At 34.8% G+C, this 72,089-nt stretch overlaps 4 protein-coding genes across 8 annotated transcripts; 1 reads left to right on the top strand and 3 right to left on the bottom strand.

The window, feature by feature from the left end:
- Positions 1-37,209: 37,209 nt before the first annotated feature.
- On the bottom strand, positions 37,210-42,961 carry LOC109816531 (uncharacterized). The gene is made up of 4 exons (XM_083067980.1): positions 38,496-42,961; positions 37,888-38,416; positions 37,747-37,793; positions 37,210-37,476 (listed from the first exon to the last, which is right to left on the bottom strand). The coding sequence occupies exons 1-2, from the start codon at positions 38,865-38,867 to the stop codon at positions 38,093-38,095; spliced, it is 696 nt and encodes a 231-aa protein (XP_082924106.1). The 5' UTR covers positions 38,868-42,961; the 3' UTR covers positions 37,210-37,476; positions 37,747-37,793; positions 37,888-38,092.
- LOC145954776 (uncharacterized) lies at positions 39,111-40,518 on the bottom strand. Its single transcript, XM_083069463.1, has 3 exons — positions 39,997-40,518; positions 39,827-39,908; positions 39,111-39,604 (listed from the first exon to the last, which is right to left on the bottom strand). Exons 1-3 carry the CDS (start codon positions 40,516-40,518, stop codon positions 39,111-39,113), a joined length of 1,098 nt encoding a protein of 365 aa, XP_082925589.1.
- A 1,038-nt stretch (positions 42,962-43,999) lies between the features above and the next one.
- Positions 44,000-47,057, bottom strand: LOC109816538 (elongation factor 1-alpha). The gene is made up of 3 exons (XM_020381585.3): positions 46,929-47,057; positions 45,300-45,772; positions 44,000-45,188 (listed from the first exon to the last, which is right to left on the bottom strand). The coding sequence occupies exons 2-3, from the start codon at positions 45,759-45,761 to the stop codon at positions 44,307-44,309; spliced, it is 1,344 nt and encodes a 447-aa protein (XP_020237174.1). The 5' UTR covers positions 45,762-45,772; positions 46,929-47,057; the 3' UTR covers positions 44,000-44,306.
- Positions 47,058-62,244: 15,187 nt separating this feature from the next.
- On the top strand, positions 62,245-64,725 carry LOC145954193 (serine/threonine-protein kinase 1). 5 transcript variants are annotated; one of them, XR_014431355.1, is made up of 3 exons: positions 62,245-62,405; positions 62,547-62,635; positions 64,363-64,725. XR_014431355.1 is itself a non-coding variant. In XM_083067979.1 (3 exons), the coding sequence occupies exons 1-3, from the start codon at positions 62,396-62,398 to the stop codon at positions 62,905-62,907; spliced, it is 255 nt and encodes an 84-aa protein (XP_082924105.1). In that variant the 5' UTR covers positions 62,245-62,395; the 3' UTR covers positions 62,908-62,946. The 5 variants fall into 5 exon arrangements, 1 of the variants encoding a protein (XP_082924105.1); XR_014431356.1 differs by having other exon boundaries at positions 62,245-62,408; XR_014431353.1 differs by having other exon boundaries at positions 62,245-62,425.
- The last annotated feature ends 7,364 nt before the right edge of the window (positions 64,726-72,089 follow it).

Raw genomic sequence — 72,089 nt, 5'->3', positions numbered from 1 at the left:
TTCTTCTACCTCAACAATCAGATTAGGAAAATCTTGTATGAGGTATGAGATAACCTCTTCTTTAATCATATTGGACATTTATTGAGCTTCCTCGGAGTCCTCTATGATCACTCCTCTATAGCTTAGGAGCTTCCAGGTCTTTATTTTTTGTGCCCCGGACAAAAACTAGTGTCTACAATGTTGTGTGTTGGATTGTTTAAAGAGTTGAATGAATTAAGATTTTGACTAGAATGAATAAATTGAAGTGATTTGATGTTATATGTTTTTTTTTCTTTGAATGATAAAAAAATTATTTCATTGATTTAGTTGAGTAAAGGAACGATTAAATGGACTTGAAAAAGTTTTAAAGACCCTTAATCACGAGGTTCACAATTCTATGAAATTCAAGATTTGAGACAGCTTCAAACACATTAGCTGTTGTTGAGCAAGACTTTCATGAGGATAAACATGTTAATCTGGTGCACGCTTGTCCGCCGAACATGGAGCTTAATAATTGGGAGATTGTCGAGCTTCCTTTAGTTTTTAATTCAGATTTAAAGTAATTTTCTTGTAATGTGTTCTTACCGGAGATCGGTCGTAGGGGACGATCTGCTGGGCAAGGTCGGTGAGCCTCCTTCACTGGTACGCTTGATGCTCCAAGATGGGGGTGGTACCTGCAAAAGAGACTCTGATGCTAAAGTTAGGGTTTGTATGAGTATGAGTCTCGTATAAGTAATGCACGTACCTTAGTGTGAATTAGGGTTTCTTTGGGCCTTGGGCCCGAGATCAGTTATGATCTACTTAAATGTCGAGCTGACGTCACACAGCACGTGTCCGAGGTCAACTCGCGTTGTGGTACCGAGCTCGGAGCTCGGCTTCGCAGTACGGATAGTACACTAGCCCCCTGAGCTCCGAAGACCGTAGGTCGAGGAGTTAAGACCGAGCTCGTTGGGGAGTAGTGACCCTTCGCGTACGCTTGCCTGTCAAGATGCCATGTGTCATAACCGTCACCTCGTTCCCATAATGCGTGGGCAGCGCAGTGACAAGATTGTATTTTTATTTATTTGATGACGTGGCCTCTTTGGGCCGATGTGGTGTTCCGATGTCCATGTTTCATGGTCGAGCTGAGGAGCTCGACAATAATGAGCTTACTGCTTGGTTAGGCTGGTAAATATTTAACCGAGTCAGCAGATTGGTGAGGGACAAGTCGGCAACTCTGCTGGCCAGTACACTTGCCCCCCAAGCACCGAGTGATGTAAGAGCAAAGGGGCTTCTGAGGAGTTCCCAAATTTGTTGTTTGAAGGTTCAAATTCGACCTTGTTATGTAGATGTGATCTCAAGGTTCGGACTCGACCTTGGCATATCAAGGTTCGAACTCGACCTTGGTTAAGAAAAATGTGATCTCAAGGTTCGGACTCGACCTCGGCATATCAAAGTTCGAACTCGACCTTGGTTAAGAAAATGTGATCTCAAGGTTCGGACTCGACCTTGGCATATCAAGGTTCGAACTCGACCTTGGTTAAGAAAATGTGATCTCAAGGTTCAGACTCGACCTTGGCATATCAAGGTTCGAACTTGACCTTGGTTAAGAAAATGTGATCTCAAGGTTCGGACTCGACCTTGGCATATCAAGGTTCGAACTCGACCTTGGTTAAGGAAATGTGATCTCAAGGTTTGGACTCGACCTTGGCATCAAGGTTCGGATTCGACCTTGGCAACGTAATTTGTATTTGAAGGTTCGAACCCGACTTTAACGTCAAGCTTTGAACTCGACCTTGGCAAGTCTTCATCGTTAATGTGCCAAACCAAAAATGTATGGGAATGGAGTTGCTTTGTTGATTTATTTTTGAGGTGTGCCTCGTTAAAACCTTCCTTGGCCAAAAACCCTTTTCTTTAGTGGGAAAAAAGGCTGAGGAGGAAAAAGAGTACATCACCTGAATTTACAAGTTAAGAGAAATAAAATTTGAGGTGGGTGGAATTCCAAGTTCCAAATTTTCCTTTGGAGGGGTCTGTTCTTGCTTCTCCCCGTAATCTCCAAACAAGGTCGCCAACTTTAGATGTTCGTGGCCTGACCTTCGTCTTGCTTTCCTTGTGGTTTGTCGCGAATTGCCTTGCGAAACTCGGCATGCTCCTCCATCTGAATGTACCCAGCAGCGCGACCTCGGAGCTCGTCCATGTCGGAGGAGGTCGTCGGCAAAGGCTGTCGACGAAAGGTCCTGGCTTCAACGTCATGAGCATGGAGTGCAGTGCGGCCTCGGGGTTTAAGTTACGGATTTTGACGGAGATGTCAGGGAAGCGCTCCATGAATGTCCTTAATGGTTCGTCGTCGCCCTGTCTGAGGCTGGCCAAGGCGGCAGATGTGATGTGATGAGGTCGGCTCGTTGCATATTGCGCTGTGAATCGCCTCACCAGAGTGTTGAAGCTATCGACTGATCTCGTTGGCAATTGGGTATATCAGGCGAGTGTCGATCCCTTGAGCGAGGTTGGAAAAACCCTACACAGAATAGCATCTTCATTAGTGTATAGGTTTACCTGTGTGACGTATAAGTCAACGTGTTCATCTGGATCCGTCGTGCCGTCATAGCGGTTGATGTGGAGGGGCTTCCAGCCAAAAGGCAGAGGTGTCTCCATGATGCCGTCCACAAAAGGATGGCGGTGAATGCTCGTCCGATTTCTAGGAGTTTGAGCCGGAGCGTTGCTGACTTCATGGGCCGACCTGTTCGTTGGCGCGTGAGACCGATGTGTGGCAGGTCGGGGAGTCGGTGCCCTAGGCGCAGTTGGGGGTTGAGAGACCGAGTGCCCCTCCTCTTCATATTGACTACTCAGTTGAGGGGGCTGATCAAAAAGGCGCCGAGGAAGCTGGGCGCGGATACGCTCGTTCTCGGCGCGTAGCGCCGCTAAGTTAGCCTTATTCGCGGTATGCAGCGTCTCTAGGTCAGTTTCGTGCTTGGCACGAATGTTTTGCAGATCGGCAGTGTGTTGTTGCCTCGTCTACTCGACTTGTTCGATCAGCCTTCTCAATGCTGTTTCGTTGTCCATGCTTGTCGTGCAATCTGCGTCGTCTGTTGCGCATCTACTATGGCTTCGGGTGAATACCATAAGCGTGGCCGATAAGAGCTGTCTTGATCGGCCCCACGGTGGGCGCCAAATGTTCTTACCGGAGATCGGTCGTAGGGGACGATCTGCTGGGCAAGGTCGGTGAGCCTCCTTCACTGGTACGCTTGATGCTCCAAGATGGGGGTGGTACCTGCAAAAGAGACTCCGATGCTAAAGTTAGGGTTTGTATGAGTATGAGTCTCGTATAAGTAATGCACATACCTTAGTGTGAATTAGGGTTTCGTTGGGCCTTGGGCCCGAGATCAGTTATGATCTACTTAAATGTCGAGATGACATCACACAGCACGTGTCCGAGGTCAACTCGCGCTGTGGTACCGAGCTCGGAGCTTGGTTTCGCAGTACGGATAGTACATAATGTTAATCTTATTTCTCTGCCCAAGGCTTTAAGATTTATTTCTTTGAATAAGGGCTCATGTGTTTCCATTTAATATTAAATAAAATGCATTCATTCTTCTTCCATCTCTTGCCTCTTCCTTTCTCCTTAATCTCAAAAATGCATTCAATCTTCTTTCACCTCTTGCCTCTTCCTTTCTCCTTAATCTCTTTATGAATCTTATCCTAACTTTAAATAATGCGGAAAAATGCGCTTGAAAGTGACAAAGCTAGTGTTGCATCAAATAATTTTGATTGTCCAGTTAATCATACTTGTGAGGAAATGGAAAATGATTGCTTTAAATACGTGAAGAAATGTCATGAATGCCAGATATATGCTGATAACATCAATGCTCCGCCAACTTCCCTTAATGTTTTGTCCTCACCTTGGCCATTTTCGATGTGGGGAATGGATATTATTGGTCCTATTAAGTCGAAAGCGTCAAATGGACATCGCTTCATTTTGGTTGCTATGGTTGTAAAGTTCATCAAAAAGGAATTAATTTGTCAATATGGTGTACCAAGCAGAATCATTACTGACGATGGAACCAACTTGAACAACAATATAATGACAGTGTTATGTGTTGACTTCAAAATTCAGCACCATAACTCTTCCCCATATCGCCCAAAGATGAATAGGGTAGTTGAAGCAGCAAGCAAGAACATCAAGAAGATCATTCAGAAAATGGAGGTGACATACAAAGATTGGCATGAGATGCTTCCCTTTTCTTTACATGGATATCGTACCTCAGTTCGAACCTCAACTAGGGCAACCCCATTTTCCTTAGTTTATGGAATGGAAGCAGTCCTTCCAATTGAGGTTGAAATTCCATCTTTAAGAGTATTGACGGAAGTCAAATTAGAAGAAGCAGAATGGGCCCAAGCCCATTTGGACCAATTAAGTCTCATTGAGGAGAAAAGGTTGAATGCAATTTGTCATGGCCAATTACACAAAAAAAAAATTGAAGAAGGCATTTAAAAAGAAAGTACACCCTAAAGAATTCTGAGAATGAGACTTAGTGCTTAAGAAAATTCTACAAGTTTAGAAAGATCATCTTGGTAAATAGGCACCAAATTATGAAGGACCTTATGTAGTTCAAAAGGTTTTCTCTAGGGGAGCCTTGATCCTCACAAATATGGTTGACAAAGATCTCCTACATCTTGTAAATTCTGATGCAGTAAAAAAATATTATGCCTAAAAAAAAGGTATAAACAAATAAAATAAAATAAAAATAAAAAAAGTTCGCTAGATTGAAAATCCGAAAGGGCAATCTAGGAAAAAGTTAGAGCGACTCACTAGATTGAAAACCCGAAAGGCCGATCTAGGCAAAAGTTATAGCGATCCGCTAGGTTGAAAACTCGAAAGAGCAATCTAGGCAAAAATTAGGGTAAAAAAAAATCCATCAAAATAAGAGAGAAGTATCGTGCCAATTTACGAGGTATCAATTGGGGCAAGCCATGGTAGAGCCGAAAAATTGGGGCAAAATACATTGAATTATCCTCTCAAGTTTATTGACGAGCAATCAAGGTTATTGAAGTGTAGTACTAGCATTGTTCATCTGAAAAGTGTCACTCACATAATAGCTACCTCCTATTGCTACCATTGTATATATTTGTCATTCTTGTCATACAATGACTTCCTCTGTAAACACATTTTTACTCTCCTTAATAAGATTATCCTATTCCGTTGTTGCCAATTTTCTTTGCATTTTATGATAATATATTGAAAGGAAATGCATGTTACATCAAAAAAAGAAAATTCAAGGCATTATAAATTATTTTTATGAATTTTAAAAGCCACAGTATGCTTGATAATTTCTTGATAAATGTTACAAAGCGCAACCAACAAGATAACTTTATTTCAACTCATAAATGCTTACAACAGCTTAAGGGTAACCCATGGGAATAACCAATTGTCATTCAAGTCAAAGAGTGTTCAAAGGCCTCACTCATCCATGATCCTTAGTCGTGTGTCACAATAAGGAATTTCTAACCTTAAAGAAAAGCAAAAGCAAAAAGGAAACGAAATGAAACAAAAGTTTAAGTCTTGAAAGTTGTGTCTCATAACATTTTACATCATATCACCATTGCATCACATTTCATTTGCATGTCTTGCTTCCTAAAACTTATGATGTAGAGTTTTTAGGCTAAGCACATGCTTCACATATGACTTGCTATTTAAGTCCAGTACTTACCTGGCACAAGTTACATTTTTCTTTTGTATAAGCCCGGTATCTACTTGGCGTGACCCATCGACCAATTCAGCACAAGTATTTGGTCGATCCAATATCATCATTAGATCGATCCAACATAAGCATTCAGCCGATCTAGCATAAACATTCAATCAATCTAGCACCAGCATTTGATTGAATTGGCACCAGCATTCGGTCGATCCAGCACAAGCATTCGACCACTCTAGCAAAAGCATTCAGTCCATCAAGCACAAGCATCCAGTTGATCCAGCATAAGCATTCGACCACTCCAGCATAAGCATTCAGTCCATCAAGCATAAGCATTTGGTTGATCCAGCACAAGCATTCGACAACTCCAGTACAAGCATTCAGCATTAGCATTCGGTCGATCTAGCACAAGCATTCGATCACTCCAGCACAAGTATTCGGTCGATTCAGCACTAGCATTCAATCGATCAAGCACAACATTCGGTCGATCCAGTATAAGCATTATGTCGATCTAGTATAAGCATTATGTCGATCCAGCACAAGCATTCAACCACTCCAGTACAAGCATTTAGCATTAGCATTCGATCGATCCAGCACAAGCATTCGACCACTCCAGCATAAGCATCCAGCCGATCAAGCACAAACATTTGGTTGATCCAACACAAGCATTCGACCACTCCAGTACAAGCATTCAACATTAGCATTTGGTTGATCCAGCACAAGCATTCGACCACTCCAGTACAGGCATTCAGCATTAGCATTCGGTCAATCTAGCACAAGCATCCAGCATTAACATTCGATCGATCTAGCATAAGCATTCGACCACTCAAGTACAAGCATTCAACATTAGCATTCAGTTGATCCAACACTAGCTTGACGATCCCAACACAAAGGTTATGTCTCGGGTAGCTGGATAAAATTAATTTACATCTTTATTCATTTCTTATCACAAATGATCTAAATTATCTTATTTATATTATTTAATAAGAAATAAATAAAGAGGGGAAACTGTGAATAACCAAGCTGACCAGGAAGGATCATCCTTTTATATGGACGGAGGAGTGTGAAAGGAGTTTTCAAGAGTTAAAGGAAAAGCTGACGTCATCTCCAGTATTGATTATGCCAGATCCTAATAAATCTTTTGAGGTTTATTGTGATGCATCTCATCAAGGTTTAGGATGTGTTCTTATGAAAGATAGACAGGTTGTGGCCTATGCATCTAGGCAGTTAAAGACTCATGAACAGAATTATCCTACGCATGATCTAGAGTTGGCTGCGGTGGTTTTTGCTTTGAAGATTTGGAGGAATTATTTATATGGAGCAAAGTTTGATGTGTTCAGTGATCATAAGAGTCTAAAATATTTGTTTGATCAGAAAAAGTTAAATATGAGGCAAAGGAGGTGGATTGAGTTTTTGAAAGATTATGACTTTCAGTTAATGTACCATCCAAGTAAAGCGAATGTGGTGGCAGATGCTTTGAGTAGAAAATATCTTCAATGTCTTACATGATGGTTAGAGAGATGGAGCTAGTAGAGAAATTCAGGGATATGAATCTTAATGTTGTGATTGCCCTAGATTTTATTAGTTGTGCTATGACTACCATTACTAGTGATTTCTTGGAGATGGTGAAACAAAAACAAGTTCAGGATATGGGATTGAATAAGGTTAGAGAGTTGTTGGGTTCTGAGAAAGCTGAAGGATTTGAACAAGATGTGGATGAAATTTTGAGGTACAAGGATAGAATTTGTATTCCACAAGATAAAGAGTTGAAGAAGTTGATACTTGAGGAAGGTCATAAAAGCAAATTGAGTGTACATCCAGGTATGACAAAAATGTATCAAGATTTGAAGAAAATGTTTTGGTGAAATGGTATGAAGAGGGAGACAGTCGAATATGTTGCATCTTGCATTGTGTGTTAGAAAGCTAAGGTAGAACATCAAAAATCGGGAGGTTTGTTACAAATGATGGAAGTGCCATAATGGAAATGGGATAGTATAACCATGGATTTTGTTGTTGGATTACCAAGGTCTGCTAAGAATTGTGATTCTATTTGGGTGATCGTGGATAGATTAACTAAGTGTGCTCATTTTCTTCCAGTGAATATAAAGTGGTCATTGGAAAAGTTAACTCAGTTGTATATTAAAAAGATTGTTAGATTACATGGTGTGCCCTCCAGTATCATCTCTGATAGGGATCCTCGTTTTACATCCCGATTTTGGCAGAGTTTGCATCAAGCGTTAGGGACTAAGTTGAGACTCAGTTCTGCTTATCAACCATAGACTGATGGGCAGTCTGAGAGGACTATCCAATCTTTGGAAGACTTGTTGAGGGCTTGTATTTTGGATCATCTAGGGAGTTGGGAAGAAATGTTACCTTTGGTCGAGTTCACTTATAATAACAATTTTCACGCAAGTATAGGAATGGCACCATTTGAGGCTCTGTATGGGAGGAAATGTCGAACACCTTTGTGTTGGTTTAAAGAGGGAGAATCAATGATGGTGGGGCCAGAGATCATCTTACAGACTACTGAAAAGGTGAAACAAATTCAGGAAAGAATGAGAGCTGCTCAGAGTCGGCAAAAGTATTATGCAGACAAGAGGAGGAAACCTTTGGAGTTTTCAGAGGGAGAACATGTGTTTTTGAAAGTAACTCCTACCACAGGTGTGGGAAGAGCTATCAAAGCTAAGAAATTGAATCCTAAGTTTATTGGGCCGTATCAAATTCTCAAGAGGATTGGACCAGTGACATATCAGATTGCATTACCTCCATTCCTGTCTAATCTGCATGATGTGTTCCATGTTTCACAACTGAGAAAGTATATTCACGATCTGAGTCATGTCTTGGAATCAGAGGCAGTGCAAATTAAAGAGAATCTAACTTTTGAGAAACAACCAGTTTCAGTGGCAGATAAGAAAGTTAAACAGTTGCGAGGTAAATCTATCAATTTGGTAAAGGTTATTTGGGATGAGGTTACTAATGAAGCCACTTGGGAGTTGGAAGATAGGATGAAGGATCAATACCCATATCTCTTTTTGAGTAAGTGAATTTTCGAGGACGAAAATTTTTGTTGTTGGAGAAAATTGTAATACCCATTTTTTTATTATTATTTATTAATAGTATTTTCGTAAATTTATTAAAGGTATAGGGGTATTTTTGTAACTTGGAACAGGCTGTTCCAAAAGTGGAACGGGTCGTTCCAAGCATTAAAAATGAACTAAGTTTAAAGATTGAGAACGGGCCCAGAACGGGCCGTTCTAATAAGAGAACGCGCCCAGAACGGGCCGTTCCAAAAGGAGAACGGGCCGTTCTAATTTTAGAACAGGTCATTCTGGAGGGAGAACGGGCTGTTCCGGAAGGAGAACGGGCCGTTCTGGATGAGTCCCGGAACGGGCCGTTCTGCTTTAGAACGGGCCGTTCCAGTTCAAAATTTGCGTAGATTTCTCTTGCCTAGAACGGGCGTTCCATTTTCGGAATGGGCCGTTCCGGGTTAGGCAGGCAGACTTCTATAAATAGGGGGCTGGGGGTTAGAAAATGGAGAACTTGAGAGGAGGTTCTAGAGAAAGAAAGAGGAGAGAGAGAGAAAGAAAGAGAGAAGAGGAGAAAGAAAAGAGGAGAGAGAGGAAGAGAAATCCAGAGAAGGAGGTTCTGCCAGGGGAAAGAAAAGAGAAGGGAGAGGGGAAGGTTCTGCCCTAGTTTCAAATACTGCTTTTCCAAGTAAGGGTAGTACTTATAAGACTTAATCTAGTATGTATGAGCATGATAGGGGTAGTATAACTTTAATATGCTATTTTGTTTATGTGAAGATTGTCATTTATTTAAGTTAATGGTTGTTTTAGGTGTTTAATTATTTATGTTATCATATTGAATGATTTGGCATGGTTATGGAAACTTTTGTATGTAATTATGGAATGTGCTATGTGTATTTGGTTTGGAAAGCTAATAGGACTTAGAGGAGTAAGGTTATGGTATGGATTAGATCTCTTGGTGATATCAAAATATAATCTTTGGAAAATATGGAATTAGGAGTCCCATGGTGAGGATTCCAATATGGAACTTTTTCAAAGGTTATATAATAAACCACTTCAGATGTTAGGTGGATTCTGAAGTACTCCTCTAAGTATTCTATTTGCTACCGGTATGGGGGCAAGGCCGAGTCATACCGATGGATGAAGTGGCCATGATCACCAAGGTTACGTGACGACGTAATCCAACTGTATATTTTCCATGAGAGGTTAGGTGTGAGACATGGGTTGATGACATGTTTCACCGTATCAACAGTTGGTTTGGATGTGTTGAGGCCAACATTTGGTTTGGATGTGTTGGTTACATCATGGATTATACAGTGGTGTGACTTTGTTTGGATATGGAATATGTATACATATGGTATGGATTGTATACATTGGTTATGGATTCTTTATTATCATAAAATATGTATGCATTGGCATGGATGTGTATACATTAGATTTTGGATTGATTTATATTTGGCATGGAAATAATTGTTTATAATATTCATTTCTTTGGTATGGATACATACTGTTAATGAATATCTAGTTTAATGATATTCTATTTTATTATACTATGGTTAGTTTTATACGTGCTAACCCTTATATTTCCATGATGTGGACTGTGATGATCTCACTATGTGGGGGAGCAGATCAGGTATGATGCTTTGAGATAGCAAGGAGTCTTTTTGGGTAGCTGCTTTGAGAAGTGGCTAGGCTTAGAGCTTGACCAGCACCTAAGGTGTCTAACTTATATTTCATGATGATATCTTTTTGGATTACTGTATAATCTTACTGAGGATGATGACTCTATTATAAAAGTATGTTATATATTTTGGAAACAATTTACACGTTATTGTATAATTAAACTCTAGTGTAGCTGGCCCTTGTTCTATTTTCTTTATTATATATTATTTTATTTTTATTTGGTTATGGATGTGACGGCCTAGGGAGGGTCGTTACACAGAGTGAATGTGATTTGTTGTCTTCAAGATCATTATTTATAAAGTATTTAATATACAACAAATAACAACGTCAATTGAATAACATTTTTATCTTTAACGTTATTTGATTTTGAGGGTTTAATGATTATCCATTTGCTAACATAAATTCTTATATATACAAGTTTCCCTTTTTTAAAAAAAAAAAGAAAAGAAAAATAAAAGAGGTTTATTTCACATATAAATTACCTTCTCGTATGCAATGATTTATGATGTTAATTGAGTAGCGTTTCTACCTTTAATATCATGTAAATCATATATTTTTAGGGTAAAATAAATATTTGTGAATTTATATAATTTTGCGCAATTAATTAAAGGTACTATTTTTACAGGCGTCGTAGGGTGCTAATACCTTCCCTACACGTAATTGACTACCAAACCCAATTTTGACTTTAAAGATTATTTTTAAAGGGTTTTCCAATGTTTTTCCCTTAAAATAAAATATTGGTGGCGGCTCCATTGAAAAAAAATGTTTGCGTCATCCCGTCCTGATCCCGGTTACGACAGTTGTTGAATTGAGAATTGTGGAAAAAAGATTCACATTAGAAGGAGGTTGAATAGTGTGTATCAAAATCTCACATTTTTCGTAGTGAAGTAGTAACATTAATCAGATGAAATACAAAGAGTAGTCAGATGGAATACTAAGTATTTTTATATTGGTTCATCTCAATCACCTAGACTACGTCCAGTTCTTAATCCAACCAGATTGAGTTTCACTATCTTTAAACAAAGTTACAAGTATTCTTTCAACAAGTCACTTCTTCCTCAATCTTAAGTATTCTTTGACTTGCCTCTTCAAGCAACTATTCAAGTATTCTTTTAACAACAAGCCTCTTTAGGCTTAACAACCAAGTATTCTTTTACAATCAAGTGTCTCCAAGCTCAAAATAAATATTCTTTTCCAAACAAGCCCCTCCAAACTCAACCGTATAACAATGGTTATGAAGGTCATACAAATGTTTTGTTTGTCTCACTTAGACAATATCAAACCAATATAGGGCAGTGAATGAATTTTATACACATGTGTATTTTTCAGAAAGCATGTTTTTGTGCAGGTGTATGTATGTATGTATGTATGTGTATATATATATATATGTTCTTACCGGAAATCTGCTGTAGAGTTGATCCGCCTGGTAAGATTGGTGAGCCTTCTTCACTGGTACGCTGGTGCTCCAAGATGGGGGTGGTACCTGCAAAAGAGACTCCGATGCTAAAGTTAGGGTTTGTATGAGTATGAATCTCATATAAATAATGCACGTACCTTAGTGTGAGTTAGGGTTGCGTTGCGCCTTGGGCCTAAGATAAGATATGATGTGATCAGATAACGGATCTTATCTGGGGCGAGATCCATGAAGATCGGTTATGATCTAATTAAGTGTCGAGCTGACGTCACGCGACGCGTGCCCGAGGTCGTCTGATGTTGTATTGCCGAGCTGGGAGCTCGGCTTCATAGTACGGATAGTACACTAGCCCCCCGAGCTCCGAAGACCGTAGGCCGAGGAGTTGAGACCGAGCTCAACAGGGAGTAGTGACCTCTCGTGTACGCTGGCCTGCCATAATGCCATGTGTTATACTGTTCATTTCTCGGAAACGTGCAAGTGACGCGTTAAAGGGAAATGACGGTTATGCAATGATGATTTGCATCTGTCATAATGGCTTTCCATTAATGTGCCGTCAGACTTGTCCCTTGGCTGACACGTGGCGTGACCGTTTTGAATTTTGGGAGGACCTTTTTCTCTCTCTTGCGCCTCTTTCCCTTTCACTTTACTCTTACTCTTTCAACTTCTTGCACGCGTTGTTCCTTTTGTCCTCCTGTTCCTCTCCCGTCTTGACTCCTTCCGTTTTCGTCGTCGTTTCCGGTAACCCCTTCGTTGTTAGGGTTATTTTCTAAAGAGGAGTACCAGGTACTTCCTTTCTACTATTTTCTTTTCTCTTTTTCCCAAATTTTCTTCGAGTCTTCCTTTCTTTAATGGCTGGTGGAAGTGGCACTGGTTCTTCTGCGCCTGCCAAGGGTGAGTCACGCGGCAAGGCGGCAGCTGCTGGGGCGGTCGCCGCCGAAAAGAAGGACTCGCCAAAGGACCTTATTCCGGGCATCCCTAGCTACGACTAGGTCAGGCGTGAGATGGCGGGGGTCCAGAGCGTTTTTCGCTCCTTTCTTGAGGTTAATGGGATCCCGCGGTCGTGCCGGATTTGCGACCCTTCTATTTCCCGGATGATCCGGCTTGAACCTTGTCAGGCTGGTGAGGGTGTGTACATGGGGAAGTCTACTGACTCTCCCCATTTCTATATGTACTATTGTTTTTTTAGGGATTTAGGTGTTTGTCTTCCCTTCACTCAGTTTGAGTGTGATTTTTTGAACCACGTCAACGCGGCTCCTTGCCAGTTGCACCCCAATAGTTAGGGTTTTTTGAGGGCTTTTCAAGTCCTGTGTACAGTTTTAGGGATAGAGGTGTCCCTTCCCGTCTTTCTTCATTTTTATCAGTTGAAGTTAGGCGTTCCGCCATATGGCATACTGTCCTTGAGTGGGAGTAGGGATGGGGGTTTGTTTACCCTCTACTCCCAGTCATATAAAAATTTCAAACAAGAGTTTTTCCGAGTTGCTCTTGTGAACGTCGACCCCTTGGAGGATGGGGCGTTTTACTTCGGCGGGCTGCCGAAATTTCCCTTCTACTGGTGCCCCCGACCGTCTAGGTTTCATGGGGTGGGCCAGGTGAAGCTGATGGCTTTGGGGGTGGCCGCCATTGAGAACCTCTCTGCACTTCCTCGCCCGCTGGATTGCAAGCTCGTTCTGTCGCTTGCGAACTCAGCGTACAGGGAGAGGGGCTTGGAGAGTGAGTATCTCGTTTATTAATGGTTTGGAGTTTGTGTGGCTTTCTTTTGCTGATGTGTTCTGTTTCCTGTCTGTAGGTATCATGGGTAAGAATTTGTGGCGTGAGCTCAAGCACCGCTACAACGTCACTGAACTCGAGGTCCCCGAGCCCCGAGAGGAAGATGCCTCCCCCCTAAAGGTTAACCGAAAAAGAAAGAGGGGAACGAAGGAGGTTGGGGGGACCTCCGCCCCTCTGGATGCCGAGGAGGTGACCTCCAAGGCTGCCGACGATGGTGCGGTGGACCTTACTGAGAGTCCGCCGCCCCAGGGGGGCTCCTCAGGTGGCCCCTGAGGAGATAGCTCAGGCTGCTGAGCAGGTTGCTCAAGTTGCCGAGGTGGTGAGTATCTTGTCTCTTTGGCTTTTTGTTGTCTTTTATTGTGCTTTTTGTCTTCTGACCTGGGGCCCTCTTTTGCAGGCAGGAAATGTTGTCGAGGTGGCGACCCAGGCTGCTGGGGAGGCTGCCCGGGCTGCTGAAGTGGTGACTTTCGCCCATGCGGCTGAGGTAAGTGGTGCACCCTGATTTTTGTGATTTCCTGTGTGTTGTCCTTTTTTCCTTTTTTGACATGGTGCTGGTTTTCACAGGCGAGGTCGGAGGTTCCTATCACCGACCCTCCAGTTGTCGAGTAGGGGACGTCGGCTTCTGCCTCTGCTGAGGCTCGTGGTAAGGGGCCAAGTCTTAAGGTCCCCGTGTCCAGTCCTGCAGCTTCGGTGCCGCCGTCTGGTTCGTCGTAGGGGGCTTACCGGAGCCAGTATATAGCTCACCGCTTCGGGAAGGGCCTCTCCAAGGTGCGACTGGACCATGTGAGCGCTTCGGCTGACATGGGGTCGTTATGGAGCGCGGGGGTGATCGCTGAGAAGTTCTTCCCTCCAGGCTGGCTAAGCTCTGAAGACCACGGGCTGATAGATGAGGTCGGGCCTGTGGATAGCTTCGACGCTGCCCAGATCCTTCTGCAGAGGGCCATGGCCATTATGGGTCATTGGAAACTTGAGTGGTCCAAGCAGCAGGAGGACCTCGCCAGACTGTGGGGCCGAGTTCAACCTCTGAGGGATGAGAACAGGGTCCTAAAGGGGGAGAATAAGGCCCTTAAGGAGGAGAACTCGGTCTTAAGCTTCGAGCTGCGAGCTGCAAGGGGGGATCTTGCAAGGGTGCAGAAGTCCCTGGAGATTGCTCTGCATTCAAACGAGAGCTATGCTTCTCAAGTGGGCGAGCTGCAGGGGCTGGCCTCCTCATCCCGAAGTCGGGTGCGTTTCCTCGAAGATGAAGTGACGTCTTCCCGTGGTCGGGTCCGCTCCTTAGAGGATGAGGTAACCTCTTTGAAGAGCGAGCTGACGACGGCGGCCGAGAAGCGCCTCTGCGACGAGGTCGTGATTGGGGGAAAAGAGGAGGAGGTCGCCACCTTGAAGGCGGAGCTGGCGAGGCAGGACGCAGAGAGGAAGGTGCTGGAGAGGAAGCTAGAGGAAACCGAAAAAGCTATTGTTGTTGAGCATAAACGCAGTTTCCTCAAGGCGGCTCGCCAGGCAAGGCTTCTCGCCCCGGGGTTCGACTTCTCTACCATGCACGTGGAGAAGGTAGTCTGCTTTGGGAAGTTGGTGAAGAAGGACGACCTCGAGGGTAGCTCCAGTGAAAATGCCTCTGCGTAGGCTAATTAATGTTTTTCTTTGTCTTTCTTGCGCTTTCGCTTTCTTTTATCCTTTCCACTCTTGGATTTGGTTCTTGTTGTTTGATGTTTGTTGTTCGTACTTGATTTCGGGGTCTTTTAGTGATTCTCGTGAAGGTTCGAATTTGGTCTTAAACGAGAGTCGGATGAATTTTGACAAGGTTCGAGTTCGACCTTGGATAACAGTATTAAGGTTCGTATTCGACCTCAAAAATAGAGTTAGGTGAATTTTAACAGGGTTTGAGTTCGACCTCGGGTAATAATATTAAGGTTCGTATTCGACCTCAAATTGGAGTTGGGTGAACTTTCACAAGGTTCGAACTCGACCTCGGATAATGGTGTTAAGGTTCGTATTCGACCTCGGATAATAATATTAAGGTTCGTATTCGACCTTAGAAATAGGTTTAGGTGAACTTTCACAAGGTTCGAACTTGACCTTGGGTAATGGTGTTAAGGTTCGTATTCGACCTCGAATAATAATATTAAGGTTCGTATTCGACCTTAGAAATAGGTTTGGGTGAACTTTCACAAGGTTCGAACTCGACCTTGGATGGGAGTGTTAAGGTTCGTGCTCGACCTCAAAATAGAGTTAGGTAAAATTTTGCGAGGTTCGAACTCGACCTCGAGATAATAATATTACGGTTCGTATTCGACCTCAAATTGGAGTTGGGTGAATTTTCACAAGGCTCGAACTCGACCTCGGATAATGGTGTTAAGGTTCGTATTCGACCTCGGATAATAATATTAAGGTTCGTATTTGACCTTAGAAATAGGTTTAGGTGAACTTTCACAAGGTTCGAACTCGACCTTGGATAATGGTGTTAAGGTTCGTATTCGACCTCGAATAATAATATTAAGGTTCGTATTCGACCTTGGGTTGGCGTAAAGCATAAAATAACGCGGAGGGAAAATGAATTTGAGTGAACGAGTCATTTTATTGATTATGTAAGTGTGCCTCGTTAAAAACCCTCTCAGCCGAAACCCAATTTTCTCTTTTTTGGGATAAAAGACTGAGGTGGGAAAATAGTGCACAGCTCATTCGTACAAGTTTAGCTAAAGTAGGGTTTAAGATGTGCGGCGTTCCGAGTTCGTAGGGGAATCCTTCTTGTTTTGCTTGCTGGATGAGGAGATCTTCAAACTCTCAGCGTAGCATTGCCGAGCTGTCTTCTGATTTGCTTTGACGGAGATTATTTTACCGTCATTTCCTGGGAACTTCATGGTGAGGTGTGGGGTGGATACCACCGCTCCGAGCTGATTCAGTGTCGGCCTCCCAATGATGATGTTATAGGAGGTGTTGGCCTCCACGAGGAGGTATCGCACCATGATTCTTCTTGTATTCGGGGGAGTTCTAAAAGTGGTCAGCAGGTCTATGTATCCCCGGGTGTGCACTCGTTCTCCTGTGAAACCGACTAGGGGCTCCGTGTGGGGTTGGATGAGCGAGTGGGGGACATCCAACTTGAGGAACGTTGGCCAATATAAGACGTCGGCCGAGCTTCCTTGGTCTATAAGCGTCTTCTGAACCTCCCAGTTAGCTATTTCTACGACGATGACCATGGGGTCATCTTGGTTAGGACAGACACCGACATAGTCTTCGTCTGAGAAAGAGATCGGCGGTGTGCTTTGGTGCGAGGCTGAGGTGGTAGAATGGACACAGTTGATGTTCCGCAGGTGCCACTTTCGGGCAGAGCTGCTGGCGCCCCCCAGCCAAACCTCCTGCGATTGTGTTGATTACTCCCCGTAAGGGAGCTAATCCTGTCTCCTGGGTTATCTCGGCTTGTACTGCTCCGCCAGCATTTGGTTGGGAGTCTGAGGGTTGATCCGTGCGAGCTCTGGAACCACGACCTCTGCCTCGTCCTCGTTCGCCATAGCCTCCTCGGTGGCCCTGCTGTCGTTGGACATATTGGCCGAGGTGACCTGCTTAGATGAGTTCTTCAATACGGTCTCGGAGCGTGCGGCATTCCTCAGTGGTGTGTCCATGATTCCTGTGGTACCGACATTGTTTGGACTTGTCGGCGCTGTTAGGAGTGTGACCTGGCGGTGGCAGGGTGAGCAAGTTGTTGTTGCTGGCTTCCTCCAGGATGTGTACTCGAGGCGTGTTTAGGGGAGTATAGAAGTCATACCTTCCCCCTCTGTTTGCTCTGGCCGATTTCTTGAACTGGTTGTCATTATTGACTTTAACTTTATCCCTATGACCTTGCTCTGTCTTTGCTGGTCCTTTTCCACGAACTTGATCGCGAAAAGCGGAGTGCTCCTCCATCTGGATGTAGCCTGCGGCGCGGGCGCGGAGCTCGTCCATGTCGCGGGGAGATTCGCGACATAGGCTGTCGACGAATGGCCCAGGCTTGAGTGCCATGAGCATGGCATGTAGGGCGACCTCAGGATTCAGATTCCTGATCTTGATAGAGGTGGCGGTGAATCGTTCCATGAATGCCCGGAGTGGTTCGTCGTCGTTTTGCCTGAGACTGGCCAGGGCGGCTGAAGTGACATAATGGGGTCGGCTCGTTGCATATTGCGCCGTGAACCTTCTGACTAGGGTGTCGAAGTTATCAATGGACTCGGCAGGCAGTTGGGTGTACCAGTTGAGCGCGGCCCCTTTGAGAGAGGTCGGAAAAACTCTACATAGAATAGCATCATTGTTAGTGTAGAGGTTTACCTGTGTTGTGTACAGGTCGATGTGCTCGTCCAAGTCCGTCGTGCCGTCGTAGCGATCGAGGTGGAGAGACTTCCACCCGTGAGGGAGTGGTGTCTCCATGATGCCGTCCATAAAGGGGTGGCTGCGAAAGGTTGCTTGATCCCCTACGATATAAGTAGGGGCCTTGCTGACTTCATGGGCCGACTTATGCGTCGACGCATGAGACCGATGTGTAGCAGGCCGCTGAGTGGGTACCCTAGTCGTGGTCCGGGGCTGAGAAACTTAGTGCTCCTCTTCCTCGTTGTGGGTGTTCGTGTGAGGGGGGGTGATCGGAGTGTCGCCGCGGGAGTTGAGCGCGAATCCTCTCATTTTCTGCGCGTAGGGCCGCTAGGTCAGCCTCATTAGCGGTCCGCATTGCGGCGAGGTCTGTTTCGTGCTTGGCACGGATGTTCTGTAGATCGGCATCGTGTTGTTGCCGCATCTGCTCGACCTGATCAATCAGCCTCCTCAATGCTGCTTCGTTATCCATGGTGGATAGATGATCTGGGTCGTCTGTTGCATGTCTGCTATGGCTCCTGGTGCAAACCATAAGCGTGGCCGATGAGAGCTGTCGCGATCGGCCCCACGGTGGGCGCCAAATGTTCTTACCGGAAATCTGCTGTAGAGCTGATCCGCCTGGTAAGATCGGTGAGCCTCCTTCACTGGTACGCTGGTGCTCCACGATCGGGGTGGTACCTGCGAAAGAGACTCCGATGCTAAAGTTAGGGTTTGTATGAGTATGAATCTCATATAAATAATGCACGTACCTTAGTGTGAGTTAGGGTTGCGTTAGGCCTTGGGCCTAAGATAAGATATGATGTGATCAGATAACGGATCTCATATGGGGCGAGATCCATGAAGATCGGTTATGATCTAATTAAGTGCCGAGCTGACGTCACGCGACGCGTGCCCGAGGTCGTCTTATGTTGTATTGCCGAGCTGGGAGCTCGGCTTCATAGTAAGGATAGTACAATATATATATATATATATATATATATATATATATATATATATATATGTGTGTGTGTGTGTGTGTGTGTGTGTGTGTGTGTGTGTTTGTGTGTGTGTTCTATCTTCTTTCTTGAACTTTGAATCTTCTTATATAGTAACCCAAAGAAGACGATCGTTGTAATACTTTGTGTCCAACTCACAAGTTGGTTTCGTTTGTCTTCATCATTTTTCCTTATGATGGCAAGTAACTGTTTGACTCGTTGAATGCGAGCATTTAATGCATTTCACCAAACAGTACCCCTTATTTAATCAAGTCGGCTACTTATCAATTTTTCATACCAAATAGAGTTTACAGAAGTAATGTCAGTATAGAATAGCTATAGTAGTGACTTTATCTATTTTTCTCTATGATATCAAGGATCTTGGTTCTGACGAAAAGTATAGTTCCTGTTTTTTAACAAATTTGTGAGTTTCAAGATGGCTTTCTTCTTCGATCAGTTAAGGAATGAAGTATTCAATACAAACTTTGTCATTAGTTTCAATAAATAATAAGCATTTAATGTATTTAAGATATACTATATTTTTTTATTTGATTTACATCATCTTTTAGACAATCTACATCTTACACTTCGTCTAATAAGTATTTTCAAAGACATTTTTGAAGATATTTTATCTTATAAAAATATTTTGTTTGTTAGCTTTAAAACTTTAAACTTAAAGGATTTAAGATCATCTTTTGACTTAATAAGAATGTTGTGTAGAGTCCATGCATCACATGCATACTTTCTTTGGGAGGTGATGTGAATATATGTAAGAGGGCATTTATGGTCTTCTAAAAAGTATGGGGACAACTACCATCGAATGTAATGCTTCAATTAGATCCTGATAGATTCCCCCTAGTCAATAGTGGATTGAGAGGGTCACCCGATGTGTAGTGATTCAATATATGTGCTCCTAGGCTACCTTGTACAAAAGCGTCTTTTGGTGAATTTGGAGATTAATATCACATGCATATAGAGTTTAAAGCATGAGTTGCATGATTAATTAAATAGTGATGCGTGTGATTTTGAATTTAATGCGTTGAATGGTATGTGATGATTCTTGAGTAATGTATAAATTGTGTTAGTATGTTGCCTATATACCTTATATATGTTAAGCATGGGTGATATATATTCTTACTCCATTGTGTTTGTTTTGGTGTTTCTTGTTTAGGTTGATCATCATGTAGAAGTAGATCAGGTCTATGAGATTGAGCATGAGGGAGATGAAACTTAATGCTTCAATTTGATATTTTTGGGATCTTGCTCTAACAATGTGACATTGAAGCTAAAAGACATCATGCATTTTCTTTAGTTTGACTTGAATTCAAAATTGTCTTGTGATGTTATTTCATTAAGATTTTGAAAAAGGTTGGTTTTCGTCCCAGTTTACGAACATATATTATGTTGATTTCTCTTTTTTATGATATAAAACTTGTATTAAAGATGTGTGAACCCTTTTACAATATATATTAATGAAATTTTTTTATATTATCTTTTTAATTAAACATATTTTGTTAATGATTTTTTTAATAATAAACACTTTGAAAGTAGAAGGGTGTCACTTAATCCATTAAGATAGTGGTGAGAATATAGGTAATTTGAATATGTGACTTTCTATAGATTTCTCAGAGAGAAAAGTAGGAAGAAAAATGAATAAATTTCTCTATATAAACTAAAATTAGTTTATGCATAAACTAATTTATAGAAGATTTTTCCTATTAGTTTCTACATAATCTTAATTTTAACTTATGTATAAATTACATTTAACTTATTATGAAAAAAATCTATTTCTATTTTTTTCTCTGTAAGTATTTTTAGATAAATTTATCTAAATATACTATATATTTAAATTCCAATATTTTCACTCTCTCTCACTCTCTCTATCTCTTATCTTAAATTATTATCTCCAAAGTAATAAGCATTGTATATCTTTATAGTTAGAAGTTACTCCATGCTCATTAGGGTTCTCTCTTAGAGTTTCCTCTGTAAGTTCTCTTATCGTGTCATAATTCTGAATTGACTTATGAAATTTAACCCTTTCTCTTCTTTATTAAACCACTACTAGATTTTGATTCTTTAGAAACATTTTCTTGTTTACATTTGTTAAAATGTTACTATATATTAAACAAGTAGGTTATTTTGCAACACTTTTTTAAAAAATGTCATTATAGATAGAGTAACATTTTTTATTTCAATATTATTCTTTCTAATTGTTTTCAAAATCAAAGTCCCATATCAAGTAAAAAAAATTCACATAGGTTATTTTGCAACATTTTTTTTGAAAAATGTTACTATAATTGTTTCTAAAATCAAAGTCTCACATCGAGTAAAAAAATTATATTTCTCTTATCTCTAATTGTTACCCATAATTAAAGTCTCACATCAAATAGATTAATGACTCATAAAGAGTATATATAACCATATAGTTATACTTAAGATAAATGAAATTTGATATTTTATATATAATTAGTGGTAATTAATTAAGAATGTCTTTCATCTTCTCTCAAAGAACTCCAAGGAGTTTAAGAGACATAAAAAATATAATAATTGATAGTAATATATCTAAATTAAAATTAATTATTATTTTATAAAATTAACAAAATATTGGCAACATCATTAAAATTTTACAAAAATACTACTTTGTTAACATTTGAAAAATGTTGCCTAATTATATAATAATGTTATTAAAAGTCTTTAGCAACATGGACTATATATACAACATTTGATAATATGTTGCTAAAGCAAATTAGTAACATTTATACATAATTAAGTAACATTTTTCAAATGTTGCAAAAAAATTATTTGTGTTGTAGTGAATTATTGGAAGTTAGAAACTAAAAGATAAATTCAATAAAATTATAGAAATTAAAAAGATATTTTAACCTAAAATTTATAATCAAACAATTAAAAACATGAATTTTTTACATTAAGTAACAATTATTGAGAATATGTTGTTAAATTAGGAAGAAAAAAGTATATATTCACATGTGGTGTTTGATTTAATAATTGTATGAATGATATATGAAATTTAATTATGCTTTATTCAAAATTAACTATGATCTTATTACATTAACTTTTCTCCAGATCAATTTCTGTTAAAAATATGGGACTCTCAATTCTCAAGCCAGGGTAGTCATTTGTTGACATTTATAGATGTAGTAGATAAGAATAAAGAACGAGTTGCGTAATTGGTGACCTCTTATTCTCGAAAGTTAAGACGAAACCCTAGTAATAAATGTCAAACTTTCCTATATTTTATTCTTTATTGCAAGAGATTTCCCACAATCCAAATCGAAGAGAAATATCAGTGCAAAATTTCCTAATAATTTTTTTAACTCGTTTATTTTAAAAAATTGTTAAAATTAAAAATTTCATGGATCTTACGTATCATATAACTAATCTCTTTCATCATTTTGCGATAAAATTTATAAAAATATTTTTTTTTCAATTAATAATTAAAAAATATCACTAATAATTCTCTAAAATACAATTATCGACGATTCATCATACGGTCATACGATAACTATCATAATTAGGTTTTGTTTTTCTAATGAAACTTGGAGATATATGTCTGAGTTTACAAGTTATTATGGACTAATCTTTTTTACGTCGGATTTAATGACACTTAAAATAGTTTTTTTTTTTTTAAACATGTGTTCTCCGGAAATCAAACACAGATTTTTTCCCGCAATTTCAGTGTACATTGTCAACTAAGTCGCATTAATTTATCGGGTGAATTATAATGTGTTTATAAGTATTTGGAAATGAAATTTTGATAAGATCATCATTTAAATTCTAAACTTTGATTTGACAAATATCGGACTACATGTGGAACAAAATCAGAATAACTCAATTTTAATATTATAGAATTGAAAATATATACAATTATATGCACAATGTGTTAATTTATAATATACTATTTTATATTGTAATATTTTTATGATATACTTATGTATTTTAAAAAATTATTATTTTCATTTATATATTTAATATTTTAAAATATTATTTTTTTAAATATATTTATATTTGTATATAATTATGCCAATCTTTCTTAAGAAATTTGAATTGAAATAAATTTAAAATGACTGATTGAATTTAATTAAAAATTGAGAATAAAGATGATAATTATGAGGATATTATAAAAAAAATGCATTTATAATTACTACATGTATAATTTCTACATATACATATATTGTAAAGGAGCACGTCTCATCTAAATTGAATTAATTAAATAATTTTCCTAGGAATTTTATATGAGTTTTTTATTCAAATAATACTACTTTAAAAAAATTTACCCAAATAGTAACTGTGCAAATTTATTTTCCTGACTAGCACCATTTACTGTTCATGTTTCGGAACGGGCCGATCCGGATTAAAAAGTAACACATGGAAAATAAATCAGAACGGGTCATTCCAAAATCAAAATTAGCACATAAAAAATGGAACTAAAACGGCTTGTTCTGCTTTCAAAACGGGTCGTTCTGACCTACAAATATTTTTTTTTTCGATTTTCACTTATCAAATACCAAAACTCAGAAACTAACATCAAATAATTAAATTTATTAAATATTAACATTATAAATATATCTAAATAAATTTATTAAAATTCAATACAACAATAAAGATCAATGATTGCAGAAACTGATTATGTTATTCTTTAATGTTTATTTATGTTTTATTCCTACTGGACTTTGGCCGACCCTTGAAAGTTAGCTTGAATTCTGGATTTGGCCACAAAGTTGGACCAGTGTAAATAGGCCAATAATCTTCATGTCGGAGCTCTCCAAATGAAATGTTTGACCTGCTGGGAGATTTACATTAAGGCTAAATGAAATGTGGTATGATTACGACAAGTTCCAGAAAGGTATACGAAGGACAGTTTGGAGAGCTCCGACATGAAGATTACATCCGAGAAAAGTTTGACCAGCTGGGAGATTTACAGTAAGGCTAAATGAAATGTGGTATGATTGTGGCAAGTTCCAGAAAGGTATACGAAGGACAGTTTGGAGAGCTCCGACATGAAAATTACATCCGAGAAAAGTTTGACCCGCTGGGAGATTTATAGTAAGGCTAAATGAAATGTGGTATGATTGTGGCAAGTTCCAAAAAGATATACGAATGACAGTTTGGAGACCTTCGACATGAAGATTACATCCGAGAAAAGTTTGACCCGTTGGGAGATTTACAGTAAGGCTAAATGAAATGTGGTATGATTGTAGGAAGTTCCAAAAAGGTATATGAAGGACAGTTTGGAGAGCTCTGACATGAAGATTATTGGCCTACTTACACTCGTCCAACTTTGTGGCCAAATCCAGAACTCAAGCGAACTTTCAAGGGTCGACCAAAGTCTAGCAGGATTAAAACAGAGATGGATATTAGATAACAACATAATCAGCTTCTACCACCATTGATCATTATTGTTGTATTGAATTTTAATAAATTTATTTAGATATATTTATAATGTTAATATTCAATAAATTTAATTATTTGATGTTAGTTTCTGAGTTTTGGTATTTGATAAGTGAAAATCGAAAAAAAAAATTATTTGTAGGTCAGAACGGCCCGTTCTGAAAGCAGAACGGGCCGTTCTACTTCCACTTTTTATATGCTAATTTTGATTTTGGAACGGCCCGTTCTGATTTATTTTCCATGTGTTATTTTTTAATCCAGAACGTCCCGTTCTAATTTCAGAACGGACCGTTCCGAAACGTGAACAGTAAATGATGTTAGTTGGGGAAATAAATTTGCATAGTTGCTATTTGGGTAAAAAAAAATTAAATAGTATTATTTGAATAAAAAATCATTTTATACACATTAATTTATTTAATATTCAATATCGTGTATCATATAATCAACTCAAGAAGAAAAATTCAATATCAAAATGAGTTTTTGATCATTAAAATAATCATCAAAACTTCATCAAAAATTTAATAAAATAAGAAAATATGCATATTATATGATATGCTTTAATTTGAGATAAACAAAAATCAGAAAAATTAAATTGAAATGATTATGATGTACACCTAAAATATATATATATATATATATATATATATATATATAATATATATATATATATATATATAATATTGTATGTCGTTACATATAAAAAATTCAAATAAAAATTTCTTAAATCAAATTTTAAAATTCTTCCGGTAGACAATATTAATTGTTTATTTGGAGAGACATTATCTTCATTTTCGATAAGTATTTTCATCGTATGTTGCTTAACAACAATATATATAAAACGAATAATTTTTTTAACAATTGTTGATTTTATTAATCTAATTATTATTGTGATTGGTGGTTTAATAATTATAAAATTCTAATGATTAAAGAATTGTTATGAGTTTTTGTTGTTTAAAAGTTGTTTTTAGTTGAAGTCGTGTTAACCAATTAGGAGAGGGTATTTAAGGTTTTTTCTTAATACATGAATTTTATAAATTTATTTCTTTAAGGAAGTGTTAGTAGGAAGAATAGGATATACACGTAAGAGCAAAAGAGTGGCTAAGGCATTGTGTACATCATAAATCTCGAAAGAACTATGTTACTCGAACATGTAGTTATGAGGCGATTACACATGGTTCCAGGGAGTTACCCATACGGGAAGGATATAGGCCACGAAGAGAATGCACATAATAACTACCTCTCGAATGGAAGCTTTCAAGACTATTCGATAGTCAAAAAATGGTTTCCAAAAAACATGGGTGAGAGCAGTTAAAAGAGGTTGCACGTCTTAAGGCGTGGAGCAGTTATATATCATAAGGAGTTGAGGTATATTAACTATTTCTTGAAAATTAAAGTGAGAACCTCGAAAGGAGTATTCAAGGAATTGAGAAGTGTAGCAGGTAGTTGTCAGAAGTTAAGAACGGTTAAGAGAGGTTACTCACGTCGCGTAATGGGGGCGGTTACACATATCATGTCGAACCCATACAAAATTAACCACTATAAATAGGTGAGGTAGTCTCATTTCAGGAGGTCGGAACATCATACTTACAAAATCTCACAACACTCACTGTCTGCGCATATGACTCTCGTGTACAAGACTGCTGAGTATGGCTTCTTGACCACACTTTTTCTCTTCTTAGGATAGTTCTATTTCAGTTTAGTGTAATGTAGTTTTGTATTTCCTTTACTTCTTAGAACCATTATGTGTGGTAATCCAATAATTAGGTGAAACAAATAAATTATGATTTCCATTATTAATGTGTATATTGTTCATTCGATTCTCTTGAATGTTCATATGTGTGAAACTTACTTTGTGATAACCATCTATGAGCACTTGAAAATCTTTACATGTAAATCCATATCAAAGTGAATCTTGACTGGTTCATGGTCATTTGTATTTGCATCTGGTGAACTTCATGGGTAATCTTAATTTAGAAAGACATAAGATACATCACGTATAACGCATACCTAAATTGAAGCTTTACTAGTTCGAGTAAAAATAATCTACAAACGAAAATCCCCACAAACAAAAAGCAAGAGAAGTTAGAAAGAGAAACTTTAGAGCTAGAATCTATGATGTTTCATGTTGCTTTGGATTGATTTTCAGGTAAGGAGAGCAAAAATCGTGACTTTATCAATTGCAGAAATGACCATCACACCAAGTGTAACTTCCTGGCATCGAGTGTAATGAAAAAATTGTGACGTTCAATTGTGTGCAGTGTTAGCATTAAAAAATTCATTTGTTTTTGAAAAAAATATATATATTGATTGTTAATGAACATATCTTAGATAATTATAAATTAGATAGGCTTAGAATGAGAGATTAATTGTTGTGATATGTTAAGATTGAATAATTATTCTATTTTTTAATATGTTATATATTGAAGGTAATTTTGAGATATAATTATCTTATTCTGTTAATTTTTTATTTTTTATTTTAGTTAATGTATATTTTGTCTCAAGGAAAAATTGAGTATTTTTTAGATATAAGTTTAGTTTGAGATTAATTGTTATGATATCGTTTGACTTTTTTTCGTGTGAAAAAAATAGGTAACATTGATATATGATTAATTAGATGAGTTTAGTTTTTCAGATTAACCGTTATAATATATTAGATGGAATAATTATTCTATTTTTTAATAATTAGTTATTGGATGTAAGGTTAAGATATGAATATATTATTTAATTATTTTATTTTCTTCTTTTAGTTTGTGTATTTTTTTATCTCAAAGAAAAATTGAGTAAGTTTGATATATGATTAATTTAATTAGACAGGATTAGTTTCAAAGATTAATTATTATGATATGGTAAGATAAAATAATTATTCTATTTTTTTAATAATTAAGTTAGAATTTTTATTTTAAGGAAAAATTGAGTTAAGAAATAATAAAGTGGGATAATATTTTTATTTTTATGAGTGAGGATAACTAGGTTGTGAATTCATTAGATGTACGCATAAATAAAGTACGGATAATATGATTAAAATTGATGAACTTAATTGGCTAAATATGGTTTGTGATTATCGTAAATCCTGATATTTTGTTGCATTTTTACGAATAAAAAAAACTTATATAAAACACATAATAAATATTTATTTTACATAAACCAAATTTATAGTAAAAAAACATAAATATATAATTTATATTATAATTAAAATTTATAATAAATTAATATTTTTAACATATCAATTATATTGTAAATTATATTAATATTTTTAATATTTTTAAAATTTATGATTTAAAAAATTGTGACAAAGTTATTTTTAACTATTAATAATTTTTTTCAATAAATAAATATTGAAGTTTGATTTAAAAATGAAAATAAAGAATTTTAGATCAAAAGAGATAAGAAATTAAAAAAAAAAATCTCTATATATAAATACACATTATATATTGGTTAAAGCAAGTTTTCATTACAACTCAAACTGTCTCTACCTATCTTAAGTTTTTATAATGTTGTGTGGTCTAAATGTTGAATTGTACCTATGTTATCAAGTTGATCACAATTTTATTATAAAATTAAGATAATTATCTACAATTTCTACGTTTACCTTAAAAGTTGATTTACAATATACTATTTTCAAAATTTACAAAATTGTAGTATTTTAGCACAATTATGACGACTTGACCTTCACTCACTAATTTGATCATAACTTGAGTTCTATATACTCTTCTTGGATATTGGCAACATCATTGGAAAGATAACATTTAAAAATACAACTCTTATGAATACAATGAAACTTAATTTGATCATCTAAGAGTCCTTACAAGGCTTACAAGTTGCAGACATTACTTTTCGCACGCAAAACATGAGACTCATCTTATAACTCACATAACTTGATTGTTTCTTAACATTTTTATGTGATTCTTAAGTCTAAAGTATTGTCCCAAATGTGGAGTTTTCAACCTAACAAACGAAATTTTATTTGATTAATCATGTAGAGAGAAATCACCTAAATACCAAAATATATTCATATCAAATTTTTCATAATTAAATAAATCACATTGAATTCCCAAATCATACATTTAACCTTAACTCTCAATACACAAACTCATTTGAATCAATCATCACAATTCATAAATTTACCAAGACAAGGCAATAGATCAATTTAAGAACATACAAATAAGCATTCACAATAATTCAATTAACATTCTAAGAGGCTTAAAGATCATCTCACTATCCATACCCATACATACCCATGAATGAGACATTCTCACTCCCCCTTACCTCAAGTGACAATTTCACAACACAAGTATGATTTCTATAACTTTAGCCGTTAATTTGCACTCTTTCTAGTGATCTCCTCTAAGTTCTCTTTACTCATCTTGTGTCATATCTGTGTTTCCTTAGTTGTTATCACACCTTTTTAAATAGAGACAACTTGTACTTCCTTTAACAACCTCTCAAATACAACTTTCAAGACAAAGGGCACATGACCTTTGGTATTTTGGGAATACTCCAAGTGTTCCTCGGAGTTCTCTTCTAGATTTTTTTCTCTACAAACACTTTAAAAACGGGCGTATATAAATGACTTATACAATAAATCCTTATGCAAACTATTTATGAAGAAATATTTCAATTTTAAAAAAGAATTTTAATATTTCTTTCTAAATTTAATTATTATACTTAATTACTATAGTTTAAATAGGTACGTGACATTTACAGAATTTCAAATTTGAATTTTTCAAAATATGCAATAAATAGTTTTTATCTTCAATTATAATAATAATAATAATAATAATAATAATAATAATAATAATAATAATAATAGTAATAATAAGATAGTTTCAAATAAAAAGTTTAAAATATTCAATAAGTATTTCTATATCTCGAATTATAATTTTTATTTGTGATTTAATTAAATATAAATTAAATAATTTAATTGATTGATTGAATTATAATGTGCTATTGTAGAATTATTATACAAAAGTAATGTGTGCATATAAAATAAATCATTTCATTAATTGATTTTTTGATGCAATTTGATTGATCGATTGAATTGGAATATATAATTACTATAATTCAATATACAGTTCCCTTTCCCTGTATTAATAATACTATTCCATTATACATTTTTTCAAAATATCCTTAATTTCTTTTTTCAAAATACCGTTAATACACCCTCAAGGGTAAATATGGAATCGTAATGTAACAAAATCATCTTTTATAATTTATAATTTATAATAGATAGATAATAGATTAATTTTTATATAAATATAATTTCAAATACAAAATTATTTTTAAAAATACATTTTAAAAAAAATTTATGATATTAGATTGAGTTGGGACAATTCAAAATATAACTTGAAGACTTAAGTTATCCTCAAAATGCATTGATTTATTTCTTAAATTCAAACCTTTTTTAAAAGATATTTTAGATTAAATTAGTTGAATAGGTCATACAGTCACTCCTAGTTCAATAAAAACTTAATTTTCTATAAATATAATATAATTTTAAATATTATGAAAAAAAAAATAGGTATTAAAAAATTCCTGAAAGAGTTTTGAAAAGGATGATTTTTCACCGAATTTATTCACTCCCAAACTGCACCATGATGAAACAGGAAGCATCAATCGAATTCACTGGATGTTACTCGACGTGCTCCACCATGCTGAGTGATGAAAAGTATATTTTACAAATTTAGGATCAATCTCTAGGATTAGTAACCTTTTTTGTACCATCTTGTTTTCTTCTATAAACCGCCAAATGAATCAATCCTAAAACAGTGCTCTATGTTGTGTTTAGATAAATTATTTCTAAAATTTAAGGAATTTTAAATTCTTAAAATTTGAATTATTCTCGATTGAATTTTTTTTTTTTTTTAAATATTTTGTTTGGATAGAGTATTTTTAACTTTTTTCTTTAATATATCAATTTTTATTATTATTTTTCTGAATAACCTCATCCCCATTTTATTTACAAAAATGACCCATTTACTGTTTAAGGTGAGAAATCGGTTGAGGGGGAACCGATTTCTCACCTTCAATTTGTAAAAGTTATACAACTTAGCAGTGAGAAATTGGTTTTACGTTAACCGATTTCTCAACTGCATATTTTGTTTTTTTTTTTTGTTTTTTTTTTCGTTTTTGTTTTTTTTTTCGTTTTTTTTTTTTTCGTTTTTGTTTGTTTATTTTTTTTGGTTTTTTTTTCGTTTTTGTTTTCTATTTTCGTTTTTGTATTTTGTTTTTTATTTCGTTTTTTTTTTCGTTTTTGGTTCATTTTTTTTTGTTTTTTTTTTGTTATTTTTGATTTTTTCCAGATTTTTAATTTTCTTATTTTCATATTTTAATTATAAATTTTTGAAAAATTTTAGTATTTTTTAAATAAAATAGTTTAGTTAAGTTTTTAGAATAAAAATAAATAATGAAATAATTATTAATTTTAGATTATAAAAAAGTATTTAAAATTAAATTTAAAGAATAAAATTGAATAAAATTAATTTTAAATAGAATATTTAAAAAAGAAAATATTATGATAAATGACAACTTTAAATAAAAACAACATTAATTGAGATGAACAACTTGAAATAAAAATAAAATACAATAACAAAATAGGAGATCGAATAAAAAAGAACAACAGAATTACAATCCAGGAAATTACAATCCAACTTTAATGATGTCTATGTCCACCCGTTCCACACCTCGGAGGTTGTCGGTTCCTTGTTGGGTTTCGACGACCAATGCGTGGTTGTTGTGGTTCAACATGGTCCTCGTCATGTTCTATATTAACAGTATCGGTAACTGGATTTGACGAACCACTTCCACCGACCTTAGAGTGATAAGACGAAAATGAAGGAAAATTCATGCTTTGCATGTAATTATATGCACTTTGTGGCGTGTGTACATCGACGCCAAAAAGATTGCTCATGAAGTCCCCTGTTGGAGTTGTTGTTGATGGTGGTGTGTACATGAATTGTTCATGGTGCGTATGAAATGATGGATAAGACTGAGGATGTTGTTCCACACTATAAGGTGGGTGATTATCTCCAGCCATTGGGAATGTTGTTGCAGTTGTTGTTGGGAGTTGCGTACTAGAAGTGGATGCATGAGATGAAGAATACTGGCTACAAAGAAATAATTTAAAATTAGCACGAAACCATTGTAAATACTCCGGAGTGTGTTGGAGAGGCCCTTGAAGTGGTTCCCCAAAAATAACATGTTTGCGTCTGTCTTTCCAAATCGAAATCCAGTCTGCATGTTGTTGAGCCCAGTTGGTGTCGCTATGTCCTCTCATGTCTATGTCGTGCATTTTATCAAGATTATGAGCTTCGTTGGGGATTGGTTGCCATAAGCCAAATTGCAATTGGACTCTATCAGTTTGATGCCAGACTACAACTGCAAATGAAGTTAAAGCAGTACAAGCAGTCCATATTCTAGAATCCTTATAAGCACGTGGTGGCAATGAGGACTGAAAATCCCTATATGGCATCCATAGAAACTGTAAAAGAAAAGGGTTAAATATTTGACTTGTTCGATGTAAAAGAGAGTATGTTTGAGAGAAGTTTACATTGTATTACCTCGTTATGGTTCATGTTGTCATATCTTAATCTATAGCCAAGTAAGTCTCCATGGGGCGTCCCTGAAAATCTTAGCCCTCTTCCTGACCACCTAAAACATTTGTACAATTATAAAATTTTAGGTTAAATATTTTACTTGTTCGATGTGTTAAAGTGGTATAAAAATTACTCCATACCTTGATGCTAGCGGAAATGTAATATCCCGTTGGACTCTTGGTTGGATGGAAGGCATTCTATACCAAGCCCAAGACTGTAGAAGCAAAGAACATCCACCCATTTTCTTTGAGGATGGATAGATTGCCCTACACAATTCTCTATACAAATGTGCCAAACAAGCAGAACCCCAACTATATCGTCCTGCACGTTCCAAGTCAGCCAATAATGGTAAATACATTAAGTGAATTCTATTACCTGACTTGTCTGGCATAATGACACCACCGATCAACCCTAAGATATATGCTCGACAATGTTGAAGCAATTGTTGTTGAGTGGGTTCATCTGGTAGTGCAATTATATGGTCTCTTAACCATTTGAGTTTTATGGTTGAGCCAACTAGCGCTTCCCCTTTTGGAGGTACGAAGCCTAACAACTCGTAACATAATTCATCCCAGTCAAACAAAGTTGGTCCTGTTACTGGTTTGCCGTCAATCCTTAAAATTGTAGTGCCACATCTTCCAAAGTCACCGTGCACTCACCAACTGGGAAGTGAAAAGTATGTGTCTCAGGTCTCCACCTCTCCACCAAAGACGTTATCAAACAATCATCGATTTTAAAATGTCTTATTTTCGCAACCTCGGCAAAGCCAGCAACCTCCAACAAATTCTCAATTCTTGGGTCAGGTGTAGGCATGGAATGATAGTAAGATTGAATGACTTGATCACTTGTTGTCTACGAAAATGGTAGAATTGAAATGTTAGTAAAAGATAATATTAGTTGTAAACATTATGCAATGTATAATAACTTACCATAAGATGAGTTTCATTTGACCTATGGAGGTGTTGTTTCCACAACATAGTTGAAGATGAAGAAGACATTCTTGAAGAACAATAGCAACGAAAATCAATACTGCAATAGCTGAAGAGAAATGATCTTTTGTTGTGTGTTTAGGGTTGGATCGTATGTAGTGTATATATAGTGGAAAAAATCAATGGTTGATGCAGAGTCATGAATGCTTTGTCCTAGAGCTTCAGAAAAGTAATTGCTTTGTGCAGGGTGTCATTGATGCAGTGTGTCATTGATGCAGTGTGTCATTGTGCAGTGTGTCATTGATGCAATGTGTCATTGATGCAGTGTCCCAGAGCGTCAGAAAAGTAATTTCTTTGTGCAGAGTCATGAATGCTTTGTACCAGAGCGTCAAAAAAGTTATTGCTTTGTGCAGAGTCATGAATGCTTTGTACCAGAGCGTCAAAAAAGTTATTGCTTTGTGTAGAGTCATGAATGCTTTGTACCAGAGCGTCAGAAAAGTTATTGCTTTGTGCAATGTGTCATTGATGCAGTGTGTCATTGATGCAGTGTGTCATTGATGCAGTGTGCCAGAACGTCAGAAAAGTTATTGCTTTGTGCAGGGTGTCATTGATGCAGTGTGTCATTGATGCAGGGTGTCATTGATGCAGTGTGTCATTGATGCAGGGTGTCATTGATGCAGTGTGTCATTGATGCAGTGTGTCATTGATGCAGTGTCCCAGAGCGTCAGAAAAGTAATTGCTTTGTGCAGAGTCATGAATGCATTGTTTACGGTTGTTGAATGTAATTGATTGACTCCTAACTCCACCTTCTATTTAAATGAGCTAAGCTTTGTTGTTTCTGTGTGTTAGTCCTTCTCTACAACAATGTCTTCCTCTGCTTTCAATGTGTTAGTATTTTTCAATGGTGAAATCACGCAAACAACTCAAGGGGATACTTTTGTATCCTCTGACACAATATTTTTATCAATTAGATCATGTATCACACTTGATGCGTTGAAAGCTAAGATCCAAAGAAGAATTTCATTACCACAACCACATTCAGTTGATCAACTTTACTTTCGGTATCCACAAGTGGTAGGCGAAGGAATGCTTCATTTCCGGGCTGTCAAGCTTACCGACGATGAAGATGTTCATGGTATGATTCAAATGATTCGTTCCCTTAAATATCTAACTTCTGCTGAACTATATGCAGATCTCACACCAATTATTTCTGAAGAAGAAAACCAACCTTCTACCTATGAAAACCAACCTTATATCTATCACAACCAACCTTCTTCGTATGAAAACCAACCTTTTTTTTATGAAACCCAACCTTCTTCATATCACAACCAACCTTCTTCATATCACAACGAACCTTCTTCCCATCAAAACCAACATTTTTATCATCAAAACCAACCATCATTATACGATTTTCATACACATGGATCATTTACCAACCTCCTAACATCTGGAGTCCAACAAGAAGAACAACAGGAAGGAGTCCCTGAAGTTGGAGTTCCTGAAGAAGAAGTTGGTCCTTTCAGTGAGGGGGAAGATGATGCAAGACTCCAACAAGACGATGAACAAGATGAACAAGATCGTGTTGTACAACAACCTCAGCACATAAGCACATTCAGTTTTCCTTCACACATGCATAATGTTGATTTGCAAACAGATTTCACCGACCCAGAGTATAGACATGCACTTGACCATGTTGACGTCGAGTACTCTATTGACAGCCTATTTGAAGGCATGACTTTCAACACAAAGGAGGAAGTCCAACATGTTCTAAATGCATACCATATAAACAAAGGTTTGTATTACAGGGTCGAGAAATCGTCACCAACGTTAATTGTTGCACGCTGTGTTAACAGTACATGTGATTGGAGGTGTAGAGCGGCTTTTATTACTAAAAGCCAAAAATGGGAGCTTCGTAAGCTATCAGGTGAGCATTCTTGTTCATCACCTATTATTACACAAGATCATGTTAACCTTGGCTATGTATATATTAGCAAAAGTATTCTTCCTTTGGTGGAGAGTGATCCATCCATTTCTATTCCAACAATAATAGCACACATCAAAAGTGCTGAAGGGTACACGATCTCATACCGCAAAGCTTGGATGGCAAAGCAAAAGGCAATTGAAGACTTACATGGTAACTGGGAACAATCTTACCATAATTTACCCAAGTTGCTTAGTGCCATGAGTGGATTTCTTAATGGATTTGTTGTTGAGAAGCAATCAAGGCCACTATACAACCAACAAGGTGAGATGGTTCATCATTATGTTCAATTCCATAGAGTATTTTGGACATTTAAACCTTGTATCGATGGGTTCAAATACTGCAAACCCATTGTTCAAGTTGATGGCACATTCTTGTATGGCAAATACAAAGGAACTCTCCTTGTGGCCGTGGCTCAAGACGGTAACAACAAAATCTTTCCAATTGCCTTTGCAATTGTTGAGGGTGAAACAGCAGAAGCATGGTTTTTCTTTCTACATTATCTCAAAAGACATGTTTGCCCTCAAGATGGCCTTTGCTTAATTTCGGACAGGCACAAGTCTATCAAAAATGCCTACGCTAGACAAGGCAGTGGTTGGACACCTGAGAATTCAGTGCATGTATTCTGTATTCGCCATATAGCTCAAAACTTCATGAGGCATTTCAAGAATACAGAACGGAAAAAATTAATCATCAATATGGGTATGTACTTAGCATCATTAATTACTTTAATTTGTTTCATCATATTTCAACATTACTAAATTGTTCATTTTTTCCTAATCTGATTTCACAGCTTGGCTACTAACTTGGCTGAGGCAATTAACTCCATTCTTAAAAAAACAAGAAATTTGCCAATTTCTACAATCATCATGTCGACTTATAAGAGATGTAATGCCTTATTCATCCAAAGGGGGAAGGAAGTCGATGCTAAACTTAGGGCTGGCCAAGTTTATACGGAAATAATGAATAGGGCCATGAAAGATGCAGAATCAAAGGCTAATACTCATCATGTCCTCGAATTTGATCGTCACAGTACACGTTTTTTGGTGCAAGAGACCATTAACCCAAGGGAAACACGACCTACTGGAAATTTCACGGTTAGACTACATGACAACTGGTGTGACTGTGGAAAATTCCAAAAGCTACACATGCCATGCTCCCATGTTGTTGCTGCATGTAAGCATGTTCACCACGATTATAAATCTTACATAGATCCGGTATACACATTACAATATGTTTCAAATGTGTATAACGAATTATTTGGTGAACTGCCTAATGAATCTTATTGGCCGGATTGTGAAGAACCGCAAATCATACCAAATCCGGAAAAGATTAGAAATAAAAAAGGTCGTCCAAAGTCATCCAGAATACGCACTGAAATGGATATGGTTGAACCAGGACAACCAAAAAGATGTTCTCTCTGTAGAAATGTAGGTCACTCAAAGAAAAAATGTCCTTACCGTCAAGAAAGTTCAAGTCATCAACCTTAAAATGTCATCAAACCTTCCAAATATTGTATTTTGTTTTCTAGTATTTATATAAATATTTTATCTATTGTTAAAATTTTTAATTAATATTTATTTAATTAATTATTTCATTATTTATTTTTATTCGAAAAACTTAACTAAATTATTTTATTTGAAAATACTAAAAAAATTAAAAAAAAACTGAATATTTAAAATTAATATACGAAAATAAAAAATTAGAAATCTAAATAAACAAAATAAAAAAAAAACAAACAAACAAAAACCAAAAACGAAAATAAATAACAAAATACAAAAACCAAAAAAAAACAAAAACAAAAACAAAAAAAAATAAACAAACAAAAACCAAAAAACAAAAACGAAAAAAAAAAACAAAAACCAAAAAAATTAAACAAACAAAAACGAAAAACAAAAAAAACACAATACAAAAACAAAAAGAAAAAACAAAAACGAAAAAAAAAACAAAAACCAAAAACCAAAAAAAAAAAAAAACAAAATATGTAGTTGAGAAATCGGTTAACGTAAAACTGATTTCTCACTGCTAAGTTTTATAACTTTTACAAATTGAAGGTGAGAAATCGGTTCCCCCTCAACCGATTTCTCACCTTAAACAGTAAATAGGTCATTTTGGTAAATAAAATGGGGGTGAGGTTATTCAGAAAAATAAAAAAAAATTGATATATTAAAAAAAAAAGTCAGCATTTTTCAATATCTTATATTTCAATTATCTTGTTTAAATAAAATATTTCAAATTCTACCAAGTAGAATTTTATTTTTAAATATTTATTAAAAAATTAAAGTTTTAATATTAAATTTTAATAAAATATATTTAATAATTAGAAATTAATTTTAATATTAGAAAATTTTAATTAATTCAAAAATAGTATTAGACATTATATTTAATCAATTTTTTCTTTATAAATTTAAAAAATATTTTAAATTCACAACATATTTAAAAACTTCAAAACACCATTAACATATGTAAAACAATTAATGCACATTGATTCACCATACGAAATAAGTCCATTTTAAACTAAGAAAAAAATAATAAGAACCTTTAACTTTGAGCATAGGTGGTTCAAAATCATAATATCTCGTACAAATTTAAACCAAATACTAATGAAATTTCAAATGTATTTTATGTCCATATTAAAATAACAAAAATAAAATATAGTTTGTCGAAGATATCAAGATCACAACTTCAAGTCCAAAGATTTTCACCTCCTCATAGAAGCAATGCCTACAAAAGAATAAAAACAAATAACAATAATAATAAGACCAAGGATCAAAACTCAAATAACAAGACTTTTTTTTGTTATCACACTTTAAATTTACACAAGTATATAATATATGATAAACTACAATAATATGTTAAGCATGAGTGTAGTCTAAAAATAATGAAGAGCCACATGGAACATGGTGCAAAACTTAAACATGAAATAATGGTTTAGATTAGTTTACAGATTGGATTTAAAAAATGTTCAGAAATCAAGTCAAATAAGTAACTGACCTGATGATAAAATCCAAATATTCATAGAATGCATAAAAACTCCAAACCTGAAATATACAAAATACATGAAAAAGTTAGAAAGCTAACTTGCAATAACTAATCAAATTAATTAAAATTAAGAAGTTATGTAAAAAAAATTACATCAAGAAATATGTGTTAAAACATAAGATCCCTTTTTTTCAATTGGAAGAGCTTTCACAATTGCTAACTGTTTTGGAGTGTCAGATAACCATTTAACAGCTTTGGCCTATTGATGTTGATTAAGGTTTGGTATCAAAGTTGCTTCAGCTAACACTTCTTGAATAAAAGCATCTTCATCAATCGTAATATCAAATGCTTGAACAAGTCACTTTAATGATTCAGAAACTTCTTTCAACGAATTAGCTATTCCATCTTTTTCTCCTATCTTTCTCCTTTGAGATTGTGTGCTAGTAGAAGCTGAAGATTGACCCCTTCTTTGAGTAGTAGAGCCAGGTTCATCTAAATATATGGTATCACTAGCACCCTCTAAACCTAATTCCCTTTCATTTATTTCTCTGCTCATGACCTCATCAGCATCCATAGCAGTCTCAGCTCCATGTCCAGTGGCTCTATCTTTAGCACACAAGTCCACTATATCATCCCAGTTTGCAATCACCTTGAAACGGAATTGTTTTGCTTCTTTATGGGCCTTGAAAACAAAAGAAACAAGTCTGTAATAGGAAAAAATATTACATTGCTTTAAATAATGATAATATAAAATTACTTACATTAACATACTCATTCCAAGCATTTTCATTGTCAACTATAATCATGTGTTTTGTGCCATCCCAATCAAATCCACTTTGACTGAGGATGTCACTAACAACGTCATACCATGATCTCCAAAGTTTGATACGATTTTTTACATTTTCCCAAGTGACCTGGATTTTGAAGTTGGTAGTTAACATTACAGCTGCAGCATTATATGCTACCCTTTTCCAAGCTCCATCACTCTTGTTGCCCAAAATTCTTTGATCTCGTAATACATCAGTTAATGCACGTTCCATCTCAAAATTCCATGTGAAATAACTTCTTGTTTCCTCGTTACTTCTTTCTGTCATCTTTCGTTTTCCCTTCAAGTTCGCTTTGGATGACTCCATTGAAGTTAATACCACTTATAAACCTACACATAAAAAATATCATATACAACCCACAAAATTAACTTGATCAATCTAATGCATAATTCTAGATCATGTAAATATTTTTTTGTAAACAAATAGAAGCTATCAAAAGACAATATTTCAACCAAAGTTTTCTTCAATCTAGTACATAGAAGTCCATCAAGTACATAACAAGAAGTCTTTAATCAATAGAAATTACATAAAAATAAAAAAAAAATCTCCCTAAGCAATGTTTCTTCTAACTTGGTAGTTAGCAAACATATTCATTGCTAATGTATCTCGAAATCTTGTCCATTCCTCAGTAACTTGAATAGTTGCAACCTCGTCTATGACATTGTTTTGAACTCTTTCAATTTGCTGGTTAGTTAGCTCCTCATCAACAATAGATAAGAGCTCCAAGTCTTGAACCTCCAAAAGTTGATCAATTTGTTGCTCGTCTCTTATATAATTGTGTAACACAAAGCAAGCATTAATAATTCTTATTTGTGTCTTTATATCAAAAAATGAAGGAGTTCTTAATATACTCCATCTTTTCTTCAATATTCCAAAAGACCTTTCGATTGCATTTCGTGCACTTGAATGACGAAGATTAAATAACTCCTTGAAATTTTGAGGGGTGTTTCCAATCCACTCATTTAGATGATATCTAGTTCCTCGATATGGTGCTAAAAATCCTGGACCATTAGTATATCTCGCATCCACAAGAAAGTACTTACCTACAATTTTTAAAAATGAAAATCACGACCTAGAACTAAGATAAAATTAAATAAAATACTATTTACATGATATATTACCAGTTGGAATTTCAAGTTTATTTTGACGACGTAAAGCATCTCGTAATACTCGAGAATCTCCTACTTACCCTTCCCACCCAGGTAACACATAAATAAACCTCAAATCTGGACCACAAGCGACTAATACATTTGTAGAGACATCACCCTTTCTGTTACGATATTTAGGCCTATCTTCAAAAGAAACTGTTACTGGAATATGTGTTCCATCAAGTGCTCTAACACATTTCTACAAAGACCATAAGTTTATTCACATATTTAGTTTTTCAAAAAGGTTTATTTTTAAGTTTGACTAGCCATACAATTGAAAAACTTACCTCAAACCATCTCCATTTGTTTTCACCTGGAGCTTCTAGATAGGTATGAAACTTCAAATAGTCCTGACTCACTTTCATTACAGCTCTTAAGACATTATTAAATTGTCTACTTGTTGTTTCTTTAGATCTACAGTAACTAAACTGCACTACTCTGTACTTTAGGTTATGAGCAAGAATATGTAAAAACATTGCCACCGCTTCAATTATTGGAACATTTCTTGTTCTTACTAACCCCCCTCTTTCTTGTAAAATTGTACAAAACTTGAAAAATGCACTCTTACTGAGCCTTAATTGTTCAATGCAATCTTTTTCCATCCCTCTATAAAGACGATTAAGAAAACTACGCCGCTCCAATTCCCAATTATGGGGTGGTTCCTTAACAAAATAATTTTTATGGTACCATGCTACTACACTCATAACCATATAAACCACATAAGCAACAACCAATATGGTTATCTCCTTGAACTCTTCTCTTTTACGTTTTCTTGAAGTAATTCTGGTATTAACTAGGCTAACATCCATTTCTTCTCAATCTACACCAAGTGAAACTAATATAAGAGAGAAAAATCTAAAATAATTAAAATGAAATATAAAATAATTTCAAAATATATTATATATATGTCAAGTTTCTATTACATATAAATTCATAATAGTTCAATATACAGATATTAGCAATGATAGGTAATTAATAAATGATATCATATTAACTGAAAACAAAGAAACAAAACAAAATATTCATTTTTTGTCATTTTTTGTTTTCACTAATAATTACAACAATGACACCTTTCTATCACATTTCCTATTTTCAAAGATTTATGGCATTATTCAATGATTCCTGTACAAGAATTTAAAAATATAAAACAAAATACAAACTTGACATTGTTGTCATTACTAGTAGAAAAGAGGAAACAGATATTGAAAATGTTCTTTCAAACCAAACAAATCTCGATATCCAAAAGAAATGAAAAATATAAACGTAGAGGAAGACTGAAGAAAACTTTAGGTGAAACAATTAAAATGACCCTTACTCTCTACATGACTTTGTTATATCCATGTAAGCAACTCACCTAATAAGATAAGACGTTCAATTTATGAATGTGAATTTCCTGGTCTTTTCAAGGAAAGTGTAAAATATAGAGCTTACTTAAGAATAGGTGATAGACATTTTCCAGAGAAGAAAGGAAACAAAGATGAGCCTATGTAGCAAATCAAATAGGTAAGCTAAGCATTAGTGGCAAAAGATTAGTTTAACAACCATCTCCTTTGCTCACTGGAAAATATAAAATCCCCATGTACAATCACAAAGTAGAGCCCTTTCCTTTCTCTCTCAAGTGTTTATGGAAGATGACTGTCATTAAATTAGAAAAATTGCACACAAGTCTCAGATTAATAATAGGTCCTCAAGATATGTTGCTCATCATACAACCAGCCAATCTGAATATTTAAATAAGTTTCACATTTTTAAAACTCATACAAATAATGAAACAGTCAGCCCAATAAGTACAATAGGAGATGGTCAAAGAATGGTATAAATTTATTAAGATAAGCCAATAGGCCACCGACAAATAATCAACATCAAGACATAGTAGTTAGTCCCGGATTGCGGCACAAAGCCACCAACCCCAAAAATGAGATAGCATGATGACCGCTATTCTGATGCTTTTATTTGTTATTTAACAACATAAGGTAATATAAAGAAAAAACAATGCATTAAAGAAAGAATCTCAAACAAAACATAGATCCTACTTTTCCATGAACATAACACACCCCAAAGGATGTAAACAGAGAAACACATTTCAGTGTTTCACAACGTGTAGGTTTGGCCACAAAATCTTATTGGTGTGCCATGGTTTGCCAAATGGTTCATGTCAAAGAGAGAAGAGACCAGTGCCTGTTTCCCTTCAAAAGGCGTGAGTAGGAAAATAGGTTCAGATAAAATAAAACAAAAGGCATGAGTAGCAGCCGTTAATGGCTGCGATAATGCCACAATTCATTCCACTCCAAGCATGACACTAAATTGTGATGCAACCTGCTCTGTATAGAGACACACCACCGCTCCACAACCTAAGAGTACGGTTAACTACTATGCATCAGGATAAACATATGTGGTTCTAATTGATATAAGCAATGGATTAAAAATGCAATGTTAAATGCAAATTTTGTGCTCTCATACCTTCCGATTTTTTGTGAGCATGGAATCATCAGAGACAAACAGATGACACTCATTTGCCTATATATTCATTAGTTGTGAGTTTTCTATTTGAAATGGACTAGGCGCTAGAAGCCTAGAACATGGCTCTTATCAAGATGGTCATAATAATCAAACGATAAAAATAAAGCTACATGATTAAATTCGTTGCAGAATATCACAAATCCAATTTATTCTCACTTATATTGAACAAATGTCATCTCTCAACTTCCAGAACAACAAAATAATAAGACCAATGCTAACAACACACAAATAGTGTAGAGGCAACATAATATTTAGTAGTAACTTGTATGAAGTGAACATAGAATTTAGCAAGGTAAAGCCACAACCACAAATTTGCAGAACCTAGCCAAAAGCTATGGTTAGAGCTAGAAGGATCGGAAATTTACATTATACAGACCTTGCACAATTTTTTTATAACTATTTGATGGGATGTTTCATATATTACCCATAGGAAGGGAAAAAAATTTCAACAAAAAACAGACAAGGACTTGCTCCAAAGGATGCTTTAATCAAAACACTATACCATAAATTTAACAAAACATTTGAGCAATTAATAATAATTCAATGACAAAATCTATCATATCCCATTCAAGGGAGAGAAAAAAAGGTGACAGCGACCATAATATACAAGAAACAACTACAACATAATAACTAAATAATCCAGATCCTAAAAATCTATCAGGATAAAACAACTGGAAAAACACATAACAAATCAAGTTTTGCATTGTACCTTTAGAGAGACTGAAGGAACAATTAATGAACAATTAATGGAAGTTCTATACTTTAGAATATACTGGTAACCTCCTCAACCTGCTTGCTTTGATACTGTAGACAAATATCATAACAAAACAGAGAAATATTAATTTGTGACAAATAAATCAATGTATGAATTTATTGAAATCAAACATGAAACTGCAAATAAAAACCTAGATTAATACAAATTCAATAAAAACTAAAATATAACCCTAAAATTGAAAGAGAAGAAAAACTAACCTAAGTAAATGAAAAAATCAAGGATTGTAATTTAAACAATCACGAGCAAGAAGAAAATCTAGATTATGAGTATGCATGAGAACGAAAATCGCAAAAGAATGACGAGTATGAGCGAGTAAGAAATCGATATTAAAATCAAGAATGAACAAGAGAACGAGAATCGAAAAAGAGAAAGAACTGCTAGAGATCACGAGTATGACCAGCGAAAAGCCAAATCGCAAGTATGAGAGTAAGAGAGTCAACCCCAAACGTGAGAGACCCATCCACGTACGTGAGAGAAGCGACTGATCGAGACCAAGAAATTTCAAATTCCTCTCTTTTTAGTTTAATTAAAATACTTCATAAAATAAGAGATTTAAAATTTTTTTTAAAATAACTTATCTAAACAACATAAATTAGAGTAAAGTATTTTAATTTCTTTAAAAAAATGAATTGCTTCATTAAAATACTTTAACCAAACACACTGCTAAGGTTGTTTATCGAATTTTGTGCTCTAAACAAACCGCCAAATGAATCCAGATGGTATATTTTAGATGCTTTGAAGCTACACTTACCTTTTCTAGTTATGAAAATTCTAGCTTGTTTCTCCTTTGTCGTGGCAATACACTGATGTATGTGTTGAGAAATAGTGGCACAGGCTTATAACTATAATATATTAAATATAGCAATAAGTCACGACAACAGCAATTCGTTAGTGCAACTAGGAACCTTCGATCGCATATTTAAGAGCACAACTACCTCCTGTTCACGCACCTCACATCATTTCAAATAAATTAAAAAAGGAAATAATGCATAGAGTTGACAAAACTTTCTTATGAATTAAATGCAATTAAAACATCCTCAGCAGCAAAGGAATAAACTAAAACCCTATAGCTGCTTTGCGAAAATGGAAGACTCTTACATCGAAACAAAAACAGAACTCCCAAAAACAACTGCAATGAAAATTCACCACCGCCGATCAAGAACCCAGTTTTGAAACCTATGGCTACAAGAAATCGGCAGAAACTTGAAAATAAAACAAACACCTAAGACTCTGCAATGATAAACTACTATAAAGGGAGAACAAGGTTTTTCTGTAACCATGAACATGATCACACACAAGCAATCATTTCTTCTTCTGGGCAGCCTTGGTGACCTTGGCGCCGGTTGGGTCTTTCTTCTCAACACTCTTGATGACTCCAACAGCCACGGTTTGACGCATGTCCCTCACGGCAAAACGACCAAGAGGAGGGTACTCAGAGAAAGTCTCCACCACCATGGGCTTGGTTGGAACCATCTTAACGAAACCTGCATCACCATTCTTCAAGAACTTGGGCTCCTTCTCGAGCTCCTTACCAGATCGCCTGTCGATCTTGGTCACGAGCTCAGCAAACTTGACAGCAATGTGAGAGGTGTGGCAATCGAGCACTGGTGCGTATCCGTTACCAATCTGGCCAGGATGGTTCATGATAATGACCTGGGATGTGAAGTTGGCAGCTTCCTTTGCAGGGTCATCCTTGGAGTTGGATGCAACGAAACCACGCTTGAGATCCTTGACTGCAACGTTCTTCACATTGAAGCCGACATTGTCACCTGGAAGAGCCTCTTGGAGAGCCTCGTGGTGCATCTCCACAGACTTAACTTCAGTTGTCAGCCCAGTGGGACCAAAAGTCACCACCATACCGGGCTTCAAGACACCGGTCTCAACTCTTCCGACTGGCACGGTACCAATACCACCAATCTTGTAGACGTCCTGCAATGGAAGCCTGAGGGGCTTGTCTGTGGGCCTCTTGGGCTCGTTGATTTGGTCAAGAGCCTCAAGGAGGGTTGGTCCCTTGTACCAGTCAAGGTTGGTGGACCTCTCAATCATGTTGTCACCCTCAAATCCAGAGATGGGAACAAATGGAATCTTGTCTGGGTTGTAACCAACCTTCTTCAAGTAGGAAGAGACTTCCTTAACAATTTCATCATACCTAGCCTTAGAGTACTTGGGTGTAGTGGCATCCATCTGCAACAACAATAGTACACAGTCAAAAAACCTGCAACTTCAAATAAGAAATAACAAAACTCACATCAAAACAAATTAGTCAAAGTCTCAAAGATAGCCTAAATTTTATACCTTGTTACAGCAACAGATCATTTGCTTGACACCAAGTGTGAAGGCAAGCAGAGCATGCTCACGGGTCTGTCCATCCTTGGAAATACCAGCTTCAAAACCACCAGTAGTGGAATCAATGATAAGGACAGCACAATCAGCCTGGGAGGTTCCAGTGATCATGTTCTTGATAAAGTCACGATGTCCAGGAGCATCAATGACTGTGCAGTAGTACTTGGTGGTCTCGAATTTCCACAGAGCAATATCAATGGTAATTCCTCTTTCACGCTCAGCCTTGAGCTTGTCGAGCACCCAGGCGTACTTGAATGACCTCTTGTTCATCTCAGCAGCTTCCTTCTCGAACCTCTCAATCACACGCTTGTCAATACCTCCAAGCTTGTAGATCAAGTGACCGGTGGTGGTTGACTTTCCAGAGTCGACATGTCCAATGACGACAATGTTAATGTGAACCTTTTCCTTACCCATGATGACTTAAACTGTAATTAATTAAAAGAAACACAAGTTAGAACACAATAATTAAAAGTAACAGATCAACCAAGGGAAAAAAGTTTGACTTTCGCGCAGTTATAGTTAAAAAAAGTCCAAAGCAATAAAGTCAAGAAAAATTCAATCCAACAAAAATCCTAACGTAACAAAAAAACCTAGTTCTGGAATCCAATATAAAATGTTTCCAATTTAGCATAAACACAAGGAGCATCTAGAAAGAAAGAAAAACAACTTTGCACTTATACAGTAGCAACTACAATTTCCAAAACAGTGAAACCAAGCAGAATCATATCCAAAAGATAAATCAATCTGTAACAATAAAAGCATACCCATCACAGCATACTGAATTCTAGCACAGCATTTTCTACTTAGCAAAAACATAGACAAAGATATAAAAACATAGACAGAGATATAAAAACAAATTACAACTCAATAAACATTAAAAATAACAAAAAAAGAAAACCAGCCAAGCAAAATCATATCTAACAGACGAATCAATCTTTAGCAACATACAGAATCCTATCCACAATGTTTACAATAAAGAAGAAACAAAAACAAACTCTTTTAAAAAATCAACAACACAATTCAAAGGATCCATAAAAATTTGAAATAAATAAACAACACATCAACTAAATCCAAATACTTTAAAATATTTCGTCAAAAAAACGCTAGCATACATAATAAAATATTACGCATGTATCATTTATAAAGACAAAGCAAACAAGCTAAATGATATCAAACCCTAAGAAAAAAGAGAACCATAGACGAATACATAAACAAATCAACAACACAAAAGAACAGCTTCATCATGTAAACAAACACAATAAGGGAAAAAAACCGTCATAACAGATCCATAATAAAAGAGCCAAAAGCATCATAAGCTCATAAAGAATAAACAGAGTCCCATACTCATGACACAAATCCAACAGATCTGTGAACACAAGAACAAGATTCAACGACAGAAAACACGAAAATTTGAAAACCCCTTTCAATTAATCGGCACAAAAGCAAAGCAAAGGCTCATAAACCGAACCGCATACAAAACAACCTAACATTCGAATCAGAAAAACACAAACGGAAGAAACATCATCGCAAAGAAAAACCATGCATGGATCGAATCAACGAGACAAGAGCATAGGATGCTACCTTTGCGAGGAACGAAGGTCGCTCGTTCAGAAATCCTCAGCCGCAACTAAACAGACTGAGCGATAGAGCGAGAATGCGGAGTGATAATGAAAACTAGGGTTCGAAGATTTTTATATTGAGGGAGCTATTTTTCGTTTCCGATAATGCCCTTAGCTTTTCCGGTTTCCGATTCTGCCCCGCTTCGCTTGTGTGAACGAAGCCATGCCCCACTCGCGTAGAGTTGCGCGTGTTGAGAACGCTTCTTGGTTTGTAGCGCGTTTTGTGTGGGTTGGGTTCACGCGCTTTGGGGTTGCGTTGGTGATGGCTTTGGTGGGTTCAACGTAGTCCAGCTGACAAGGACGAAAAAGGAAGAATGAGATAATGACGACATTGTTTCAGCTTAGGTTAAGATATTGGAACGACATCGTTTTGGCCAACGTTCGAACGTGCTCAGTGTTGGCATTAAAAAATTCTTCTTTTTTTTTTTTTAAGAAAAATATGTTCATTAACAATGATTCAAATGAACATAATTATAAATTAGATAGTGTTAGAATGAGAGATTAATTGTTATGAAATGTTGAGATTGAATAATTATTCTATTTTTTAATAATTTTTTATTGAAGGTCTGAGATATGATTATCTAATTTTGTTAATTTTTTATTTTTATTTTTAATTTTAATTAATGTATATTTTATCTTGAGTAATTTTTAGATATAAGTTTAATTTGAGATTAATTGTTATGATATGTTAAGATTGAATAATTATTCTGTTTTATTGATCTTTTATTGAAGGTAATGTTGAGATATGATTATCTTATTCTGTTAATTTTTTATTTTTAATTTTAATTAATGTGTATTTTATCTTGAGTAACTTTTAGATATAAGTTTAGTTTGAGATTAATTGTTATGATATCATTCCACTTTTATCGTGTGAAAAAAAATGGGTAACATTGATATATGATTAACTAGATAAGTTTGGTTTTTGAGATTAACCATTATAATATATTAGATAGGATAATTATTCTATTTTTTAATAATTAATTATTGGATGTAAGGTTAAGATAAGAATATATTATTTAATTATTTTATTTTCTTATTTTAGTTTATGTATTTTTTTTATCTCAAAGAAAATTTGAATAAGTTTGATATATGATTAATTTAATTAGACAGGTTTAGTTTCAAATATTAATTATTATTAGACGGTAAGATAAAATAATTATCCTATCTTTTAATAATTAATTGTTAGATACATTGTTGAGATGTGATTATTTTATTCAATTAATTATCTTATTTTTGTACTTTAGTTAGTATTTTTTATCTTAAGAAAAAAATGAGTTAAAAATAATAAAGTTCGATAATATATTTATTTTTATGAGTGAGGATAACTAGGTTATGAACACATGTGATGTATGCATAAATAAAGTGTGGATAATATGATTAAAACCGATAAACTCAATTGGTTAAATATGGCTGTGATTGTCGTAAATCCTACTGGTATTTTGTTGCATTTCTATGAAGAAAAAAAACTTATATAAAACGCATAATAAATATTTATTTAACATAACCTAAATTTATAGTAAAAAAATATAAATATATAAATTATATTATAATTAAAATTCATAATAAATAAATATTTTTAACATATCAATTATATTTTACATTTATGATTAAAAAAATTGTGACAAATTTATTTTTAAATATTCATAATTTTTTCAATAAATAAATATTGAACTTTGATTTAAAAATAAGAATAAAGAAATTTATATAAGAAGAAATAAGAAATTGAAAGAAAACAAAATCTCTGTATATAAATACATATTATATATTAATTTAGAATAATCATGTCTATGGACAAAAAAGATATTTTTAAGTTTGGATTAAGTGTTATGAAAATTGAATCGACCTGTCCGATTAGAAACTAATGGATAGGTGATGGAACTAGGTAGGAAAGATGAATTGATGATTCTCCTTAGCCTTGCTCCTCACAAGATCTTTGTCCCTGGTTGTAAATCCGGAAGAGAAAATGAAGACGAATTTGGATTGGATTGATCCAAACCAAAGAAGGAAGCACTCAAGCTTAGGTGAGCAAAGGATTGCTCACAGATTTCCCTAGAAAGTAAAGGAATTTCTAGAACTAAGCAATGAGCTTTGGGTGACTTTAAGAGAGATTTGGCTGAAGTGAATGTTCAGAAATCTCATAAAAGTTCAAAGTGAATACAAATGTGAAGGGAGAGACTTAAATAGGCAACTAACCTAGCCAAAGTGGCGCCAAGTTCAAATTTGAACTTTGGTGCCAAGAATTTGAATTTTGAATTCAAATTCTTTGGCCTGCCATGTGCTAAACGTGAATCATGGCTAATTAAACTTCATCTGGCGTGAATTTAAGATGCATTTGAGTGTACACATGTGCAGCTACCCTTGGCTAAAACATGTGACTCAAATTGAACTTAAATGTATGCTAAATGAAACCTAATTTAAGCTAGTTTTACCTTATTAAGTATTCCTCCAATATTCCTACTTTAATGGCCTAAATACAATGACTAAACATATACAAATAAAAGGAAATAATAAAAGAAACAAAATGAGCCCAATATTGGGTATTAAAAGCCCAAAGGCCCATAAAGCCCAAAAATAAGCCTAATAAGCCTTTGGCCCAAAAAATGTTAATCTATGTGGTTCAAAATATAAGACTAAAATATATAAAATCTATACTAATATAATATATACAAAATAGAAGAAAATGAGTATCTCAGGGCATGGCCCATGTGAGTAGCAACTTGGGCCTCCCAAGCCCACCAGGCCCATTGGGCTCTAACTTGCCCAAATCTTCATGTCTAGCTCATTCCTCTTGGATCCTTCAATGTGTCACTTCTTGCCCTCATAGGCATGATTCCATTAATAGGCCAAAATAACTACTATATTAGATTGGATATGTAGTTGAACCAATCAAATATGGTCGAACATATTTTACAAATAACACATTCAAAAATATTGTTACATGGAGGACCTTGAACCCGATCCCCTCAATTTTAAGTTAATGAACACTTATATGCTAAATAACATGCTTTTAATTACAAATATATTATACATATACAATATATTACATATACTAAAACATTAAAACCATACACATTGTTATTAAAGAGGATCCAAACTTAATTCCTTTTAGATAACATAGAACTCATTTACCACTAGGTCAATGAGTCATTATATGTTACGTGTTACGAATATATTATACATATATAATTTGATTTCTATTTTTTATATTAAATTATGTTAACTATATTATTTAAAAAAAATAATACAAACTAGTTTTAATTATTTAATGAGGGACCTTTCAGTTTTGGTCACTAAACTATTAAATTACTATCTAAATTGATTCGATGACCGATTCAATTTTATATCATTGCTTGAATAAAAAAAGTATTTTTATAATTCTTTATTTAATGACAACCATTTTAATTATTTTTCTTTGATAAAAACATTTTTCAAGAAATTTTCATGACTTTTTGTCTTTAATAATCAATTATTTTCATCTACTAATGAGAAATGGATGTCATTCTTATTTTTGAAATTGAAGTTAATATTATTTTAAGGAAAATTCATCAATAATAATTTTTTTAATCTCTAAATTAGTATACTTCTCTTAAACAATAGTGATATTAGGCACTATTTATTTCAACAAGGTTTTTAGTTGATTTTATTTAATGATAATGTTTTTTTAAATTTTCTTTAAATTTTTACTCTTTTAATTTATTATTCACATTTTTCATTTCTAAATTAAATTTTAATAATTTTAAAAGAAATTGATAGTAGTTAAAAATGATTTTGAATCATAACATAAAATAGTATTTTAGTCTATGTATTGCATAGAATAAATATTTATCATATATAACTAAAATGTATAATAATAAATTACATATACAAATAAATATTATATATATAATTTATATGAATAAATATTCTAAATATATAAATTATATTTTATATTTATATCAAATGATTTATACTAGTACAAGATTATATTTAATTATTGATAACCTATTTTAAAATATTAAATTTTAATCATAAATAAATATGATAAATAAAAATGAAATTAGATAAAAAGTTAAAAAAAAAAGTATAAAAACTTTATTGTTGAAGAAAAGTGTCAAAAAATGCTCTTGTTTCATAAAAATCAATAAAAAAATGTTCTCACATAAGAAAGTATTTTATATTTAATATATTGAGGTGAATAAGTAGTTATAAGAATTCTTAAAAATTTTCTCATAAAAGAAAAGCACCAAAAAATATACCCCTTACTATAAAGCCTAAATTATTTTAATTAATAACTAACCTCCAACGAGTCAGTTAAAGCCAAATGCTTAATAATTTATATTATGACGTAAGATTTTTTCTCATTATTGATAGTTTATCTAAAAATATTAAAATTTTATTTATAAATAATATGATAAATAAAATTAGAATAAATAAATAGTTAAAAAATCTCTAAAAACTTATACATTAAAAAAAGTGCTTAAAATTGTTCTCACTAAAGAGATGTCCTTAAAAATGTTAAAACATTATTTCAGAAAGGTTTGAGATTAAGTATTCTTATTCTCATTCTTAGAAATACAAGGGAGAAGTCTACTTATTTCAAGAGTAACTATTAGTATAATTATTTCATTTAATTCAAATTCATATCCCTCAACCAACAAATTGTTGATCTGAGTGACATTGGACTCGATTCCTTTAAGTAATGTCTCATATTCGAGTCTTTGTGTATGAAAAAATATATTAGGAGGGGAGTCCCCACCAAAGGTAACTAGCCAGTTTTCTCAACGAAGATTAGCCATTGGTGAAGTCGATAAATATTTTGTACCAATAAGATGGTATAAAATTTACCTAAAGCTTAATAGCCTTTTTTTATAATCCTACTCATGGCTAGCCTTACTTTTGCCTCACTTGTGAAACTTACCATTGCTAGCACCCTACCCATTAAACTTGGTGCCAACACTCCTGTGAATAATCAATTTTATCCGGACTCACAAAAATAATGAAATGCACATCTACTATGAAGGGAAGGAGCTCCCGAAGCATGCAAACAACACGATAGGACTTTAAAAGCCCAAAAGCCCAAATAAGCTAATTTTAGAAGACTGGAACGGGCTGTTCCAAAATCGGAACGGGCCGTTCCAAGTTCCTAAAAGGACCAATAACCCTAATTTGGAACGGGTCGTTCCAAACTCTTCAAAAGAGGGCTAAAACTTTAACTGAAACGGGCCGTTCCAATTTCAGAACGGGCCGTTCCAGTTACAAAATTTACACGTAACGGCCATATCCAGAACGGGCCGTTCCGATTTTGGAACGGGCCGTTCTGGACCCTTTTTGAAGTCTATAAATAGACTGCTTGGGTTCATTTTCTAGGCCCCGGAAAATTTCGTCTGAGACTCCTTAGAGCCCGAAATTTCTCTTCTTTCTCTTCTGTATTTCTTGAGATTTTGTGAGGAATATTGTAGTATGTTAGGTCGCCAAAAAGTGCCTAATAGATCGTTATATTCGAAGATTCAACAAGTTCAAGCATCTCATTTGGTATCATTTCTTTTCTTTTTATTTATTTATTTATTCTTTTATTTATTTATTTATTTATTTTTATTTATTTATTTATTTATTTTATTATTTAATAATTGCTTGTATATAGTGAATATGATTTGTTGTCTTTAAAATAATTGTTTAAAAAATATTTATTATACAACAAATAATAATGTTAATTGAATAATATTTTTATCTCTAGCATTATTTGGTTCTAGGGGTTTAATGACTAGTCATTTGCTAGCTTAAATTCTCCTGTACAAAATTTATTTTTTAAAAAAAGAAGGATATGTTGCAACCAATAATGTTAATTAAGTAACACTTCTATTTTTAACGTTATTGGAGGGACTTATTGATTAACCATTTGCTAACTTGAATTCCTATGCAAAATCTATTTCTTTAGATAAAAATATTCATGTATACTTATTTTTATGGTTAATGATATTAATTGAGTAGCACTTCTACCCTTTAATATCATGTAAATCATAAAAGTTAATAGAATAATTATTCATTGTCCTAAGCTTTAAGCATAATTTAGCATCAACAAATAAAAATCAATAACATTGATTGAATAACAATTCTATCTATCATGTTATTCGAAGGGTTTATTGATTAGCCATTCCCAAATCCCTATAATTTCCTAATAAAAATACAAAAAAAGGTTTTCTGAGGAGTAAATTAAATATTTATAACTTTATATAATTTTGTGCAATTAATTAAATGTACTGTTTTTACAGGCGTTGTAGGGTGCTAATACCTTCCCTATACGTAATCGACTCCAGAACCCAATTTTAATTTTAAAGATTACCTTTTAAAGGGTTTTCCAATATTTTTCCCTTAAAATAAAATATTGGTGGCGGCTCCATTGAAATAAATGTTAGCGTCATCCTGTCGTGATCCCGGTTACGACAGATGGCGACTTCACTAGGGATGTTTGAGAGTCAGGCCTTATTAAATTAATTGCGCAAAATTATGACTTTATAAATATTAATTTTTTTTTCCTTTCCTTTTATTTTATTTTTTGTTTTATTTATTTGTTTTGTTATTTTTGTTTGCTACGCATGTTCTGTTTGGATTTAAGCTTAAATTAGAGTTTTGTTTATTTTATTTGCATGTTTGTTTGTTTCCTCACACACTCATTAACACTTGTACCTCACACACTTTGGGGCTCTATACCCAAGCCTGTGCAAACCTAAGAAGAGAAGGTGGCTTGATGATTGTTATTGAGGGGCTTGATGCTCACTTGACTGTTGTTGAGTCACTGCTCAGGTTGTTACTAGTAGCATGGGTTAATCATATTGAGAGGGTATGTTCCTTACTTGTGATTGATTCATGCGCTAGGTCCTTATTTATATGATAAGGGCAATCTGGGAATCAATAAATCTTGAGGAGTTTTTAGATCCACCCACAAAACCATGCACTAATAGGTGGACTTAACCCAAAGTAGGGTGTTAACCTTAGAAATTTCCTACCCTAGGTTTACCGTAATAGGTCACAGTGTACTACTCTCTATCCTTCTCCTTATATATATTCATACTAACAAAAAAAAATATGTTAATACATTCATGCATCATACATTTATATCCAATATCATTTTTTTTAGATTGCTTTTCTTGCCTAAAATAATTTTCTTCTTTTAATAAATAAAGGATAAATGATAAAAAGTCATTCATACATGCATATTAGGGGCATAGTAAGTCACATTTTAATTAAGTCTTTGTCTCATTATTTTTTCTTCTTTTCATTTAATTAAGTTTTCATCTTTTTTTTTTAAAACCTTAAAATAATTGATAGTATTCAATATGGAGGAGATTCAAAATCATACTAGCAATGCATCAGGGTTAAGCAAGAGTATCAAGATAAATGTGCTAAAAAATGATCTCCAAAGGGTAGGTAAGATCTAATAGCACATTTGACTTATAACTTGTTTTAGACATCATTTATTGAGGAGAGAATTCTCCCTTGAGTGATTGTTAATCACATTTTGATCCTGAGATATTGATCCTTGTTTGAAAATATGGTACGTACTGCTACATTGCTAGTAAGATGACCTTATCTATTGAGGAGTGAATGCTCCCTTGAAATAAGTGTCAACCATTATATGACCTAAGGAGTTTTTGCCTCTAGCGTTAAGATGTGGGGAATTGCTCTTTAATTTGAATACAAAATCAATCTTTTCCAAAATTTATTTTTTCTTCTTCCTTTTCTTTGATACTCATAAATTCACTGTGTATTTAGAAAGTAATAAATAAAAAAAACAACAAAGTGTTTCCTTGGCATCGTTATAGGACACGCTCCTAGGCTAAGATCATGGATGAGATAGAGGAACGTAACGAAGAATTGAGGAATGATATCAATCAACTAAAAGAACAAATGAGCCAAATTCTAAAGATGTTACAGTCTATACAAGTGGTAAATGTAGAAGGGACCCCTCAATTAATCAGAGGAGAATCGTCAACTTCTCCTGCGTATTTACCTATTTTTACCTCAATCTCATCACAACCACAAGCTCTACATCTTAATGGACCCGGACAACAAGTCGATCCTCCAGAGGTCCAATAGCCACCATATGGCCTTCTGCCCAACTACACACCTCCAACAACCATGGACCCTCCAGATAAACATCAACTATTGGTGAATCAGCCGCCTACGTGAATGCAACCTACCCAATATGAGGGTTCACCCATGAATTTTACCTCTTATAAACATCAAGTTCCGTACCAACCTCCTTATTTCTATACCCCTCACATGGCCTACCCAAATATCACTGCCATCTCACCATATCCTCACCAACCTGTCCATCAAGCTCTACAAGCTTCACCTACAACACCTATTGCACGACCACGTCAATCTACCCAGCCATGGAACCAAAATTCTAGCCATATGAGGTCACAAAATACCCAAGATCGAAAACCAATTGAGTTTGACCCTATCCCTATGTCCTATATTGAGTTGTTCCCTCTCCTACTACAAAATTCACTAGTAGTACCTTGCCTGATGAAGCCCATAGAACCACCATATCCTAGAGGATATGATGTTAATGCCAAATGTGATTATCATACGGGAGCTATTGGTCACTCCCTTGAAAATTGCAGAGCACTAAAAATTAAGGTAAAAAGTTTGACTAAGGCTGGGTGGTTAAACTTTAAAGAGGATAATCCTAATATTGGGAACAACCCTCTACTAGGTCATGGAGGGTCGACAGTTAATTCTGTTGAGGGGAATAGATGGGGTCCCTATCAGTGATCTGCGAGAAATCTTTTGAAGTGCGGGGTTTGAGTTTCCAAACTCAATGGCTGTTGTTGAGCAAGACTCTCGTGAGGACAAACATGCTAGTCTGGTTCACGCTTGTCCACTGAATATGGAACTTAACAATTGGGAGATTGTCAAGCTGCTTGTGGTTTTTAATTCAAATTTTAAGTAATTTTCTTGTAATGTCATTCTTATTGCTCTGCCCAAGGCTTTAAGATTTATTTCTTTGAATAAGGGCTCATGTATTTCCTTTTAAATATTAAATAAAATGCATTTATTCTTCTTTCATCTCTTACCCTTTCCTTTCTCCTTAATCTCAAAAATGCATTCATTCTTCTTTCATCTCTTACCCTTTCCTTTCTCCTTAATCTCAAAAATGCATTCACTCATCTTTCACCTCTTACCTCTTCCTTTCTCCTTAATCTTTTTATCAATCTTATCCTAACTTTAAAGAATGCAAAAAAAATGCGCTTGAAAGTGATAATGCTAGTGTCGCATCAAATAATTTTGATTGTGCAGTTAATCAAACTTGTGAGGAAATGGAAAATGATTGCTTTAAATACTAGATGTATGTTGATAACATCAATGCTTTGACAACTTTTCTTAATGTTTTGTCACCACCTTGGCCATTTTCAATGTGAGAAATGGATGTTATTGGCCCTATTGAGCCGAAAGCGTCAAATGGACATCGCTTCATTTTGATTGCTATTGACTATTTCACCAAATCGGGTTGGTTGAAGCCGCTTCATATGCCCTGCCCAAGTGACTCGAAATTTGGTTGCAAAGTTCATCAAAAGGGAATTTATTTATCGTTACGGTATGCCAAGCAGAATCATTACTGATAATAGAGCCAACTTGAACAACAAGATGATGACAAAATTATGTGTTGACTTCAAAATTCAGCACCATAACTCTTCTGCATACCGCCCAAGATGAACGGGGCAGTTGAAGCAGCAAACAAGAATATCAAGAAGATCATTCAGAAAATGGTGGTGACATACAAAGATTGGGATGAGATGCTTCCATTTGCTTTACATGAGCAGCAAACAAGAATATCAAGAGGATCATTAACTAGGGCAACCCCATTTTCCGTAGTTTATGGAATGGGAGCAGTCCTTCCAATCAAGGTTGAAATTCCATCTTTAAGAGTATTGACGGAAGCCAAATTAGAAGAAGCAAAATGGGTCCAAACCCGTTTAGATCAACTAAATCTCATTGAAGAGAAAGGTTGAATGCAATTTTTCATGGCCAATTATACAAAAAAAAAGCTCACGAGATTGAAAACCTAAAAGGGCAATCTAGGCAAAAGTTAGAGCGACTTGCTTGGTTGAAAACTCGAGAGAGCAATCTAGGCAAAAAAAAAGGTTATATAAAAAAATGCTCGCTAGATTGAAAACCCGAAAGGGCAATCTAAGCAAAAGTTAGAGCAATCCGCTAGATTGAAAACTCAAAAGAGAAATCTAGGCAAAAATTAGGTAAAAAAAAAAGACACAAAAAAAGAGAGCTGGTTAGATTGAAAACCTAAAAAGGCGATCTAAGCAAATTCAAAAGCAAATTCAGAGCGACATGCTAGGTTGAAAACCCGAAAAATCAATCTAGCAGATAAGTATCATGCCAATTTTTGAGGTATCAATTGGGGCAACCCACGACAGAGCTGAAAACTAGGGCAAAATGCATTGAATTATCCTCTAAAGTTTATTGGCGAGCAATCAAGATTATTGAACTACAGTACTAGCAAGTGTCACTCACACAACAGTTACCTCCTATTGCTACCATTGTACATATTTGTCATTCTTGTCATACAATGACTTCTTTTGTAAACACATTCTTACTCTCTTAAATAAGAATATCCTATCTCTATGTTGCCAATTCTTTTTGCATTTTATGATAATATACTGAAAGGAAATGCATGGTACATCTAAAAAAGGAAAATTCAAGGCATTACAAATTATTCTTATGAGTTTTAAAAGCCACAGTATGCTTGATAATTTCTTGATAAATGTTAGAAAGCGCAACCAACAGGATAACGTTGTTTCAACTCATAAGTGCTTACAACAGCTTAAGGGTAACCCAAGAGAATAGTCAACTATCATTCAAGACAAAAGTATCCAAAGGCCTCACTCATCCATGATCCTTGGTTGTGTGTCACGATGAGAAATTTCTAAAAAATAAAGCAAAAGCAAAAACAAAAAGGGAAATAAACAAAAGTTTAAGTCTTGAAAGTTGTGACTCATAAACATTTTGCATCATATCACCATTGCATCACATTTCATTTGCATCTCTTGCTTCTTAGAACTTATGACGTAGAGTTTTTAGGCTAAGCACTTACTTCACATTTGACTTTCTATTTAGGCCCAGTATTTACCTGGCACAAGTTGCATTTTTCTTTTGTATAAGCCCAGTACTTACCTGGCACAAGTTACATTTTCTTTTGTATAAGCCCAATATCTACCTGGCACAAGTTACATTTTCTTTTAAAGCCCAGTATCTGTCTGGTACTAGTTATATCTTTCTTTTTAAGCCCAGTATTTGTCTGGAACCAGTTATATTTTTCTTTTAAAGCCCAGTATCTACTTGGCACAAGTTACATTTTTTTTTGTATAAGTCCAGTACTTACCTGGCACAAGTTACAATTTCTTTTGTATAAGCCCAACATCTACCTGACACAAGTTACATTTTCTTATAAAGCCCAATATCTGCCTGGCACCAGTTACATTTTTCTTTTTAAAGCCTAGTATCTACCTGACACCAGTTACATTTTTCTTTTGTAAAAGTCTAGTACTTACCTGGCACAAGTTACAATGTCTTTTGTATAAGCTCAGTATTTACCTGGCGTGACCCATCGACTAATCCAGCACAAACATTTGGTCGATCCAATATCAACATTCAATCAATCCAGCACCAGCATTTGATTGAATTGGCACCAATATTCAGTCGATACAGCACAAGCATTCGACCACTCCATCACAACCATTTAGCATTAATATTCGGTTGATCAAGCACAAGCATTCAACCATTTCAGCATAAACATTCGGTCGATCCAGTACAAACATTCGACCACTCCATCAAACATTGACATTCAATTGATCAAGCACAAGCATTCAACCACTTCAGCATTGGCATTCGATTGATCAAGCACAAGCATTCAACCACTTCAGCATAAGCATTCGATCAATCCAGCACAAGCATTTGACCACTCTATCAAACATTGACATTCGGTTGATCAAGCACAAGCATTCAACCACTTTAGCATTGGCATTCGGTTGATCAAGCACAAGCATTCAACCCCTCTAGCACAAGCATTCGGTTGATCCAACACTAGCACTTGATGATCCCAACACAATATTCTAGCATTGGACTGTTCAAGCAAAAGCATTGAATCTTTCAAGAACTTACTCCATCAACAATAGAAGCTATGTCTTGGGTAGCTGGATAAAATTAATTCACATCTTTATTTATTTCTTATTGGAACTGATCTAAATTACCTTATTTAGATTATTTAAAAAGAAATAAATAAAGAGGGGCAACTGTGAATAATCAATTTTATCCGGACTCCCAAAAATAATGAAATGCACATCTACTATGAAGGGAAGGAGCTCCCGAAGCATGCAAACAACAAGATAGGACTTTAAAAGCCCAAAAGCCCAAAAGCCCAAATAAGCTAATTTTAGAAGACTGGAACGGGCTGTTCCAAAATCGGAACGGGTCGTTCCCACTTTGGAACGGGCCGTTCCAAGTTCCTAAAAGGACCAATAACCCTAATTTGGAACGGGCCGTTCCAAACTCTTCAAAAGAGGGCTAAAACTTTAACTGGACCAGGTCGTTCCAATTTCAGAACGGGTCGTTCCAGTTACAAAATTTACACGTAAAGGCCATATCCAGAACGGGCCGTTCCGATTTTGGAACGGGCCGTTCTGGACCCTTTTTGAAGTCTATAAATAGACTGCTTGGGTTCATTTTCTAGGCCCCAGAAAATTTCGTCTGAGACTCCTTAGAGCCCAAAATTTCTCTTCTCTCTCTTCTGTATTTCTTGAGATTTTGTGAGGAATATTGTAGTGTGTTAGGTCGCTAAAAAGCGCCTAATAGATCGTTATATTCGAAGATTTAACAAGTTCAAGCATCTCATTTGGTATCATTTCTTTTCTTTTTATTTATTTAATTATTTATTTTATTATTTAATAATTGCTTGTATATAGTGAATATGATTTGTTGTCTTTAAAATAATTGTTTAAAAAATATTTATTATACAAAAAATAATAATGTTAATTGAATAATATTTTTATCTCTAGCATTATTTGGTTCTAGGAATTTAATGACTAGTTATTTGCTAGCTTAAATTCTCCTGTACAAAATTTCTTTTTAAAAAAAATAAGGATATGTTGCAATCAATAACGTTAATTAAGTAGCACTTCTATTTTTAACGTTATTGGAGGGACTTATTGATTAGCCATTTTCTAACTTGAATTCCTATGCAAAATCTATTTCTTTAGATAAAAATATTCATGTATACTTATTTTTATGGTTAATGATATTAATTGAGTAGCACTTCTACCCTTTAATATCATGTAAATCATAAAAGTTAATAGAATAATTATTCATTGTCCTAAGCTTTAAGCATAATTTAGCATCAACAAATAAAAATCAATAACATTGATTGAATAGCAATTCTATCTATCATGTTATTCGAAAGGTTTATTGATTAGTCATTTGCTAACCCAAATCCCTATAATTTTCTAATAAAAATACAAAAAAAGGTTTTCTGAGGAGTAAATTAAATATTTATAACTTTATATAATTTTGCGCAATTAATTAAAGGTACTATTTTTACAGGCGTTGTAGGGTGCTAATACCTTCCCTATACGTAATCGACTCTCGAACCCAATTTTAATTTTAAAGATTACCTTTTAAAGGGTTTTCCAATATTTTTCCCTTAAAATAAAATATTGGTGGCGGCTCCATTGAAATAAATGTTGGCGTCATCCCGTCGTGATCCCGGTTACGACAACTCCCTATACCTAGTACATATAAATTACTCATCTCCTGCACGTGAATGTGCTCCATGGGTATGTCATTGGTGACACCCCGTACCTACCTCTAACCATTGGTGATGGAGATTTGGCTACTATTAATATTATCTATACTTTTTGGAAGCGACACTATGTGTTCTTTTTCCTTCTTGGATCTTGTGACCTTAATGTGCATATTGTAATGACCTCTACCACCTCCTCTACTATTACTTAAATGTAGTTAAACAAACACTAAGTGAACAAATCTTGCACTTGTATTATATACTTGGAGGAATGCCTCTACAACATTACTACTGGTGCTTCCAACACCAATGATTATTTATGTTTTATCCCAGTCATAGAAGTCGCTCTTATTGGTCATCTCATTGATGACATTAATCTTGTTATTGCAATCCTAACAGTCTCGGGTCTTCCTTTCGTGAATTCACGACCTCTATTTGTAAGCATGATACTCCTATACTATTTGACGAACTCTTTGACAAACTAGTAAACTTTGATAAACTATACAGTTTGCTCTGAAAGCTCCAATCATGACAAGAAATCTCAAACATCTCATGCCACCTCCTCAAATTGCCACACTTCCTCCTTATTTGGTGACAACAACCACAACTCTAATCGTCCAATTCTCATATGCCATTATTGTGATTGTGTAACACCCACTAATACAAAAATGAGTTTTAAAATCGGGGTTTTAAAATCGGTTATAAGATAATCGATTTTAAAAGTGACACGGTGGCAATTTTATAAATAATAGTATCTTTTAAAATCGGTTATATTATAATCGATTTTAAAAGTCTCTGACGCTACTTTTAAAATCGGCTCTTGAAAAACTGATATGGACTCTTAAAGACCGATTTTAAAAGTCCTATCCCCCTTTCGCAAAACACGCGTTTATGTCTGCTATGCTCTTTATTTTTCGCCCTTCGTTTTCAATTTCGTTTTTGTTTTCGTGGAATCTAGGAGCCCTAGCCGACGGGGACTTGGAAGGCTCGGAGCTCGGCTCAGGCGAGTGCTTTGAACAGATTCGGCGGCGGCGACGAGGACGATGAGGACGACGGCGGAGGATTCTCAACGTTCCTCGTGAAGCCCGTCGAGAGAGAGTCGGTGAGTTGGCAGGAACAAACGTTTTAACGAGAGATCTGGCGAGAGAATAGAACCTGCTTGTTGAAGAGGTACCAGAGGCCGAACAAGGCGCCAAGTTCGAGAGTCTTGAAGATCGTGTTCTCGCCGGGAACACTATCGGGAACGACGTTTTCGGCGGCGCGTGGAGGTGAAGGGGAAGAGAGAGGGCGGAACTTGAAGGAAGAGGAGGGAGAGAGAGTCCAAGATCGGCGAACGAAGGAAGAGGAAGAGACGCCGTCGGCGTTGCCATGTTTGGCAGAGACGCGAAGAGAGAGCGAGGGTCTCAGTCTGAAGGCGTTTGGGGAAGGGTTTGGGAGAGGGAGCGAGGGAGAGAGAGTGAAAGCCGCGCTCTACATTTTCGAGATCTGAGGGAAACAAACGGAACTGAAGCGCGCAGTTTCTTTTCTCTTCTCTTCTCGTGTTTGGTTAGGTTTTATGGAGAGGGAGAGTCCCTCGGAGATTCCGCCACCACCTAAGTTTTGTTTGGTCACTTGGTGGAAATGGAACGAATGAATGAATGGGAGTAGGTAGTAGTACAATTATAAAGGTTCTATTCTTCAATATCCACTTTTAAAATTGTTTTCGTGTTTTACTTTTCTGATTGGTCGTGCATTGCGAATTGTTGTAATTGTGGTGTTTATGTAGTTTTTGTGGATTTTGGATGACAGGGAAGGGGTCCTATGGAGCTGTTTACAAAGCAAGGGATTTGAGAACCTCGGAGATGGTTGCTATTAAAGTAATACCGTTATCTGAAGGGGTGAGTTCATGACTTCACGTTGCTTTTGTATTCGGACACTTGTGTTGTGGTATTTTGATTAATTAGATGGAGTTTGAACTGTTGTGAATGAACTTGGTGCTTATTGTGTTTATTAGGAGGAGGGGTATGAGGAAATCCGTGGTGAGATTGAAATGTTACAACAATGTAATCATCCAAATGTTGTCGGTTATCTTGGAAGCTATCAAGGAGAAGAGTATCTTTGGGTAAGAAGGCAACCTCCACTCGTTGCTCATGTGGCACTGTTTTTGTGAAACACGTTCTAGATTTAGAGTTTTCTTATGACTTGTGACTTGTGAGCAATGGTGATGTGTTTTTTTTTTTAGTTTGGGCTTCCTTATTGCTATGGTGACAGGGTAATTATTTGTTTAGAGGGAAATATGAACAGAGACTGGCATGCTTTTTCTTGTTTGGCCTTTGTTTTTTCTTGCTTTTTTTTCATGAGGGCCTCTTTTTAAAATCCTAATCACAAACTCTTGCAACTTATTTAGTCAGATGAATCCATGACTTACAATTTGGGTTTGTCTGCTCTTGCAACCTCGTCAGCATCAACCTCCTCCTCTTCGATTTCTCTTGCTTCCTCTGGCGCTAAGATTAAGGTAAAACCATAGATTGTAAAGTTATTTTTCATCATTATATTAGTTTCTTAGCTTATAGTGCAAAACTTATGTCATAGAGAGAGAACATGTGGGAATAATAGATCCTCTCTATTGTTGGAATAAAAACTTGAATCGTAATCTAACTGTTTATTCTTTTCAACTTCAACTTTAAAACATAAATATATTGAAGGGTTAGGATCTCGTGAAACAGCAATGTCATGAGTAAAATATAAAAACTTTAACATCAAATTTATCAATATAAAACTATATATAAATATAAAAACTTTAATCATGAGTAAAATATAAAAACTAAAATCATTTTTTTTTCGTTTTAGGTTGAATTTAGTAAGATAATTTTTTAAGTTAATCAAATAAGTTAAAATATAATTTAAATATATTGTGAAACATACTCTTTTAACATATTATTAATTTTATATACATACAAAACTTTATCGAACATGAGTTATAAAATAAAATATAGAACACATTATTTAATTAAAAAGGTAATAATCAACTATCGTATTGAATATAAACACACCTTGTGCTTGATTATATCAGAATAATTAGCACACTTGTCAACACTTAATTAACATTCAATTTATTCTTTATTAACTGGTTTGAATTGACACAAATTTTGTTAACACACACATGCACAACCCTTAGACAAGTTCAGATTAATTGTTCAACTTTCTGTCTTGAGACTCCCCTAGAATATGCCAGTAGGTAAAGGGTTAATTAAGTGGGCCAATTGGAGTGCACCTCACTTTGGAAGTTATCACATTAATCATTATAAATATAGTAATATGTTTGCATGTGGCTCTATTAAAGTTGAAAATAGTACAAGAATGCCAAATGCATCATTTATATATTGTGTCCCTATATCTCCATTTAAATCATTATATATATAATCAAGTCAAATACCAGTAAGTCCGTGCCAAAGTTCAATAACTTTCCCTCAAACAATTCAAATTTTCTTCATTTGTACATCTCTATTTATTTATTTGGATTTTCAATATCTTTAATTATTGCATTACTTCTAGGTAGTATTTTTCTAATCTCTGTCAACATATCAACTGTGCGAAATAAAATTGTGTTGTTTTATGGTATTAGGTAACAAGGTTAGTGAAACAAGGTACTGGGATGGATAGGCAATGGTCTCTATGCCTCTCTCATCATCTTCTTCCTTATCGTCACCATCTTCTATGACCAATCATTCCGTTCCGACGGCCAGACAACCAACATGTGCCTTCTGCAGTAGTGCTTCGATCACCATTGCCGCTAGAAGACATAAACATCATTAGGGAACAATGGGCCACATTTTTTTATTGACCATTACTTTAATTAGTTTGGGCTTATGTTTTATAGTATTGCTTTAACTAGTTAGAACTTACATTTCATTGAGCAATGTAGTCCATTTATGTATTAGATGTATTTAAAACTATTCAATTATATATATATGATTAACATTTATCATCTTGTCATTTGTATGTGATTTGTGCTTCATTGAGAAAATATTTTGAACTGTCTGGTTTTTCTGCATGTTTTTTGTTCTGAGGTGCTCCCAAAACAAGTCAAACATACAAAAAAAATCACTACTTTTAAGATCGGTTATGGCATAACCGATTTTAAAAGTAGACTTTTAAAATCGGTTGTTACATAACCGATTTTAAAAGTCTTGACTTTTAAGATCGGTTGCAAAATAACCGATTTTAAAAGTCTTGACTTTTAAGATCGGTTATATAACAACCGATTTTAAAAGTAGACTTTTAAGATCGGTTGCAAAACAACCGATTTTAAAAGTCTTGACTTTTAAGATTGGTTATATAACAACCGATTTTAAAAGTAGACTTTTAAGATCGGTTGATAACCGATCTTAAAAGTCTATCTTTTCAAAATCGGCTCTTTTAAGATCGGTTCCATAACCAATTTTAAAAGTCCAAAATAACCGATTTTAAAAGTCTTTTTTCCACTAGTGACCCCATTTTGCCTAATTTGTATTAATGATAAGCTAATAATTATTTTAATATTTTAAATGTGTTTATTAAAGGATTTTGATATTATTTAATTTATTATATGAGTTCTATTTTAATAAAACATGGTTTTGGTTAATATTTTTTTATTATTTGATATAGGGCGTATTTTATGAAGATGTATTTTATTAAAGGTATAAGCTTGTGATGCTTTTATTAAAAAGGAGGAGTGTATTTTGATTTTATTTTAATTATTTTATAAAAGGGGAAGGAAGGTTGTTTTTATAACGGCATGGAAATATCAGGCTATTTGGTAGATATGCTTTATATGTGTGTGTGTGTGTGTGTGTGTGTAGATTTGAAATGTACCTATCTTTGTGCATGTTGTATATTTATGTGGTTTTGATTAGTTGTTTGGACATAGAAGTGATTTTGTAGTATAAGATGAGATATCGTTGTTTTGATATGTTTATATAGGCACGTGTGTGCATGAGTGTTGGGATTGATGCATTGAACACCATTATATTAAACTGGTATTAAGAGGGAAAAAAACTGATCACCTTCCTTATCATCTTAGTTAAGTGAAGTATTGTGGCATGCAACTCATTATTCCAGGAGTATGTATATGAATGTGATGTTTGATTATATGTCAATACATGTTGCACTTCATATGGTAGTGAGTTGTGAGTATTGCATGGAAAGGAGTAGGAATGGTAGGACATTAGAGGATAGGAGCAAAAGATAAATCTGGTCTTTCTGAGTGAATTTGAGGTTGTTTAAGAGCTTAGGAAGTTGAAATACTGCAAGAAGTAGGATATTTGAGGTGAATAGGTGCTAAGGGTGAAATTTGGAAATTTTGGAAAATGGCTATATATAGGGATTTAGGACCGGAGGGTCTCATTGTCAAACAGAGACAGTTTCTAGAGAGAGGAAGTAGAGAGAGAGGCTCTAGTCCGGAGGGAAGCTAAGGACACATTTGGGAAGCTTATCAAGCCATGATCAATCTTCACAACTGGGATTTCAAGAGATTTAGCCTCTAAAGCCTTGAAAACAGGGATTAAAGTTTGAGTTAGGATTTGAGGATCTAGTTGGAATCTTGCATTTTGAGGTTTTTAAGGTAAGGGTAGTACTTATAAGACTTAATCTAGTATGTATGAGTTTGAAATATCACATTGATTCCATGATTTATGCATGATTAAGGCTAGATTGAGTGGAAAGGGTTTTGGTTGGGTTTCTTCATGATTTCCATGGATTAATGGTTAAAACTTGATTTTTATCGCTTAATATGTTGTTTTGGATAGTGTTTATGCTTTATAATGGTTCGCACTCATGTAATTTGGATTGGGTTCATGTTGGAAAGGAATTTTTGAGGTTTTCGAGGTTTTCTGGTTGTACATGCGCCAGACGTAGTTCTTGGCGTCGAGCGTGCATTCATCCAGGACCACCATTATCAAATCACGCCGGGCGTGAGGTTATTTGAGCCGGGCGCAATTTGAAGTGGAAAGTCTCTAGATGGACCACACCAGACGTGAAGGGAACGACGTCGGGCGTGTTAGCAGACATAGGCCTTATGTTTTTGGTTGCTGATATGACGTCAGGCGTGATCTGAGCACGCCAGGCGTGGAGACTCATTGGGAGTCTCTGTTTGGAATTGCGCCGGGCATAGGATAAGTACGCTAGGCATGGAGACTCATTGGGAGTCTCTGTCTGGAATTGCTTCGGGCGTAGGATAAATGCGTTGGGTGCAGAGACCTTTGTAGGTCTCTATGTAGACTATGTCAGGCGCAAAGTGAGCGCGCCAGGCATGAAGTCTCTATTTGAGTTTGCGCTGGGGGTGATCTGACTACGCTGGGTGTGTGGTCTATTTGAGGAAAACCTTTTATAATTAAGTTTTTATGGGACTTTTAAATGTTGAATCATATCATCTTTTGATATCATATATTTGGTATGGAATGTTGGCATGATTATGGAAAAGTTTGTATGTAATTATTGAATATGCTATGTGTGCTTGGTTTAGAAAGCTAATAGGACTTAGAGGAGTAAGGTTATGGTATGGATTGGGAGATCTCTTGGTGAGATTAGAATATAGTCTTTGGGAAAATATGGAATTTGGGAGTCCCATGGTGAGGATTCCAATATGGAACTTTTCCAAAGATTGTATAATAAACCACTTCAGATGTTAGGTGGATTCTGAAGTACTCCTCTAAGCATTCTATTTGCTACCGGTATGAGGGCAAGGCCAAGTCATACCGATGGATGAAGTGGCCAGGATAACTAGGGTTACATGACGATGTAATCCAATTGTATATTTTCCATGAGAGGTTAAGTGTGTGACATGGGTAGGTGACATGTTCACAAATTCAACACTTGGTTTGGATGTGTTAAGGCCAACAATTGGTTTGGATGTGTTGGCTACTTCATAGGATTATACAGTGGTGTGACATTGGTGTGGATATAGAATATGTATACATTGGCATGGATGTGTATACATTGGATTTTGGATTTGTCTATATTTGACATGAAGATGACTTGTAATAATATTGTCATTCCCTTGGGATGGATAAATGTTGTTGATGAATATCTATTTTGATGATATTTCATTTATATTGTACTATGGTTGGTTTTATACGTGCTAAACCTTATATTTGCTTTGGGACGGCAATGAGTCTTTTGGTAGCTGCTTTGAGAAGTGGCTAGACTTAGAGCTTGACCAGCACCTAGGGTGTCTTTTATTTTGATGTTGTATACATATTACCTTTTTGGATGACTGTATAATCTTACTAATGATGACTCTTTTATAAAATATGTTTTATATGATGAAAACAATTTATACGTTTTTGTATATTTTCACTCTAGTGTAGCTGGCATTTGCTCTCTTTCTTTATTCATTCTTTTATTTCTCATGTGTTATTCGTTTGGTTGTTGGTGTGGCGACCTAAGGCGGGTCGTTACAGTTTTGGTAATTGGGTTATTATTATTTTATTAATTGAGTAAAAGAGAGTTGTCAAAGTTAGTTTCACGTACTCATTTTCTCTCTATTTATTTCCTTTCTACGCTCTTTGAAGAGCAAGGAGAACCAAGAGAAGAAGGCTACCTGAAAATTGTTCGTGCTTTGACTTCTGCCCATCAAGGTAAGGGGGAGTGAAAAATCTCGCTCGGGGTGCAAGGATAAATGCTAGGTAGTCAGGATTGGCCCCCAATCCTATGTATGTGTATGCTAGGGATTTGTGAGAGTTTTCTGTTTTGATTTCTAAATGTTTCTTTGTATTATTCCTGAAATTGATATGTTTTGATTTGACATAGAGTGCTTTGTGGGTTCTTATGGGAAACCCTAATGAAAATAATTAGGAATGTGGTTAATTGGTTTGATTTGATGTGTTGATGACTAAATTGAGTGTTATTTCCTGTTCTGAACGTATAATGAAATATTTGTACCCGTTAAGTTATGAAACTTGATGAATTGTTGTAAAAGTGGTGGAGTTTGCGTTCTGTAATATGCAGGTTTTACGTTTCGTGTTGGGACAAAGCAAATCCCAAGCATGACTGATGAGTTATGACCGTGATTAACTCTATTAAGAACCCTCACTTTTTGCGAGTGAATCACGGGCGTGACTCACCAATCATGGTTGTGATCTTCCTTGCTTGTAGTTTTCATGAATTCCTCCACTCTTTATGATGCCCCGACCTATGTCTCATGTTTCAATATGTTATGTGTGATGTGCTATCTTGTGTTGGTATGGAATGTGATGAAGGTTATGATTTTACAGTGAATGTGGCAAACGTGTGTTAGAGCATAAGTGAAGAGTACTTGACTAGTGAATGTGTGGCATGCATCATGAGTATATATGACTCCAGGTATGTCGCTTAGGCTGCATGCCGGTGTATTGGATTATTCTAGGTGTGTCACTAAGGCTACATGCCAGTGTACTCATGGGAATTCCAAGTGTGTCTTTGGGTCACACTACAAAAAAGTGCAAAATAGCGACCAAAATTAGCAACTAAAATGTATCCATCACTATCCTATGACCGATTTAGCGACTGATTACCAAGACAACCACTAAAGTCAATTAGTGACTGATTTAGTGACCAAAATAGGTAGTTGCTAGCAAACCAGTCACTATATTCGTCACTATTTGATTGTGTTTCATGAATACGTAGTTTGCGATGGAACCAGCGACCAATCTACTACTAAATTGTCAAAAGGTTACGAACAAATCAAATTTGGTCGTTGAATAAATCTTTTTAATATTAAATAGCAATCGATTATATTTCGGTAGCTAATAAATACAAAGAAACTCACACATAACGATTGAATTGTATTCGACCGCAAAATATTATTTAAACTTAGCAACCAAATAAAATTCGTTCGCTAAATATAAATTAAAAAAATTATATATTATAAATTGGTTAAAAGTGATGATAATATTATTGGTGAGTATCAATCCTATTATTAAATCATTAACCAATGATTTTATTAATTTATAATAAAAAAAATATTCATATGCACTCCTACATATTAATTAATACCAATATATAGCTATCCTACACAATAAATTTTCAAAGGTTTCTTTTTTTATGATTGCATTTTTAGGCATTTTTTTAATTAAAGTATATGAATTTTTTTAACTTTCTTATTTATTTCAATTCGTATTTACAATATATTTTTCTAAATTAAATTTAATAATTTTTAAATAAATTATAAAAAAATTATAATTAAGTTTGTGTTGTAATTTAATTTTAACAATAATTAATGGTTTACATTGTATTTCAAAAATTCAACCATTAATTAAAGACAATATATATATATATATATATATATATATATATATATATAAAAGGAGAAATCCATTTATATGAAGAGTAAGTCTACCTATACTTACTTCACTCAATAACACATATTTTATACCAAGTTTTAATGATTCAATAACCTTTGAATTTAAAATTATTAATGCATAGTTGAAGCTCACAAATTTTAAAGAAAATTAAAAACTATTTAATATTCCATTTCATTAATTTGAATCAATGTATGAATATTTTTATTATTAGTCGTCAATTTGAATTAATAAAACAGAACATCACATAGTTTACAATTTTTTTAGAAAATTGCAGGCATGATCTATACATTAAGAACTTTTAATTTAATAGTTGAATCGTTAAAATTTGATATAGAATGAATTATTAAGTGGAGTAAGTATAAGTAAACTTACTTTGAAGTAAGTGGGTCCCTCCTACATATTTGCTTAAACTTACTCTACTTAATAATTCAATTAAATTTTACATCAATTTTTAAAATTCCAACTATTGAGTTAAAAGTTCTTAATACATAGATCAAGTTTGTAAATTTTTAAATAATTTAATTTTTTTTAATATTTTATTTCATTAATTCAAATTAACAGATAATTATAAAAACATTTTATACATTGATTTTAATCAACAAAATGAAACATCAAATAGTTTTCAAATTTTTAAAAATTATGTATATTTAAAAATAAATTAGCATATTGAAATGTAAGATTAATATTAAAAATAATAAAATATATCATTCATAAATCATAATACCTTAAAAATTTTAAAAAAAATTTAAAACAAAATTATATATGATTATGTTATTTATATAAAAGTAAATATATTATTTAATTAAATTATACATAAAATTAACTAAATTATATTGATTTAAATATTTTATTAGTTAATATAAAAATATTTGTTAAATAATTATTTTCTTTACAATATATACTTGAAACTAATTTATAAATTTGAAACTAAATTTTAATATTTATAATAATAATTATTTCCTTAACTATAAATAATAAATTATTTTTTAAATTAATCATAAATTATATAATTTTTTAATATTATTTTTTAGAGTCCCATTCCCCTAATAAAAACTAATCCCAAAATCCTTGAAAATAAAAAAGGAATGGTTGGCCACATCAATAAACCTAAATCCTCCAAAAATATTTGTACAGGTTAAGTTATGAAACTTGAATTGTTGTAAAAGTGGTGGAGTTCGCGTTTTGTACTATGCAGGTTTTATGTTTCGTGTTGGGACAAGGCGAATCCCAAGCATGACTGATGAGTCACGACCGTGATTGACTCTATTAAAAACTCTCATTTTTTGTGTGTGAATCATGGGCATGACTGGTGAGTCATAACTATGATTGAACCCGTTTGAGAATCCTCACTTTTGCGAGTGAATCACGGGCGTGACTCACCAATCATGGTTGTGATCTTCCTTGCATGTAGTTTCATGAATTCCTTCACTCTTTATGTTGCCCCGACCTATGTCTCATGTTTCAATATGCTATGTGTAATGTGCTATCTTGTCTTGGTATGGAATGTGATGAAGGTTATGATTTTATGGTGAATGTGGCAAGCGTGTGTTAGAGCATAAGTGAAGAGTACATGACTAGTGAATGTGTGACATGCATCATGAGTATATATGACTCTAGGTGTGCCGCTTAGGCTGCATGCCTGTGTATTGGATTATTCTAGGTGTGTCACTAAGGCTACATGTCAGTGTACTCATGTGAATTCCAAGTATCTTTGGGCCACATTTCAAAAAAAGTGCAAAATAGTGACCGAAATTAGCGACTAAAATGTATCAATCACTATCCTATGACCGATTTAGCAACTGATTACCAAGACAACCACTAAAGTAAATTAGCGACTGATTTAGCGACCAAAATAGGTAATTGCTAGCAAATCAGTCACTATATTCGTCACTATTTGATTGTGTTTCATGAACACATAGTTTGCGACGGAACCAACAACCAATCTACTACTAAATTGTCAAAAGGTTGTGATCGAATAAAATTCGGTCGCTAAATAAATTTTTTTAATATTAAATAGCAACCGATTATATTT

This window comes from Cajanus cajan, chromosome 2 (assembly GCF_000230855.2).
Source record: "Cajanus cajan strain Asha chromosome 2, NIPB_CcT2T_4, whole genome shotgun sequence".
NCBI lineage: Eukaryota > Viridiplantae > Streptophyta > Magnoliopsida > Fabales > Fabaceae > Cajanus > Cajanus cajan.
The sequence above is the reverse complement of the archived record's forward strand: the minus strand, read 5'-3'. Positions and strand labels throughout refer to the sequence as shown.

Excerpts from the sequence above, each read along its gene's own strand:
- LOC109816531 (XM_083067980.1), bottom strand. The coding sequence starts at position 38,867 with ATGGAGTCATCCAAAGCGAACTTGAAGGGAAAACGAAAGATGACAGAA. Across the intron at positions 38,417-38,495 it reads CTTGGAATGAGTATGTTAAT|GCCCATAAAGAAGCAAAACA; the intron begins GTAAGTAATTTT and ends TTTGTTTTCAAG.
- LOC145954776 (XM_083069463.1), bottom strand. The coding sequence starts at position 40,518 with ATGGATGTTAGCCTAGTTAATACCAGAATTACTTCAAGAAAACGTAAA. Across the intron at positions 39,909-39,996 it reads ACAAATGGAGATGGTTTGAG|AAATGTGTTAGAGCACTTGA; the intron begins GTAAGTTTTTCA and ends TGGTCTTTGTAG. Across the intron at positions 39,605-39,826 it reads TAAATATCGTAACAGAAAGG|GTAAGTACTTTCTTGTGGAT; the intron begins GTGATGTCTCTA and ends TAAAAATTGTAG.
- LOC145954193 (XM_083067979.1), top strand. Across the intron at positions 62,636-62,751 it reads TAATACCGTTATCTGAAGGG|GAGGAGGGGTATGAGGAAAT; the intron begins GTGAGTTCATGA and ends TGTGTTTATTAG.
- LOC109816538 (XM_020381585.3), bottom strand. The coding sequence starts at position 45,761 with ATGGGTAAGGAAAAGGTTCACATTAACATTGTCGTCATTGGACATGTC. Across the intron at positions 45,189-45,299 it reads TGATCTGTTGCTGTAACAAG|ATGGATGCCACTACACCCAA; the intron begins GTATAAAATTTA and ends TTGTTGTTGCAG.